Source organism: Azolla caroliniana, unplaced genomic scaffold (assembly GCF_043228905.1).
Source record: "Azolla caroliniana isolate FFs.n. ecotype wild unplaced genomic scaffold, voAzoCaro1.0.p SCAF_18, whole genome shotgun sequence".
NCBI lineage: Eukaryota > Viridiplantae > Streptophyta > Polypodiopsida > Salviniales > Salviniaceae > Azolla > Azolla caroliniana.
Window position 1 is genome coordinate 1,812,567 of NW_028230453.1, and position 71,303 is coordinate 1,883,869.

The window sequence follows — 71,303 nt, forward strand, 5'->3', positions numbered from 1 at the left end:
TCTCCTGCTTCATCATCACCGCCTACTACTGTCTGTTATCTATCATCTTGCTCCTCCTACTTGTCTCTGTTTATAGTGATTTTTTTGTTTTTGTTTTGTTCCAAAACAGACTTGACCATTAAAACTCGACCTAAAGTCTCATACGCTAGTTTCAAAGGAAATGTAGTGGGGGGGGGGGTAAGAAAAAGTCAGGAAGTAAGTATGGCAGCCTGCTGGGGTATGGATGGATGGATGGATGGATGGACTTACTACAAATGGGAGGAGATGGAAATGCAATCCTGAATCCATGTGAGCTGAAAACAAGGCGCCGCAGAGTAACTGCTGCAGCTTTCCTCTGCAGCTTCTGTTTTGCTTGGTTTTCTCATTTAATGGCGGTGCTGCTCTGTGTGTTTTTCTTCTTTTTTGAAATTACGAATGGGGGGGGAAGCACAGGATTAGGGTTTCGACAGGAAGCCTGAGACAGAAACCCTAATTGGGGAGGGGGGATGGGTAAGCAAGGATTAAACGTTTTTCATGATGAAGTAATTAAAAGAAAAGAGTAGGGGGGGTGAAGATGGAGATCTTGGTGGGATGATGGCAAGAAGCATAATAGTATGTGAATTTATACATACCCATGACAATTGACACATGTATGTGTACATACACATATGTACGCATGCACATGGACATGCACATGCACATGCATATGTATATATGTATCAGTATGCATGTATGTATGTATCAGTATGTATGTATGTATGTATCAGTATGTTTGTATGTATGTATGTATGTATGGATGGATGGATGGATGGATGGATGGATGGATGTGTGTGTGTGTGTGTGTGTGTGTGTGTGTGTGTGTGCAGGTGAGAATTAGAAGCTTTTGATGGTTTTGGTGAGAGCAGAGTAAAGAAGAGGAATGAAGAAGAAGAAAATCTGAAGAAGAAGAAGAAGAAAGTCTGAAGAAGAAGAATGAATGAATGAATGAAGAAGAAGAGAAGTATTAGAAATCCATTCAGCGTCACACATTAAAGTTTATCAGCTTCTTTCATTAAAATCAATTCCAGGGAATAAATAATATACATATCTATCTATATGTATGTATGTATGTATATGAAAATAAATGGGGGAATTTTATAAATTAAAAGAAAAAGGAGGTTTTTTTATGTTCTGCTTTTTTGTCTGAATAAGTTTTTATTTATTTGTTTTATTGAAATCCTTTTCTTTTCCTTCTTTTTTGTTTGGGTGTCCTTTTGGGTGTTTTTTGGGGGTGTCTGGACTCTGGATGGTCTGGTCAAAATCCTAGTGGGTGGGTGGATGGCCGCTTTCACACTGTCCAACGCCCAAACGAACCCACCCACTTAACTACTACTACTACTACTACTACCTCATTAGAGAGACACCCTTCCCTTGGTCCTTGGTCAAATAACCTTGTCCATTTGTTTATCATTTTTTGTCGATCTTTCATGTTTGTTATGCATTATGCATATGTATAGATAGATAGCCATAGGTGTTTGTAGTGCATGTACAAATCCAATCGCTTAGTCTCTATCAATTTCCCGTGGTCTCTCCTTCTGACCTTTTCTAAAGCCTCTCTATCTATCTATCTATTATATCTATAAATTGATAGATAGATAGATTGATAATGCTCAATGTGAGTGTGTGTGTGTGTGTGTGTGTGTGTGTGTGTGTTTTACCGTCTATTGGAGTGGCTAGGAGTTGGGTCACGAGGGTCAACATTCTCCTTGCCTCCAATCCACACATGTCACAATACACAAACATAAAATGCAACCGTATTCATACAAAATTCCCTCCCTCCCTCCTTTTCTTTCAATCATTTCCCACGTCATGAAAATAACTTCATTCGTTGGGACCGATCGATTGCTATCGAGAAAAAGGCTAGCTTATCTCCCTCAATGATACAATAAAGCCAATAAACCAAATGATGGTGGGATATTTGTGAAGCCTCTAATTATGCTAGCTTCCTTGGGGCAACTCATGTCCAAGAAAACACATATTCCATGCATGGATCCAAGATCACTAATAAAAGTTCATCAGGATTTCCTTCTTACATCCATGCATACACAAGAACTTTTAGGATATTTTTCCATGGTGGGGAAAGACCATAATTTAGCCTATAGTAGTCCTAGTTTGCTTCTGATCTCTATTAACTTCTATGGATGAGTTGGTTCCATGTTGTGAGGTTCAAAGAGTGATGGAATGCAAGGGCTACAAACAAGAAAGTATGAGATATTTTCCCATGAGGGAAAGTTCCTTCATGTTTCCTCTCAAAATAGCGTGTAACAATGATGTGTTGGGCAAAAAGTTACAGTGAGGAGAGGCATGGTGGGGACCAAGACAAAAAACAAGAAGGTTTAGATTTTTGCTCATGTGGGAAAGATCACACTTCCTCTATAACCATGTTTCCATGATGTGCTTGACATTAGGAACTCTTGTAGCTCTCTAAGGCTTGCATTAGGGATCGTTTATGTAAACCTTCTATGTACATCACGTGTATTGAAGTCCTAATTTAAACACGACTTACTTTTTGGGATTATCAATCATGAACAAAATGCATCCTTTTCTTATTCATCCATGTATATTACCCCCCTTTAAACGATACTCGTATGTATGTAAATAATTAATTATGTATTAAGAAAAGTCTTTAAGATCCCTATCTGATGATCACCTCACGTGTTATGGTGACATGTTTTCAAGTAAGCCCCATGGGCTCCATCTATCAAGCTAATTAGGTGCGACCAAGGGGGGATGTGTTAGCGTGATGAGCTTTGTCATGCGATGATTCGCTTGGTACATCCTAGCTACATACGTTCATGAGCATTAAGAGGGCTTATCGATCCCCCTCCCCTTTGTGGGACCAGATGGAAGGTTGTAATGATAGTTCCGAATCTCCAACATGAGAATCATAGTGTGAAAAAAATGTTTTAACTTCCAAGACTTGCCGTGCTTCTCTCACCAGGTTGTCTATTTTAACGCATTAAAGGCTTGGAGAATCCTCTACAAATCCATTTGTAATCTATGAAGAGATGAAAGCTACTTAGTTTATTCTTCTTGTTCATATTAAAGAGCGATGAGAGAGAGAGAGAGAGAGAGAGAGAGAGAGAGAGAGAGAGAGACTTGGCACCAAAAAGTAAGCAAGCTTTTGGGAACGAATTTGTGGGTCATGTGGGTCCTCAATACATGATTGCATACATGTATACATGCCTTCCTTGGTTGAATGATAACAACAAGAAGAATACATAATATTGTCATTGAAACCATTGTAAAAAGTCCTCAATAGAACGAATCCCAAATTTTCACTTTGAGTTTTCTTTCTCTTGAAAATTAAGTATACGTATATGCTTATCAAGTTTTCAAAATCACGAAAGAAGAAAAACTCATGGATCGGGTTATAATGGAAACAAGTTTCGCATTAGAGAAAAGAGGCCATACATAGAATGGCGTATTGGGAATCATAAAAATCTAGTACATTTGGAAAACTAATATTATGTGGTAACCCGTAGTAGTACATATACATATGCACACACAAGTTGGCAAGTGACAATCTCATGAATTAATGAGACTCTTGAGAAGTTTTTTTTTTCACATTTCCAAAGGTCAAATTTCCAAGGTTCTTCTCAACCCAAATATCATTACCCTTCCCTAAGTTCCACACACACACCCCAACATTTAGTGTTGCATTATTTATGTTTTCCGATGCTAGTATTGTTTGTTCACCCAAGGAGTGTAGCTTAGATGTGCCTTATGTGACTCCTATGCCACAATCATCCATGCTTTCCATTGCTTTCAGATCAATATTGAATTGGTTGGGAATGTATAACCTTAGCTTGTGTATGGATGCGTGAGTTGGGGGTTTTGAGTTTGGGTTACAAGGGTGATCAAGTGTATGAAAAGAAAATAGTGTTTATGGGTTTCGCTAGTGGCAACAAACTTAAATTGAAGGTGGTTCCCATGACATGACAAGCCAACAATGTTTAGGGAAAAAAAGATATCCTCATTTACGAAAATAGATCATTGGATTAATGAACACTAGGAAAGACCTATAAAAAATACACATGTTTTCTAGTAAGTTTGTGCTCTATGTTTTTTGTATTTAATCTCGAAATTTCTTAATCTTTCTTTCATACATGGGTATTTTCCAACCATTGCCAATGAACATTACTCAAATGACATCAATGTCAAGGCGGACAATATGGAGGGAAGCTTAGAATATAGCATTGACAAATGCACATGAAATGTGAGGTAATTGCATGATATGTCACATACCCACTTGACATGTAAGTAAAAGGTGGCATGATAACAACCTTAGAATAACTTCATCTTGTACATTTAGTGAGCACAACTACGCCCAAGGCCATGACTCTCACATATGTTAACAAGAATATTGTACTATGACTACCATATTCCATGTCAATTTTGTAAGTTGTACAATCCCTGGCAAGATTTACAAATGTTGATGCATTTCATGTCCTATTCATGTACATAATTGCTCACATTAATGGCCCAAAGAGATTAGATTTAAGAATATGCATCATGAAAACTGAAGAGCAATATTTTAATAGTTACTATAAATTAGGCCCCTCCACTTAGACATATATACATTCACCGTTATGATGGCAATTGTAGAGTGGTCGCAATGTAGCTAACCACAACGAATATGAATTGAAGATATGTGAACGGGAATGCAACAATGTATAAATTTTCTGTATTCACACAACCAAACTAAATAGCTAGTGGCAGTGTACTCACATCGTTAGCCTATATTTAAGTATCCATAATGTAAACATTAGACTAACTTTTGGGCCGCATAAGAGTGTCCATGTCAAGAGAGAGAGAGAGAGAGAGAGAGAGAGAGAGAGAGAGAATTGAAACATAAAACAAACGGAATAAAGAAAGACTTTTCTTCCTTTTCCGTGAAAATGGATACAATTTGGAGAATTTAAGGAGTGACAAATGATACACCATAAAGCTATACCATGTTACGTGAAAATATATTTAATTACAGGTGTATCACTCCCTTGAAACCTAGTGTGCGGATTTTAGAAACTCATGTGGCATACAATTGTATTAAACATCATCTATGTCTTAATATCTTAGAAATGTCTAAATAAGATCACACCCTGTCTTATGTTATGGGTTTTAAAGGTTAAGAAAGAATTACAATTTGTATCATGAGATACAAGCTTTATTTATACACTCACCCATTATACTTTGTCTTTGGTTTCTTTAGAGCTTGATATTAAGGACTTGTATTTGAAATGCATGCATATCTTAGTAATCTTGATAGAAGGTGAAGGGATGCCAAACAACCTTCATGCAAAGTGTGTAGGTGATCCCAAATATGTATATCACCTTTGCACAAGGAAAGCAAAGTATTACTTATTACTATAACCAAAGCACATAGCTAGGAGAAATGTCAATTGGACAATTGATATTTGTTATGGATGCATCCCTCTAAATTTGTTGCTTCGCAAGCTTTACTACATTGTAGTGCAAGTGAACAAATACGATCATGAGGATATGCATGACATTCAGAGACTACCCATACAATGGTAAGAGAAAATAGAGACTCTTTAGATATTTTATTTTGTGAGAAGAACAAATCCTTAGAAGATGTAAAAGTAAAGAGGTCTGCCTACAAAGAACCATTCGAGGAATTGGGGAGAAACTATCTCAAAATTGCAAAAGACGGAACAAACTAGAGGTTGTCGTAGAAGAAAATACCTTGATCTACTACAAAGCTATGTGCTTAGAGATTGATCCTTACGTGTCCCCCAAGGCGTGATGCCTCATTTTTCATGCAATGTGGTACTTACGAATCGATAAGAGTATTATCTGACTTCAATAAGTTGTATAATATAAAAAACCCTTGAACTAAGGTTCTATAAAGCTATTTTTGAGACTAATTGAAATGGCAGAACTCATGCAATAATATTTGAAAATTTCCCCTTCATAAACAAAGTATTTGATTATATTTAGTTTTTTATTGCATTCTTGCCACATTCATCTCGCCTTATGTGACTTGGTCATTATTGCACCTTTAAAATAACATTTCCGAGTGTTGGCATAGAAGAACATTATTATGTATGCATGACGTCCTCCAAATGTGGTGGAACTAATGTTCACACAAGAAGAGATTTGACAAGCTACCAAGTGTGTTGCCATAGAAAAAACATTACAATGTTCACATGATGTCCTTCAAATGTGGTTGATACAATGTTCAACCAAAAACGAATTGCCAAGCTACACAAGAAACACTATCAAATTTTCCTTCATATTAATATAGCGCCATGTGCAAAACAAGGATTATAAACTACAAAGGCCTGACATCAAGTTTCACAAGGCATTATATGGAAAGTTTTGAAGGAAGTGAAACATGTGTGCTTGACAATCTAGGAGGCATATTTCCACTAGATTGTATGCTTTGTATACGCTTATTGGATTGGTAATGGAAACTAAGGTGTAGTTTTGAAATAATAATAATAATAATACCTCTTTATTGCTCTTTGTCAAACCCAAAAAAGGAGAAAATGCATTCTATGGCAAGGACATTTAGGATTTTTAGCACACTTCAACATATGGGCTTGAGGCAAAAATGCAAATGTTTTGTCGAATTGCATTAATGAACATATAAATCAATCGTTTACATAGCCAAAATTAAGAATAAGATACAAGAAAAACTTGCAATAGTACAATTATAGTTGTTATAGACACAACTACGAGGAAGAATATACTCACCAACTAATGTCTAACATGTTTTATGGCTCAGAAAAGTTAATAGAAGTGGACAAGTGTGATGGTTGATCAACATTCCTTAGACGTTGATATCAGACCAAGAAAATGTTGAGGCCCTTGATAGCTTGCTTTGATAGTGATGGCTTGTCTTCGAGTTCTTTATGTTGTTGAACTCTTTTGTATCTATACTCAAATAGTTGATTATTAAACTCTTATACTCCTAATCCCATTGTGTATGATATATGATAAACCAAATAGATGACCAATGTGAAAATTATGGCATTCCCAAATACCCTAAATTGATTTTGGGCAAGGATTACTCTTTCAACATTCCATGAGCCAACCATATATCCTTCTAGATATCATGACAAAACCTTAAACTCTAACGAGAGATTTCACTACTATATTGAGTTGTTATAGTCACTTCTACTCTGGTGGAATTACTAGAAATGTTGGAAACTAATGTTAGAAGACTAGATTTAAACTTTCTTTGCACTGTTGTTGAAAATTCTAACACTTTGCTTCTGTTAGAAAAGTAGATATAACAAAGTGTCATCAGAATGTCGAGCTCTGTAGATGTTAACACCTAGCACTTCTAAAAACATGCCAAGGATTTGGATACCTCATTTTTCTCTAAGATAGTGAAACCGTTGAAGAAATAGTTAACCTTTTTAGTAAGTAAATGCGTAAATTTCTAATATCTCACTAAGTGAAGATAATTCTACACTATTTCATAAATGCTAGAACTTCCAACAATTTTAACAAATTGTACTCAAGGGTTGTTAAGTATTTGTTCGACGTCTCACATCTGATGCTCTAGTCCAGGAATACACTAAAGACTCTTTATATATAGAGAGGTTATATATATATATATGAGCATCCATAGAGAGGCCAATATTGACCAATAGGACGTAAGTAATAAAGTTATCTTGATGTGTGTTTCCTTCCTAAGAAGGGATATTCATACTTTGAAGCACCAAGTCTCGATGTGAATAAATATGAGCTCAACCTTGTAGATGTTCTCTTTAGTGTGATACTCAAGTCATCGCCCCCTGTTAATATATCATCATAATTTTCATGAATTGCACCATAATATGCAAAGGATGTAAAAAGCAAGTGATGTTCATCCTCCATTAACCCTTGCATACCTTACATGCTTTTATATTTGGTTGATTTTGATTCCATAATGCAACTTCAATACCTAGGTTGTGTGATCGATGTGTTAGGGCTCTACTAGAGTTAATACTCATGTTAGTAATGAGGTAAGGCTGAATACGATCAATAGGCCTTCTTGCCTTATATGGAACCTAACATTCACGATTGATGTTTGCAATGTAATATTCTAATTTTGTCCATTTAGCATATTTCCACTTCTTCCTTAGTGGGTCCATTAACTTTCCTCAATGATTACATATTTCGGAGCATCACTTGAAAAGCTCTAGGAGATCTTCCACATCCCATCTTTTGAACCATTTTTTTATGTCAACTACCCAACCAGATGAGAAAATTGTTCTCTTGTGATTCTTTTGTAACTCACATCCAACATTCCAAGCAAGATGTGGTAATCTATGATTTGGCATATTCTTGACTTTTTTAATGCATATAAATACTCTTTGTAGCACCATATCTCTATTGGCCGAACACTTGTTTCCAAAAGCATAACTTGATAGGGGGTGGTGGATTTAACTCCCAATTGTCTCCTTAAACCATCATTTGAATCTTCTCAATCCCATTCCATGCATTAAGAGAGATAGTGTCTCCCCACACTTCTACTCCATACAACAAAACTTCTTCTTTTTTAAAGAAAGATGCATCCTAGTATATTACTTGAGAACTGTACTTAGAGAAAACAAAAGGAGACTTTCATCTCTAACACTTCTATCGTGATACAAAGGCTAGTATAAGCATTTGATCAAATAAATGATGCCATATATGAAACAAGTGGAGTAATAACTACAAGCTATGCAGTAGAAAAGAAGGTATGGTATAATTCCACTTCAGAACAGAGTTGTATCTGAAAATAAGTGAAGCCCTTGCCATCGTTTCTTAAAGGCCACTTGACGTTGCCATAGAACATCAATTGAACCCTACAGATCATCATATTGACCACATATTGTGTGGACAAATAACATCCAAAATTCAATAAGCATGGTGCGGAGATGTATGTGACCATTGTTAAAAACATCACATCTCGCTTTCCATAGTATCCAAATAGCCAACGACGTAATAGTACACCAAATAGCCAGATTTTCAATTCTAAACCGTCGAACAAAAGATGGAAATGAGGTGAGATAGAGGTGTCCATGGGAAAAGTGAAAGACATGAGAAACATGTGTACTTTCATACCTCAAAACATCTCTATAAAGGACACCTCATAATATTGTACCCCAAGAGAAAATAGAACGAGAATAATGTTGTCCCAGCAATAAAAACAACTTACCTAAAATTGCTTGATCCTAGGACATAGCCAAAATGCAAAATAGATTCCATAGGTGCACTACAATGCATTCCTCAATGCAGCAATAGGACGAGCATAATGCATCAAAAACCAACGAAAACAAATAACATTTTTCAGCAACTGCATACTCCACAACCATTTCCAAAATTTGACAAGTTCCAATGCATGCACATTATTCGCAATCCAATTCTTCATGTCAGTAGGGCATTTATACTTTGATTGCAACAACAAATTTCTATTTAGCTTAACCGAGTATTGGAAAAACCCCAAATGTTTACCATTTCCACCAATACTCAACTTTTTCAATTGATAATCAGTTGGATCCCAATCCAAATTGTAAAATGGCTTTTTTTGAAAAACCCACAATGAGCAACACAACAAGCATTCTTGAAAGGGTGGATCCAAAAACCATTTTTACACGGATCATGCAACTACTCGAATAGCCAAAACATTGGCTGACGTCCACACATCCGATGCAGAAAATACATGCCACAACCTACCATCTTCATCCACATTAAAGTATATAGCATCACCCCTAGTGTTTTTTTTTTATTATAAAATATTTTCTTCAATAGTATTAAGAATAAAACGCTCGAAGGCTACAACTTGAACCTAGTTACCAAGGAGGTTACAACTTTTCCTATACAATGTTGTAAAATACAAGGATGTTTACATTTGTTGATATTTAAGAAAGAGTCCATGGAAGTCGATATTGCCAAGTAGGTTCTTGAGTTGACATTGTAAATAGGGGCACCTTTTTCCATAAGTGAAGAAGCTTTTTCCTTTTCTTGTTCACAGTATATGGGGAACCCTGCATATTGTCATACTGCCAGCAAGTTCTCCCATATCTCAAACAGCACATCTGAGAGATGAATGTCTACCCCACCATAAAGTCAGTTACATCGATATTTCCATAATGCCCATAATGTTATTGTGGTCACAGTTTTCCAAATTTGGACAGATCGCACCTGCTTGTAAGGTTGCTGGAAGGGACTAACTAATATCAATCTTCTATTATGTATTGTCATTGCCTCATGAACATCGTTTGCCTCATACAACATCAAGGCAGAGTGTAATACTCCCCACATCGCTAATCCCCATGAGAATAGGCAACCTACATTGATTGTTAGGAATAAAGACGTGACTTTCTTCCATACTTGTTGAGCAAAAGAACAAGACCATAGGACATGCTTGGTAGTCTCTTGAGGTTCCTAGCAAAAGCCACATTGCCGCAAATTGGGTGCTACATTCCCTTTCAATGAATGACCAACGGGTAGTGCCATATGCACTGATAACCACCGAAAGAGAATAAATTTAGTTGGCCCCTTGAATGACCATATCCATTTCCAATAGGTTCTCAAATGCAAAGTGGAAACACCCCAATTGGTCCAATGTTTCTGAGCTGCTGGTATCGTTACATTCTGAGAGAGTAGTAATGATCTTCCAAGTTTTATTGAGTATTGAAAGAAGGGGACCTTTACGATCTTTTCCCCCAAGGAGTATGACCAAAGCCAACCCCCCGGATCCCATGTTAATCTTGCAACAGGATCTTTTGTGTATAGCCACAGGATATCACACATATGAGCAACTGATGGATAAGGATCAAGGATCCATTTCTTTCCAGTTTTAGCAACCACTCTAACTGGTGCACTTCGCAAGTCCTATAGATAACTGCAATCAAAGGTATGAGATTGCAATCTATTGTTGTCTAGGACCTCAAAATAAGAAATGCACCCATTAGGTGAAACGCCTTTAACAGCCATTAATGTATCATTTGTGAAGCATCCAGACCATAGATGTTCTTGGCTAGGTTGGAAGGTTGTAAAAAGCAAATAATATGTTGTTGATAAGGTGGCCGTCATTATCTTGGCACCATGAACTAATTGTAGATGTGCCAGTCGATCTTCTTGCGGCATTTGTTGAAAATGAGTCCAAGTTCTTACAGATGCAGTTGGCCCATTATCCAATTTACCCCAAACAAGGTGAGTACGCAGGCCCAATACTTTTCCTGCATTATCCCAAAATAGAGAATTGGCAAGCAAAGGTTGATTAAGTAATGCATCCCAAGTAGAAGGTTTGTCCTGTAGCAAAAATGATTTAATCGCATCCCACGCTCTTATGATTCCTAGCAAAAATCTATTGGATGCAAGATTCCTCCTTGGCGTTTTCATGTCATTCAAGAACAACCACTTTAGAGAGGGTGACCATGCTCCTCCTGTCTTAGGAGTTAACTGCATTAACTGATTTAAAAACATTCCTTTCCAAGCTTCTGATCCTGGCAACAAACCTCTGATAACAAACTTAGTCAAGAGAGATCTTGACTGCATCAAAGGATCTATCAAACCCAACCCTCCATTGATTTTAGGTTGAATCAACACATTCCAAGCAACTTTGGCTACTGTAGGAGAGCCATGTTTTCCCCCCCAAAGGAAATTCCAGATCAAGCTTTGCACTTTTTGTTATTGTTGATCTAGAAAATAGCCACACAGATGCTATAAACCACATTGATGCCAATAGTATTGTGTTTGCTACCACAACCCGACCTGCAAAAGACAATTGTTGGGCATCCCAATACAATAATTTACGTTTTAATGATAATAGTAACGGAGATAACATTGCTTCTGAACTTAAATCTATTCCAACCATACATCCCAAATATCAAATTGGCTCACCACGATGAAGCCATCGGAAAGCAGGACCTGGATACAACTCAGGATGAGTTTCTGCACCCACCCAAAGGCCAACCAACTTATTCCAGTTAAGTGATGCACCTGTAACATCTGAGAAAACCTGCAAAGCATTTTGTACTCGACCAAGATTACCAATCTCCCCGTCAACATAGAGGGTTGTATCACCTGCAAACTCAACATCCACTATAGTGGACTATGTAATAGGTAATACTATGCCTTTGATACCAGCAGTTGACAATCTTAGGTAGGAGGACAAGGCTTCCCCAAACAAGATAAAAAGAAATGGGGCAAGAGGGCATCCTTGCCTAACTGACCTGGAGATAGGAAATAGCGTCCCATATTCTTGTGCAAACAAAATTGAACTAGAAGCATGCCTATAAAGGGATGACGCATCACCCCTAGTGTTAGTTACTTTAGCTCCTAAAATAACTTTCAAAGGAGAGAAATAACCAAACCAATTCTCATTACTAGAGGGGAACCATGAAACCATAAATGTCCCAATGCCACTTGCATATCATTGCACATAATAGCACCTCCTCGAACGGAATGCATCGACAAAGCTTGTAACGGGTGATTCATAACATAGCATCCCCATGTTAGAACATTACCTACAATGGATGCATCCAAAGAAGCCCAATTCAACCTAGAGCGGCTACCAAGCAAAAAACCCCTTACATCAGAGAAGAGAAAATTCCAAGTCAAAGGTTGTATCAACAAGTCATCCATTGTCAAAGGCATTTTCCAAACCAGAAATCTTTTAACAACTGACCAACTTGTGAGAATTCCATTAAAAAATCTATCTTCTGGTAAGGGTGTTTTAAACAAATGAAAATTCTGAATAAAGGCCCATCTTAATGAGGGTTGCCACATTCCACCTATTGTCGGACACATAGTAGACAATCTATGCATCATCAGCTAACTCCAAACACCTTGTATTGGCAACATAGCTCTACACACAATTTAGAAAGCAAAGGCTTACATTGTGATTACGGATCCACCAACCCCAACCCACCATTTTGTCACAGAGCAATCAATTCTGCCCAAACTACTTTAGGCCTTTTATCTTGACTTGTTTTTCCTCCCCAAATGTAATTGTGAATGAGGCATTGCACCTGCAAAATACATGACCTAGAAAACAACGTAGTAGAAGCAATATACCAAATAGTTGCTAGAAGAACTTGGTTAGCTACAAGTACATGGCCTGCTAATGACAGGTTAACCAAATCCCAAAGCAACAATTTTCTCCTTAACTTTAAAAGTAGAGGAACAACTAACATATCCACATTAACGTGAAGTCCCACTTGGCAACCCAAGTAGTGAGTAGTAGTTCCATCATGAACCCAATTGAATTCCTGCGAAAGCATCCAAGTAGGCAACGGATTTTGTGATACCCAAAAATCAAGAGATTTACGCCAATTTATCTTTACTCCAAAGGCCAACCAGAATTCCTCCACTACTACTTGTAATTTTCTTAAAGTATCATCATTGCCTTGAACATAAATTGAAGAATCATCAGTGAATTCTGAATCCAACAATTGTTGTTGCATTGAGAGCAAAGGCAAACCCTTAAGAGAAACTTGATAAGAATTTAAATACATGTATGGAAAATGTTTCCATTACTAGCAAAAATAGGAATGGGGCCAATGGACAGCCTTGACGTACAGAACAGGAAATAGAGAATTTTTTAGTTTGCCCATCGGCTACCAAGACTGAACTAAAGGCCCCACGATACAACGAAGCTACAACCCTGATCTATTGGACAGGAAAACCTAATCTCAAAAACGAATCTTCCATGAAGTCCCAATTAACTCTGTCATATGCGTTTTCAAAATCTAATAGAAGAACCACAAGATCTTCTTTATTCTTCATTAGAATCCCTATTAATTCCCCCCCAAAAAAACATTATAAAAAATATTATGTTCTTGCATAAATTCCGTCTGAGATGCATGCACAATGTCTGGAAGAAAGGTATGTAATCTCAAAGCCAATAACTTAACATAAATTTTATAAATTGTATTCAATAGAGTAATGGGGTGTCAACCCTTAACCTCATCTGTAACTACATTACATTTCAGAATGAGGCATACCAATCCCTCTTTGCACATTTGTGGCATAATACCTGTATTGAAGATTTCTTGAAATACTGCAATTAAATCGTCAACAATCAAATCCCAATATGTAATAAAAAAATCCCTCCCCATTCCATCTACTCCCATGCAGACATCTAGCCCAACACCTTTGATAGCCTGCAATATTTCAAAGGAGGAAAATGGACAGAGAATCTGATGCGAAATTCAAGATGTTACCTTAACCGAAGTAGCAATCCAAACTTGTTGGCACATGTGTAGAATTTCAACACTTCGAATATCTATTGATAACAAAGACTCATAATAAGCGGCTACAATATGCCTCATTTCATCTCTGTCCGTTGTGATAGTGCCGTTGGATCTTTTCAACTACACAATCTGAATTTTATTTCTTTTAGGCATAACATGTTGGAAAAAAAAAATTGACATGGTGTCACCTTTTGCACACCATCTTGTTGCAAATGCTTGAAACTTCTCTTAGCATTCAACAAACTTCTAGTGTAATTACTTTGTTTTAACTTAGCTTGTTGTACAAAGAAGTTGGAGACTGCTATAAGAACATTTTGTAGTTTCTTAACAATTAGAATCACCCACATCCATTCTCCAAAGTGAAAAAATTGTATGTTGCAAAGTCATATAATCTGTTGGAAGCGAGGTCGTTAATGCGGAAGATCAAGAAGCATTCTGTTCTGTTCAGTACCTGCGTATGAGAGATTGTAGGTCGTTGCACAGAGAGAGAGAGAGAGAGAGAGAGAGAGAGAGGCACAAAAGACTTTCTTATTGCATAAACAAAGAATACAACAACCAACCTCACAAAGAGGTTACAAGGTCACTATATATAGTGACCGACTTAGGGCAACTACCCTTTATGCTAATTACATAAATGGCCAAAACGGGATGGTGTGAATACGTCCATTATACACATGTATTCGACACTCCCCCGTAATGGGCGTATACATGGGTTATCTAAGATTACAGGTATAGACTTAGGTTCTCGGACATATCAGCTTTGTTCGAGTCGGCAGGATCCGAAGACAGAAGACCGAACTGGTCGGGTCGGAACAGTTGAAGCCGATCATTAAGGAGCTGATGTCGGTTGTCGGGAACCATCCTGCTCTGTGTCCGGCTCTAACCGGACTGGTTTGTCGTTACGCCCATCTGATGCCGAAGAGACCGAAAACGGTCTGCCGAGAGACATTTGGTCATTCCATCTGCGACATTATCGGTTGTGGATATTTTCTCTAGACCGATTTTCCCTGAAATGACGCAGTCCCGAACGAAGTGATATCGAACGTCGATATGTTTGGAGGCGTTGTGGTGAACCGGATTTTTCGACAAGGCAACAACACCTTGACTGTCGCTGTAGACAACTGGAGCCGAGTCATGGTCGACTTGTCGAAACGTGTGCGCCAGCCGACCAAGCCATAAGGCTTCTTTTGCTGCGTCGGACGCAGCTACATATTCTGCTTCGGTCGTTGAGGTCGCTGTGCATTCCTGAAGTTTCGACTTCCACGAGATTGCTCCATTGCCGAATTTGAAGCAGTATCCGGTTGTTGATTTCCGACTGTCTATACAGCCGGCGAAGTCCGAGTCGGTGTAACCGACTACGCCTGAGGTTCGGTTCGGACCGAAAAGAATGCCGTGGTCTTTTGTGCCAGCCAGATATCTGAACACATGCTTGACTGCGTTCCAATGCGATCGGCCAGGATTGTGCATAAATCTGCTAACGACTCCTACGGCATGAGAGATATCAGGCCGTGTCGCGACCATCAGGTACATAAGGGAGCCGACTGCCGGTGCATACGGTACCGACTTCATATCTTCCCCCTCCGGACCGGATGTCGGGCAGTCTCGCTGAGAGAGCCGAAGATTCATGGGGAGCGGGGTTGAAGCAGATTTGGCTGATTGCATGTTGAAGCGTTCCAAGACACGTCCGATGTAGTCGGTCTGAGACAAAAAAAGATGTCGTTTATCGCGATGCCGACTAATCTTCATGCCGAGTATGTGTCGTGCCGGGCCGAGGTCCTTCATGGCAAACTTCAACCGCAGTTGCCGAACGAGGTCGGCAAGTTCGCCCGCGTGGCGTCCAGAAATTAGCATGTCGTCCACGTAAATGATGAGGAAGATGGGTGATCCATCTTGAGCTGTGTTGGTGAAGAGACAATGGTCCTCATCGCTTTTGGAGAAGCCGATCGATTGGATGAAGTCGTCGAACTTCTTGTACCATTGTCGCGGTGCCTGTTTGAGGCCGTATAGACTCTTCCTGAGTCGGCAGACTAGATGTTCTTGGCCGGTGGCCACGAAGCCTTTTGGCTGCTCCATATAAATTTCCTCCTCGAGATCACCATGGAGGAAGGCGGTTTTGACATCTAGCTGAATCAGCTCCAAGTTGTCGGCGGCCACTACGCCGAGTAGAAAACGGAGGGTTGTCATTTTCACCACTGGTGAAAAAATCTCGTCGAAGTCGACGCCATATTCTTGTCGGAAGCCCTTCGCAACTAATCTGGCCTTGTACTTTGGGGTGGTCGAATCAGACGTCTCTTTTAGTCGATAAACCCACTTGCAAGGAAGAGCACATCGGTTCCTAGGTAATTCGACCAGATCCCAAGTCTTGTTTGCCCGAATGGAGTGCATTTCCGACTCCATCGCCAGATGCCAGGTGGCTGAATCGACGGATGTCGATGCTTCTTCGTAAGACGTCGGTTCGCCGGCGTCGGTGAAGAAAATTCCAGGAGAATACCTCTCCGGAGGTTGCGACAGTCGCTCGGATCGTCGAGGCATGATTGGACTGGTCGCATCGGGTATCGTGGTCGGATGGTCCGAAAGCGGATTGTTCTGCTGTGCCGAGTCGGAGTTGTCCGAGTCGGTAGTGTAAGGTTCAGCTACCCGTGAAGCTGACCGTGTGTTGAGAGCGGGGCCTTCTTGAAGGGTCGGCACATCGGAAAAGGTTACCCTTCGGACTTCGATCGGTTTTTCGACTGATGGATTCATGGCCGACTCGTTGAACACAACGTCCGAACTTCGAACGATTTGTCTGCGTTCGGGGTCCCAGAGTCGGTATCCCATTTCGCCGTCGGATCCATATCCAAGGAAAATGCATTTCCTGGACCGAGGTGCAAGTTTTCGGCGATCATCTTTCGGAATAAGGGCGTACGCCTCGCATCCGAAGATCCTCAGCTTGTCGTAATTCGGCTTACTGCCGATCCATAGTTCCTGAGGAATTTGAAGTCCTAGAGGTCTACTTGGCGACATATTGATTATGTGTACTGCCGTGAGTAGAGCCTCTGCCCAGAAGCCATCCGACAGTCCGGAGTGTTGGAGCATGGAGACTAACCGTTCTTGGATTGTCCGATTCATGCGTTCGGCAATCCCGTTTTGCTCCGGACTGTATGGTGCCGTAAGTTCACGTCGGATGCCGCGTTGTCGGCAGAATTTGACGAATTCTTCGGATTTGAACTCTCCCCCATTGTCTGTCCGAAAGCATTTCAGCTTTCGGTCGGTTTGATTTTCCACCATAGCGAGCCAATCTGAAAAGATCGAGAAGACACGATCTTTGGTGCGAATTGGATACGCCCACACCTTTCGAGTCGAGTCGTCAATAAAAGTGACGAAGTAAGATGCACCGCCTAGAGACTGATGCGGCATTGGGCCACAGACGTCCGAATGGACTAAATCGAGAGGTCTCGTTTCTCTTGGTGCTGATGTCGGGTGTGATGCGGCTACTTGTTTGCCATACTGGCAATGCTCGCAGAATTGATGGTCCGAGAAGGAGAGTTTGGGGATGTATCCGGCTCTAGATAGGTGCGTGATGCCGGCCTTGCTGAGGTGTCCCAGTCTTCGGTGCCATAGTGATGACACAGGAATATCCACCAAGAACAGGTTACCCTCTCTGAGCGTAACATGTAACGGGTACAGGGAGTGTATCTTAGGTCCTCTAGCAAGCAGGAGGTTCCCCCTGTGGAGTGTCCACCCTCCCGAAGAGAAACCGGCACGAATGCCGTCTTCATCTAGTTGTCCGACTGAGATCAATGGCCTTGAGAGCTCGGGTACATGTCGGACATTGTGGAGTACAAGTGTAGAGCCACCTGCAAGGTTGAGCTCTACTGTGCCGATTCCGATGATGTCACAGTGTTGCGAGTTACCGACCCGAACTGAGTCGGAGTGACGGATCGTGTATTGCCGAAATTGGGATCGATGAGGAGTCACGTGAAATGACGCGCCCGAATCTAAGAGCCATGTGCTCGATTCTTCAGTCGTGAGTAGAACTTCTGATCCGACTGGATTTTCGATTGATAGTATATTCGGGTCGTCCGGTAGTACATCGGCTGAGAAGCTGACGTAATTGATCTCCTCATGCCGGCCACTCTTCTTGTTGTTCTTGTTCTTGAGTGCGCGGCAGTCGGCTTTGATGTGTCCGGGTTTCTTGCAGTAGTTGCAAATTCGGTTATCCCGTGACTGGCTCCGTCTTCGCTGATTGTTCGGCGGTCGTGAGGAATCTCTTCCTCGTATGTTCGATCGGTCTGTCGAACCTTGTACTACATAAGCGTCTTCTGTTGAGTCTTTGCCGAAAGACTTTCTCCGAGCTGCTTCGGTTAGGATTGCGCTCGTGACTTCGGAGTATTTAACAGCCGTGGTTGACGCGTTGCACACAGTTGTGACGAAAGTTTCCCATGATGAGGGAAGGCTGCTCATGAGTATCATTGCTCTGAGTTCATCCTCGATTGCCGTCCCCTGAGATGAGATTTGGGAGCTGATGCTTTCGTACTCATTGAGGTGTGCCTGAACCGAATCGGATTCTTTCATCCGCAAGTTGTAGAGGCGCCGGATCAGAAACATCTTCGTTGCGGCGACCTTCTTTTCGTAAGTGTCCGACAGTGTTTTCCACAGTTCGAATGCTGTCGTACACGATTGCACCGTAAAGTATACCGATTCCGATAGGTGCATCCGAATCGTGGCGCGGACGATTCTGTCCAGCTTCTGCCACTCAATTGGTTTGTATCCTTCTGGAGGTTCTTCATTTTCGATGGGATCGATTTGCCCCTTGACTATGAGATAGTCCTGCATTTGCTCCTTCCAGAAGTTAAAGTTCGATCCATCGAACTTTCGTAGACTCATTTCTGACGAGCCGGATGTTGATGCCATCAAATTCGGTTTTGGTTGACGAAGCTCGGTTCAGAGTTGACTACGAACCTTGTTGGAGTGCAGCCGGTTGGCTCACCCGATATCGTTCTAGTCGGATTTGAACCCGAGTCGGTTCGGCTTCGGAACTTGCTCGAATTGACTCCGGTAGCTTGAGGGACAGAACCGACTGGTCTTCCCGAATGTTGCCGAGTCGGCGTGAGCCCGGTTCGCTTCGGATATATATGCCGAATACCGATAATTGAAACCGATTATCTGGACCGATTCTGCTTCGGGTGGCTGCAGCGACGAGAGAGACAGATCCAACTGATCCTCTCGAATGTCGATCAGCCGGATGAAGCACGAATTGGGGTTGTTGTATTGAGACCGATCTGCACCGAGTGGTTACAACGAGCAGCGTTTGGTGACCTCTTCGGTTGCCGTTTAACCGAATGGAGCACGATCGTGTCAATGATGCACAAGGGGATTTCACCTCGAGCGGTTACGATCACACGGAAGAGAGTACAACCTGTGGGCTTACTCCAAGCAAGAGGATCTAACGCGATGAGGTGCAAACCTCGTTTTTGTTCTTCTTCTCTCTTTCTTCGAATGACGCGGATACTGTGCAGGCCGAGATGAAGTGAAGAACCGAATGCTGTGCAGGCGGTGATGACGGCCGAACCTCCGCTCTGATACCAGATGTTGGAAGCGAGGTCGTTAATGCGGAAGATCAAGAAGCATTCTGTTCTGTTCAGTACCTGCGTATGAGAGATTGTAGGTCGTTGCACAGAGAGAGAGAGAGAGAGAGAGAGAGAGAGAGGCACAAAAGACTTTCTTATTGCATAAACAAAGAATACAACAACCAACCTCACAAAGAGGTTACAAGGTCACTATATATAGTGACCGACTTAGGGCAACTACCCTTTATGCTAATTACATAAATGGCCAAAACGGGATGGTGTGAATACGTCCATTATACACATGTATTCGACATAATCAACAATCAAGCTTGGCACATAAAATTGAGAAATAGAAGTATGGTTGTCCATACAGAATTTAAGCAGAACCAGAGCATGATCAGAGAACGAAGTGTCAAATATAATACCCACATATCCTCCACGATCCCCAAAAAATAATCCGCTCAAAACCTATCTATTCTAGACAAATTGAGAGCAGCACTTCTTCTATTGGAACGTGACTATAACAAGGAATCATGCATGTGAGAGAAAGTAGGAATATGCCACAAATCAGTAACTTCATATTTGAAAATTAGTTTCACCCACTCACGCAATTCCAAACCCGAGATAGTAACAAAAGATCCACCTAATCTATTAGTAGGGCTTTCAATCATGTTCCAATCACCGCACATACACCAATGTTGTGCCACAGGAAGATCTTGCAATAACATATTCCACAAACGAATTCTTCCAGTTGCAGAATTCAGAGCATAGACATTCAAAAAACCAATCAATTTTCAAAAATAAGACTAAGCATATATTGAACTCTGCCACCATGCAAGACTCCTTTAGCTTGCACATGAAACTGGCATTGCATTCTAAGTGCGATACAAAGACCACCTTGAGTACCAAAGGGTCCAAATTGTCGGAACCCATTCATAAATCCAACTACCACATAGTAAATTTCTAATCAACGCCATCCTTCACGAATTAAGATGGTGTTCTTGAAAACATAGCATATCAAGTCTACCTATAGAATATAAAGATAGTTTTTGAGTCAAGTAACATTTTACTCTATTACAACTCACACCTAATCCTTGAGGGCTCCAAGAAAAAAAGTTAAAATAATCCATATCAAGATTGAGATGGAGAAGACCTCTTATTAGTCAAAACTCCTTGTCCCTCCTTTTGAGAAGATGTTGCAACCCTTGTTATTCTTTTTTCCATAGGGGAATCCTTGAACAAAACATGATGGTCTTTATGCACTCTATTTTTGCTATTCCCAAGTGTTTCTATAGTATCCTTTGTAGATGTAAAAACATAATGTGACTGCCCGACCTCCGTCTTCAAAATAGCTTAATATGATCGAGCATCTACCTTTGGATTGTTATGTTCAAAAGAGGTTATCATTTTCTGAACTAATGTTTTAACTTTCGTTAGAACAATTTCCAAAGAGGAAGCGGAAACCGGCATATCTACATCTTTCCGCAAAGTCACCATACTACATTCAGGCAATGCAAAGGGAGGGAGAATGAGTGGAATAATCTCCATAGATGGAGCAGAAACCGGCATTCCTATATCTTCCCTCAAAGTGTCCATATTACATTCAAGCAAAGCAATTTGAGGGGGATTGGAGCAAAGCATATCAACACTTTTCCCCTTCCCCACTTTATTTGAAGATGTATCGAAAGGCTTCTCTTGCTAAATTTCATGAAGCAACAAAGTAGTGACAACACTATTACTTTGATTGTTCATAGCAACAATAGGCTTAACATGGTTAGCCAAACAATCTTTTACCAAATGGCCGATATTTTTATAAGAAAAACACTGATGGGCCAAACCAAAATAAAGCACTTTCTAAATTTTCTGAAACATATTATCTTGTAGCTTCAAAAGACGAATCCAATTAGGTAAAACTGCATCCGTTTTATAGAGTAACTTGACAGACGGAGCTCCTCCTTTTTCAACAATGTCCCTAAACGTAGATGAGTTAACATGTAGAACTCTTCCAAATGTTGCCCCAGTTTTGTGAAGCACCTCCCTCCACTCCTTATCTAGGCTTGGAAAAACAACAGTACATGTAAAGTATCATGTTGCATCCACTTGTAGAACTACCGTATCAAAACCGTGGGTCCATGGGAAAAAAAGAACTCAAGCACCTGAGATGTCTACAGAGTGAATGGAAAGGAGATTGCAAACAAAAGAATTGTCTACAAACTCCAATTGATAGCAACCTCCCATACAACAAAACTTATGTTACCATGACATTAAATAACATTAGTTTCACTTCATATCCATGAGTATCACTCTAGTTGCATTTATTTTCCAATATATAATAACTTTTCCAACCAGCTTGAAGTCTAGACTCAAAGCATACTCTCCATTTATTTGTGGTGGGTACATCGATAGAGAGAGAGAGAGAGAGACTAACACTCATGGGTTCAACCCCGACATTCCATAGTGGCATCTATAAGTCAAGAGATATGTATAGAGTAATATAGAGAGGTGAAAAAACTGGGTTTCAAACCCAAGACGTAGTGTTAGTAGTGTAACAACTTACCACTAGGGTAAGGTAATTTACGCTAGAGAGAGAGAGAGAGTAATGTTATAATGGAAATTTATAAAGGTCAAATATCTATACACCTTTATACCCTCCCAAATGTGAAAGGAACATGCATGTAGTTTGGTTAAATAAGGAGGAAGGTATAATGGTGAAATTATAAACCTTTACGAGGCGAGGGAATCGCGCAACGGACGGTGCAAGGCGTATGTGATCTGCATCGTCCAATCTTTATCCAAGAAAAGTGTGCCATCAAAATATTTGTTTTATGGGAACCCAAGGAGCCTGACCGATCAAACCTCAATTGCATGTTAAGAATATGGCACATGACACATTGATCGTGAAGAAGTACACACCAACAAGGAACGTTGCGCGACTAATCTACAAAAGAGGGGATAGAACAATCCATGTAGGAGGGAATGCAAGCCAATGGGCAGCCTTGTGTGAAACGACCACATTCATATTGTAAAAGGTATAAAACTCACTTTGTAGTGTCTGTTATGCTTTTTCTCAATCTTAAGAGTTCTCCTAGGGATTAAAAGCTTTAAGCCACCTCTTCTATCTCCCTAATTGTAATTAAGAGCTAAGAGAAATTAGATATAATGATCAGTAAACCAACACTAATCTCTCTCTTGTTTGTGCTAGACCTCTTTGTACTAAGAGTGGTGGTAATAATATATTATCTTCATTTTAACTTCCTTGTTTCGGTGTACAAGAGATTGTAAGTGTAAGAGAGAGACTAATATTAATCATATAACACAAGTAAGCTAGTAGCTCTTAGGTAGTTAACAACTACCTCGGCCTGGTTCGCCATCAAAAGGGTATACACCGGTCTGAATCCTAGGCCAATGACATCGGGAGGAAGAAAAACTCCATCTATCTATAGAAGTGCTTCGGATCCGTGTGACACACAAAAATGATACATTGCCTGACTAAAAATCAGGAGCCTGACTTCACACTCTACAATCGCTCGACTCAAAGATAGGAGCCCGAAGGCTCTTCCCCATTTTGAGCATACTCCCTAAACCCTAGCTCTCTCCCCCCATAATTATCTTCTTTTAAGTATAAGTTAAAGGCTTAATCTAGTATCTTCATAACTTGTATTTATATATGTCGTGCACTAGTGGAAGTGAAGGCATGTTAGTAATTTCTCACATTATCGCTCTTCGAGCAAGAGTGCTCGAGTGTGATAAGGTGTCACATGTTTGTAAGGATTTAATTAATCACATGCAAATAATTAAGCAATTCCATTTTTTATTAGTTTACATGTTAGTAGCTCGAGAGTGATTGACACTCACTCCCGCTTAACTCATGACAAATGGGTAGCTTGTGGTGGTACATCCCTATACACCACCTAGACATGGTTCCAAAGAACACTTGAGTAAGAACTAACATTTCCGTAAGGATTTTGAAAGATATTCCATCTTTGGCCTTGTTGCAAGGATTGAAACATTGTTCAAAGTTAGTGTTGAGCTTTTGTAAGCTCCCGGTACTATCTTCCTCACCTCCAATGATTAATTGTTATGGGTTTTTTTTTTTCACTTCATTGCAATTTACATCATTAAATCACGATTAGTGAGTCTTAGTGTTCACATTGTTTCAAGATTCTTTTTTAGTGTTTCCCACCCACTAATTAACCATGAGTTGTGACTAATTGTTTTCATAAGCCATTTAATTAACATTATTTCTAGCCATAAGTATTGATTAGTATAAGTTGATAGTTAAGGGTAGTAATTATATTCTCTTTCCAACATAACCACGAGTTATGACTAATTGTTTTCATAAGGCATTTAATTAACATTATTTCTAACCACAAGTATTGATTAGCATAAGTTGATAGTTAAGGGTAGTAAATCCAAGGACAAAGAATATCAGTACAATCAAGAGGCTCAAGTGTGCCTTTTGAAGAATTTCACCTTAAGGCTCTTTAAAGTTACCACACTGATAAACCACATATATTCACCCACTCACCCTTGTCATGTGGAACTGACAAGTGGAGAGTCAACAATCAACAAAAACCATTGAGTTAATTGTTAGCCCCATAACCTCTTAATTGCTTATGTTGTGAATCGTGATAGACAATTGTTTGTGTCATGTAGACGACAAACCATTGTGTGGAATCTATAAACAACTCCCTATCATGTTGAGGTTTTACGCCACAATCTGAATCATCATATAGAGAGTCAACAATCACCAAAAACCATTTTGTTGGCTGCTAGTTATAACCTTGAGCTGCTAATGTATCATGTAGTATTGGGGATTCATGTTTGTCGGTGAAGCACAAACTAGTTGGCTAGGCTTTAAGTCACTTCCCAAGGCACAAGGAAATCCAAGCAAACCATCGAGTCAATGATGTAGCATTGCTCTATACTATATAGTGGTATCTTCCCTATGCTTTTATAGTGGATGGAAACTCTCGATTGGCTTTTAGTTTCATGAGAAATATACATGCAGAAAGATTCTCTTTTCATGTGGTCCAAATCTTTCAGGTATAGATTTCCAGAAGTAATGCTTCATTCCTCTCATCATCTTGGATAAGTGTAGGGTATCAAAAGGGCAAAAATACAAGATGAATTGTGATGAATGGCACAAGTTACAAGACTAGTTATCTTGAAAGGCCCAAAGATGACTATGAAGATGGCCATAACAATTACAAATTGTGACAAATTCTCTTCATTCACTAAGTATGAAAGATTCCTGAGGCAATAATGCATCATGTCCATGCAAAAAATTTGAGCTTACTAGATATGCCTTGACAAATTCCTGGCGAATAGTTTCCAGATGCTACTGGTCACATGAATGACTCGATATCTTCACAAAATGACTACAACATGCCACTGCTAAATATTCGCAACATAAAGATCCTTGGAAGGTATTGAGGGACATGCATACATTCCTTATTGAGACATCAAGATTCAACAAGAGCAAAAAACATCCCATGAAGTCTTTTAAGTTACAACATATTCGACTAGCATACATTCCTTATTGAGACATCAAGATTCAACAAGAGCAAAAAACATCCCATGAAGTCTTTTAAGTTACAACATATTCGACTAGCAAACTAGACGAGAAGTGAGTACGCTTGTTTGTACATCTTCAAATGATTAAAATAGATTGGAAATGCTGCATGGCATTCATTCCGTAGTAAATCACAATCTAGAAACTGTACCCTCATATTGGGCCATGAATCGATCATTGAACTTCTTGAACTTGTCCATAACTTCTGGCATGTCTTCTTCAGAAGGTAATATGGTAGTCCTGATATGAAAAGTTCTGCAAAAACATTCATCTTTACTAAACAGCAAGCCAAAACAAAATGCTCCAGTTGTTTTATGTCGAAAAGAATTCCAATCAAAAACAAAAATTGCTCTAAAAAATGTTAAAATGTAGAAAAGAATTCTCACCAAATGGAAATGCTCCAAAAAACATAGTATATGTAGAAAAAACTTAAAAATTTTACCCTTCTTTTTGCCCAAAGCCAGATCCAGGAACTGTTGATATTCCTGTCTCTTCCAATAGTTTTATGCAATAGAAGACATCTGGTGCTTTTCCAGCCCTGCTTGCAGCTTCAATTGCAGCTGGTGGCAGCTTAACCTTTGGAAATGAATACATTGCACCTATAGACATGGCATTATACTTTACAAGGGATATTGAAGTGCTAATTAGAATATCTTTTACTGTCTTTTATATTATTGAACTTAGAAAAGGAATACCAACATGTTCAGCATATACCATTTTACTATCTTTTATGTCATCAAGCCAAAATACAAACATACTAAGGATTACCTTCAGTGAAATTGCATGTAATGTTTCTACAACTATTGAACCCATCTGTCATCATATGCGCCCGTCTCCGTAACGATTCCAAAATAGATGTACTACATCAAAAAGACAGGAAAGGTCTGCTAAACTGGATAGAAAATCCAATTAATAATAACATACAAAAAGACTTTGGCAACTAGAGATATGAAACCTCTCTTCAACATATCGACGATAAGAAGCATCATTTGGTTTTGGTGGATTCACCATCAACCCAACCTATTTATATAAAATAAAGAGATTAAAAATATAAGAAGATTAACATGAAAGAATCAAAAACTTAGAAATATTAAGAAAATAACTTACAAAGATTTGAGCAGGTACATTTGGACTCAATGCAATGGAAGCTACTTTGTACAGCTCGTCAACTGTCTGCAAGTATGTTCAAATTTTCATTGATGAGGCTATTGTATCTCCATCATGGCATCTGAATATCGAGTAAAATGTACCTTTGGAGGAAGATTTGTTAGCTCAAAGTATCCGCCGCGTTGACCACATTCACCCCAGTAACCTTTTGAGACAGTGTGGAAAGATACAAGCTCAAGCTCTTTGTTAATAGGCGCGCCCATTTCCATCAAAACCTACATAAACATGTTTCTTTCTTTCTTTCTCTTTCTCTTTCTCATTTTCTTTAGAAAAGCATCAGCCCTTAATATAATGGATTCCTTTAGTTTTTCATTAGGCACAATAACTATCGTTTTCTCTGCATTCTATTCCCTTGTACTACTAATGTATGAGATGATAGTTGTAACTTTGATCCCATAAGTCATGCTTGACCTCTTAGGATAATAATAAAATCTATTTTATCTTTCACACGCACATGTAAAGTATATATATATATATATAAGAATTCAATCTAAAATTTCCTTTACCTTCTTAGCACTGACAAATGGTCTTTCATCCTGATAGACATTTTGCTGGTACACTTCGTCAGCTAGCATCACAATATTTTCCTTGTGGCAAAGGTGTATAAGATCCTTAAGGTTGTCCTTTGACAAGCACTGTCCCGTTGGGTTACCAGGATTGATGAAGACAAGTGCACGAACCTAATATGCATGCATAGATGAAAAATAAGTAATTACTGAGACCAATTGTGCTAAAAATATGGATCAATTTTTAAGATGGGGTTCAATAAAAGCAACACAAATGTTCATACCGTTATGCCCTTCCTACGAGCATCAATGACTTGTTTCTTTATATCCTCAATGTCTAATCCCCAATTAGTTTCCTCATTCAGATAATAAGGAACTAGTGTCCCACCAACAAGTTGAATTGTAGCCGAATACAAAGGATATTGTGGTATTGGACAGAGCACCTACAATTCTCTCACAAACAAGCTGATAAATACTTATTTTGAGGAATAAAGCATTCTAACAGGGAACCTACACTAACGATCCAGAAGTAGAAAAGGAAAAAACATACACCATCCTTTTCATTTCGAACGATGACATTAAGGAGTTGCATCACACCTTTGCTTGCCCCATCCGTGAGAAATATCAATTCTGGATCACTGATTAGTATAGTACTCTCTCTCTCTCTCTCTCTCTCTCTCTCTCTCTCTCTCAAAAATAAAAATAAGAATAAAAATCTTACAGACATATGTATGTATGTATGTATGTATGTATGTTAATACCTAAATATACTTATCTATGTATCGGGAATGTGTGCTTTTACATTTGCACTATGCATATACAACACAATATCAAATTTAATAACCCAAGAAAGCATAAGATTACCAACCTTGGATATCCATCTCGCCTCAGAAGGAAATCTGCGACTTCCTTCCTGATGCCAGGTAGTCCTCTAGAATCACTATATGCACCTAGTGAGAAAACCAAGGGTGTATTTTGGTTACACAATTAAGAAAACAAAACAATTATCCCAAATAGCAAAATAACATGTGATACTATACCAAGTCCTCCAGATGTGTATGCTAAATACTGTTTGGCTCGGGCAATAACATCAACAGGAAAAAGGATATCCACATTTGGATCATCTATTAGAAATGGTGCTTGGCAAAGTGCAATTACCTACAAGCCATCATCAAATGTTGAATTTTTGCACCTTGCAAAAGCATTGTTTGGCAAGACTTGTTTTAGATTTTTTTAAGAAAAAAGAAATCTATTATATCTCTCCTATAGAATACCTGGCGAGGAAACGTTAAAGGCTTCTGCCCCAAGGCATGGGGATTACCGACATTAGTAAAGATAATCTGCAAAAATACTTGACTTTCAACAAAAGTTCAAACTTCTTATTTCCAGATTCCATTTAAAAAAACTCTTTTACATTCCCTCCAATGAGTGCCCCAAATTTTATGTATAACATGAGAGATCCAACATATCATATGATCCAATGATACACAAGAACAATTGTCTAATTTTTTCCCGTGCAAATATCCCATGTTGATGTATAAAGATTAGGAGACATGTATTGATGCTGCAAAACATAATAGTCTTTACTTTAACCTTTCAATAATCTTTCATTAGCCTTTTATTAAACTTTCATTAACCTTCCACTAATTGTTCATTATGCTTTGATCGGTCTTTCATTGATCTTTCACTATACATTTTTTACTCGGAATCCGAATCCTGCAGTTAGTATCTAAATTAATCTCGCATTGATATTGCATTAACCTTGGATAGTCAATCTTTTTTAATAGGGCTAACATCTGACCTTTTTTCCTTCCTTTTGGAGCTCGGAAGCACGGATGTAGAGCTCTCCTCTCACAGCATACACGAGCTTCTTGATGTTCTCATTGATGTTGTCAGGGTCTAAAACCTTCTTCTTGGATGCCATCAAAGGAATCACAAAAGACACAAAAGAAGAGAAAAGAAAGAAATAGAAAACAGAGCAAGCTCTGTTCTTCTTATCTCTCTCCTAAAACACTACAGAAAATAAAATAAAAGAAAAAAAAAAAACTCTTTTTGGGTTTTAAGCCACAATTTGGCTCTATCATTTTTCTTTATCCATCTCTCTCTGTCTCTCTCTCTCTCAGCCATTGGATTTCCATATAAAACAGAACAAAATTTTCCTTCTTTGAAATACATATTGTGTTACCAAGTAAAAATGATAGTAATATTTAGGAAGAGTAAGAGTACTGATAGTAATATTTAGGAATCGGCAACGGTTCTGTTTCGGCTTAACCGGTTTCGCCTTGTCCAAACCAAACCGGTTAAGCCTAAACCAGTTTAGAAATTCGGTTTAGACAAGCCGAATAAGCCTTAAACGGTTTGGTAACCGGTTTATGCTTAATTGGTTTGAGCAATCCCAAACCAAGCTCAAACCGGTTAAGGAAGCTCAAGCCTAAACCGAACCGAACCGCCAAACTGTTGAAAACGGTTTGGCGGTTCGTTTTAGGCTTGAGCCGAGCCGTTGTCGATTCTAAGTGGTAAGAGGTGCAATTGTTCACGGCTTCATCAACTCAAACCCCTCTCTCGCCCCACCTCCACCAACCATACTCAAATATCAAGATGTCTTCCATATTAAACCTCTCGCTGATCTTAGAACTTGGCCCCTCACCACCGTGGATTCTTGCCCCCCAAGCAATCGTTGCACCTTCATTTACTCTAGATCCTTCGATGTTTCGAAAAAATGCCCTTGGTTTTCGAGATAATCAGGCGAAGTATCCGATTGTACCTCTTCTTTTTCTCGACAATGATGTGGATGTCTACATCCTCCTCTTTTATGTAATAAGTCAATTGGATTCTCAAATTTTTCGTGATAACAATGTTAGAATGATGTGGGATGTGGATTTAAGAATTTTGTGTGATACACATTCATTATTATGTATGTGTGTCGTTAGTGTATTTGTTTGCATGTTCTACACAATATGTGGTGGACAATGCGATTCAATCTCTTTCTTTCTCTCAATACTTCCAAAAGGACCGCCATCGGATATAAACAAGGTATTGCATGTTAAAGTTGAATGTGAATGCATTGTCACATATTCACATTTTAATTCGGCCATTTTGTATAAACTTTCTATGTATAAAATCATAGTATTTTTTTCTTTGTTCCTTAGGCTTTGAGCTCAAGTCTCGATAAATTTTATGCCTATATAACTCGATCCAAGAAATCTTGCAAAGGTTTGTGCCACTTGGCATATCAGATAAAGGTATGGAAATAACGTAATGCTACTCTTTGAAGCCTTGGGGCCTAACTTGATATGGTAACTCCGTTCATCTATATGCATCAAAACTATGACTATAGTTATCATAATCATCATCGTCTAAGAGAAATTAGATATTCTTTGCCTATGATAGGTTCATGTGTTTATGTTACAAGATATATCAAATGTGTGCCTGTGTGTGTGGTGTCATGGCAAAGCTTTTGTTTCACCTCATTAAGTTGGTTGTGTATTCAAAACCTCAATCAAGAAATGGGCTTCTTGTTTCTATGTAATAAATCTTTTTAGATTACTTTGAGGTCACGAAAATGCTTGCATACAATCCTGTTTGTGATCGTGTGCATTAATCTTTTGCTTCTAAAATGAAACTTTACCACATTGATGATGTCAAAATTTTCAACACACAAGTGAAAGTAATAGCATCGCCTTCAAGAGGCTAATATGCTAAAAACATACAATTTAAATGTCAAGTTTTATCCCTTACATTTAACCTTTAAAAAATATTTCCAAAATTTGGCCTCTTTGACTACCTCTCCTCGATAGATGTTATGAAGTGAATATATGTACATATATATATGTGTTTGTGTATGTATTCGAAACACAAGCCCGAGACACTTGAATCTTGATCCTATAGTTGTACGAAGGAATGCTTGTGTTATGATTTCTTGTTGCAGAAATGAACTGGGAAGTTTGGTAACATCTTTGCCCTATTTAACTATCTGCCCAGTTCTATTTCCCTGTTGATTTTATACTATTGAGTATTACGATAAATTATACTAATAGGAATTAAAGAGCCCAACATTGCTATAGAATAACCAAAATACTAACTTCAAACTGATCAATTCTTCATCTAGTAAGTTATTTGGATATGTAGAAGTCACACTCTACTAGACTAAGTTTACATTGAAATTATTCAAACAAATAAATGGAATCGCAATATGTGGAAGTTGTCAATTATAGATCACTTTTGCTATATACTTTATATCCCTTTGATGATGATAATAAAATGTAGTTGACACAAATAAAATTGTGCTCATTTTCATGATACCATTGAATGTGATAGTAAATTTTGTGCTCCACATAAAACCCCAAATTTACCAAAGTTAGCAAGCCTAAACCATTCCTTTTAAATTCTCCATTTACAAGATGGTTCATAAGTGTGACACAATACTTTAGCTCTCTACTAACACTCTAGCTATGCCAGCATCTTTTCTAATGACATATGCAATTTGTTTGGTGGAATGTACCTAGAAGACATGGTTAACTTTTGTGATAAGCAGACCTATAGGGAAAGATATGTCATGTGCTTTGTATGAGTAGACTACCAGGAAAAGATATCTCAACCCAGTTGAAACCTTTTTCAAGAAGCTTCACATGCTCTAGCTTGATCAAATATGACACCTTGTTTAGAAGCAAACACGTCACCAAATTGATCAAAATTGTCAAGATGGCCCCACACTATATCAATTATATTGTTTAGGCATAAAAAACTATACATATCTCACCCTTGTAAAAAACGTTTTTGAGGCCTTATCGACTCATTTGCTAAGTTGGAGATGTTGATTTTCATTTGGAGCTTCCACAATTAGTTCATCTTCACATAGTGTTCCTTGTCCCACTGTTGGAACTCTAGATGGTGAATCCCTTTTTGCATCGAGTATAATTATCTCCTCCACTAATCAAGATTGATGATAAAAATAAGGCACATCATTCTTGTTCACCATTCAGGTTCAATGTCCACTATGAATCTCTATTGTTGGGTTTTCCCATTTCATTGCCCTTCATGGCATTGTACATTTAATGGTATTAATATAATTTCTTGATTCTTTGCCCAATATTCTCATGTGATTTTGTTCCTCGCCTTCTATAGGTTTATCTAGAATGATTTCGTAATTTAATATTTGATTATGTTTGATCACATTCTCGGTGAAAGTCAAGATTTTAAGAGGTGAACTTGACATTGCCTCTTATAAAAAGGGTATGATTTTCTTATATTAGCCCTAAACTTGTGCCTCAATGCCACCATTTTCCCTCTTTCTTGTTCGGAAAATGATATTTCAATGATGTGGTGTTACTGCATTGAAAATGTGGATAGTCTTAGCATGTGATATCTTGTTTTATGCCTTTCAAATTTCTTGGTCCAACAATTTCTTAGCATCTGATATCTTATTTTACACATTTCAAATTTCTTCTCACATTTAGAAATTTAGAAATCGCTGGTAAATTTTGGTCTAAATTGGCGCACTCACTACAACTTAATCGACATTGGTCATGAATTCATGGTTAGTTCATTAACATTTTTTATTTGACAAGAAATTAGACCAAGTTTTGTTGTTTTGTTGTTGGCTCACAATAAAGTCATAGCTTTGATTTGATAGACAAATGGACCCCAAAGCAAATGGAGGCCAAGTGATTAAGTTCATTGTCATTATGATTATGGAACAAAATATAGTATTTCATTGACAAAATGCATACACCTTAAAGAAGAAGGAAGACACAATATTGAAACAAGTGCATTCATGAAGGTTGTGGTGTAAACTGAAAACCATATATCATAAACTGGTTTCATGGAGCATCGATCTATTATGGACAATGTGATATTTGTTTTGGGAGGTTGTTGCGATAGCAAGGGAAACCAAGCAAAACATAGCTTGTCTGATGCTTGACTTCGAGAAAGCCTATGATCGAGTGCAATGGTATTTCCTTGAAGAAGTGATGAAGGTGATTGAGCTACCATGGGAATGGAGGTGTGTTGCTCAAGCCTTATATAAGAATGGCTCAAGTAAGGTGTTGATTGCAGGGAAGAAAGGAGCGAGAATCTCTCTAACTAGATCCATCAGGCAAGGTTGTCCTCTCGCCCCCTTTCTATTCCTCTTTATTACTAAAGCAATGTCTGCCCTTTTGAATAGTCAGACGACAAATTTACACCGTCTTTCAATCCCTAACACAAGGCAATCCTTGCTCGACTCGGAGTTCGCGAACGATACAATGCTATACCTCCAAGGTAATGAAGCGAATCTGGGGAGGGCACAAATTGTTATCGATCTCTTTTGCAAAGCATCGAGAGCCGCCATCAATTGGAATAAGGCCAAGGGTTTTTGGATTAGCTCGGAGGTTGAGCTGGTATGGAAACCAAATGTTGATTTCAGATGGATTGCAAAAGGGGAAGGCACTAGATATCTAGGAATGTGGACTGGTGTAGATATTGACAAACGAATATAGTTGCAACAAATTCAAAGCAAATTTTGCAACAAAATCTGTATCTGGTCAGGGATAAATTTATCATTAGCTGGCAGGATCATAGTAGCTAACCATGTGCTCTTGTCTACTATGTGGAATGCGGTCTCAGTGTGGATGTTTGATAGGCATCCTATTCGTATTGTTAAAGCATGTATCAGGGGCTTTCTATGGGTTGGGAATAGGAAAGACAATGTGACAGCTAAAGTATCATGGTCTACATTGATTCTTCCCAAAAGTAAGGGGGGTTTAGGATTGATCGACCCTGGAGTACAAAGTCCATCATTGCTATGTAAGGTATTGGTAAGGAGCTTGCTGCTCGGAAATGAGTTATGGAAAACATTGATTTTTAATAGGAGTATCCTTTGGAGTTCACGACTTGGTGGGCATTGGAAACCACATAAATCATGGCTATTTTGTATGGACTTAAAGCTTAGGAGGTCTAATCGGTTGGCTGATCGCACATGTATGTCAGTGATGAAGGCATGGGATATGCTTTGTGGGCATCTTAGCCGTATAGGTCCAAGTACTAATGTTGAATGGATGCACCAACCCCTATTGTGGAACGAGACCTTAAAGTTGAACGAGGGGAAGATGCTTGGCCAGAGCAAGGGTATGCCGTGGGCTATACTGCATGGTGGTGGGATTCAGTCAATGGCAAATTGGATGTAGTTGTCCCCTAGTAATCGGGATAAATTATATGAAGATACGAGAAAGTTCAAAAATAGTAGGAAGATGATTGACTTAATCGATAAAGGTGTTTACTCTGTTCCTATTATTAATGGGGAATAGGGTGAATGGTTCGGACAATGTGATGATGCATGAAAAGTTATCAATGCCAAGGGTATAGGAAAGAATGGGAAGATCATCCAGTTGGGATCTGTAGTTGTCGATTCAGTCTTATATGGAACTCATCCCTCCCCGAGAGGGTATCGAGCTGTTCCAACCGGAGAGTGGTTGGGGAAAAGGGGTGGCATGAGTAATTGCAAGGCCTGTGGAGCAAGTTTGGAGGACATCACCCATTGTTTATGGAGCTGTTCGCAAGCCCAAGAAGTTTGGACGAGGAGCTTAAGAATTCTGGCTCGATGCGAGGTTGAAGTTCAAGTATCAAGTGCAATAGTTGTTTGGTTAGCTACTGAATCGGCTGCATGGTTTCATGGGTGGAATGGAAATAGCCCTTCTTTAAAGGTGGTGAATGGAACTGTTCAACCTGCGGCTCAAGGAGATTCATTCTACATACAAGAACAATACGTAGATGTTTGGTTTTTAGTGGTTGGCCTTACTGTTTGGCAAGTGTGGGTATCTAGGTGCAAGGAGTCGTTTACTGGGAAGCGAACTCCATCGGCTGAGAGTTTAATGAAGTTTTGGTTTAATCTGATTTCTACGTTACAAGGAAAGTTTGACAGCCTTCAGGGGCCCTCCGATGCAAGTGAAGAAGCTAGATACTGCTTCCTTCTTAAATGGAGAGGTTCTTTGATGTTACAGATGGTGGATGGCAATGCAAAGTGGATTTATCAGCCACCCTAGTGGCTGTTTCCTCCTAGGGCACCAAACATAGAGGTAGGTGTTGAATTGTGAAGAGATTGGAGGGTGTCTTTGCTGAATGTGGATTGTGTGAGGCTCATGTTGAGGGGAGTCTGTTGAATAATTTTGTGACGAGGCTTTGTTGCTTCATTTATACATGATGTTTTCTTGTAGCCATTGCAAAGTGGCTTGTAACATATGAGTTATATACTATCCTATGTACATTTTCCTAACTAATGGAAGTAGAAAATTTTTTGGAAAAAAAGAAGAAAAAGAAAACCATATATCATAAAAAGCAATTTGCAATCACTTGATGTTTATAGAAAGTAAAAGTTGTTCTCATGACATGAGATTGTAAAATGTAACAAATGAAAATCTTCTTGTTGGCCAAATTAGGTTGTATTGGAAATTTAACATAGTGATTTCAACATCCAATTGACATGTATAAATAATATAGCCTTCCCGCTATTTTGTTCACAGATTCGTGGCATTATTCCATTACCTTGTTTTTTTATCAACACTTACCCATTATCTTGTTAAATTTTCTCTTATTTTAAAACTAGGATAGTTTTTATATGTGATAGGGGTATTTTTTATATTTTTCAACAAATAATAATAATAATAATAATAATAATAATTGTAGGATAGAATTACTCCATTTTCAGTAAAGGTCCATTGTGATATTATTTTCTTTTACACATCTCAAATTCAAAATGGTTGAAAATACTCCTCTCTTTCTCCGTCATGTCTTTATCGACTCATGCATCAGGGCACAAACCTCACTAATTGCAATAATTTTTACAGATAATGTTATGTTAGGAACATAACAACATTTGTCTACTCTAGAGAGGGAGGGAGGGAGAGAGAGAGATTGGAGACAAGTTTGCAACTCATAAAAGCCTTGCCAATAGGATACACATGACGTACAACATAAAAGTCTTGCCAACGAATGACGTACATCAAAAACTAATTAATGGATGGATATACTTGGATGGTAGAACGGGTTAATAAAGAAATGGGAATAACAAGATCCAATAGGTGGTGGGGAAATATGTTGCAATTCAAATGGCCATCTCGTATTCTTTACAAAGCTAAGGTGTTTATTTGGAGGGTCATGGCTTACCTCTAGGCGTTGCTATGTGAAGACGAAATATTGATTCTCGAATGTGTTTGTTTTACATCATTTCTAAGGAACATAGTCAACACCAAATTATCAGTTGTTTAATGGCAAGGGCTATTTGGGAATTTAAATGTACATTGTGGGCTTCTATCAGTAGAGTGTCGAAATTCCCTTTTCAATGGGTGTTTGGTAATGTGCAATCGATCATGCCTTCACAACAGCTTAGAGAGCGAGAGAGATTTACCGCACATGGCCAATAAAGTTGGAAATGAAGCACACACAGACATTTGATAGAATTGGAAAATTCTAACGATCCCAGAGAATATTAGCATGGCCCTTTGTGCAAAGGATGATGCCACATGCTCAAATAGAGAAATGGTGTAGTGTCTTATGGCAACTGAAGGGCTACTTGTTGGGCGCCTCGAAAAACAAAGGAAGAAGTGTAGGTTAGACAAAGTTTCATGAGGAGGAGGAGGAGGAGGAGAGTATGTATAATGTATGTATGTTTTTGGTCATTTCTCCTCCAAATCCCAAGCAATGACTTGGCAAGGTTGCTTTCTACACACACACACAAATCAGAGACCAAGACCAGAAGCTTCTTACAATGTAAAATAGAGTGCTTTCCTCACCTCTTTATATATGTATGAATGTATGTATACATATATATAGATATAATCGTAGATTCGTATGTATATATATATATATATATATATATATATGCATAGTACGTAATATACTCGAATGCATTGGCAAACATTCTTTTTTCATACGGATGAGTATGTTATCAAAACATTCTTATGTTGTTTTTTTAACCATTTTTTACCTTAAAAAAAAACTTTATCTTATAATAAATAATGAATACAAAAGTATGGTATTTACCTTACTTTGAGGGTGTTTTCCATACTCGAATGATTGAAACATTCGAGAAAGAGAATGCACGTATGGTACGTATGGTTCATAATAGTATGAACCATACGTACCATACGTGCATTCGCTTATATGTATGTATACATACATACAAAGAGATGATTTCTACTCTAAAGACACACACACACACATGAATTTGATCATTATCAAATATCACACATTCACACATATGAATATATAAGTGCACATATTCATGTGATTGATCATATCATCAAAAATCACCCTATTTTTTTGAATTTCATTTTGCTCCTTGTTCTCATCTGTTTTCATTTTGCTTTAATCCATTGGAAACATGGAATTAATGCATACTTGCTTACATATTAAACTCCCATCTCCATCTCCTTCCCCATTCTGCTCTCCAGGATCTTCTTCCTGCTTTCTCAGATCAAATATTCTCCTCAAAAGAGAGCATGCAAAACCAGACTATTATATGAAAACAGAGTATTTAAATATGAAAACAGAGCATATAAAAGATGAGTGTATTAAAACAGAATATAAAAGAACAGTGTATTATAATTACTCCCCTGTTTTGTTTTACAACAGTAAAGTTGTAAAGCTAATTCCATCTCAAATGTATTCTTCTAAGCATTGGTTTGCTAATTCCTTCAATCACAGTAGTAGCCATGTGGTTTGTTCAACCTTTCATAATGGATCCAAGAGTAATTTCTATAGTAGTAACGATAATGACTGTGAAGTTTCGAACTCATACCTCGAAGCTCAAGTTGTAACTGATGCAGGTATTTGCATTACTACTTCAATTCTTCCTTTTTACTTATTTCATTAATAAATGCATAGATTAAAGAGAAGAAAAGGAAGATTGGTTAACATGTGTATTAACAAAAACCAAAAAGAATACCGTTATAATAGCTTATTTTGATACCTAATTAAGCTAGATTGGAAGTAATATTTATGTGAAGTGCATAGAAAGAAATATATTTGGGAAAACAAAATTGCATTAAAACATGTTTGCACAAGAAAGAAAGGTATATTAAAACATCTCCAGAAGACGGTTATGACAAGTGCATAGAAAGAATGAACAGAAAGAAAGATATAGTCATGCTTATTAAGTGCATATTAACATCTCTGAAAATGCATTATGCTTGCTAATGCATAGAAAGCAAGAGAGGAATGAAAAATAGATTGGAGCATCTCGAAAAGACCATTATACTAAGTGCATAAAAAGGAAGAAAAGAAGGAAACATGAATAAACATTGGAAAGACCTGAGCGTTGTTTTCAGTGCATAGAAAAGAAGGAAAGAAAGAAACATACATAAATATCTAAAAGACCAATATAATGGCCTATTATTGAGACCTAAATAACAAAGATTACAAGTAGTGCTTATGTTATACAAAAAGAAAAATGTTTTTGTGCCCTAGCTTCATGAGAGAAAAACTTAAATATTAAACATATCTCATAGAACATAATGATCTACTCAGATCTAACCACGATTACTAGTTGTTTTGAATGTACAAAAAGAGCAAAAGAAAATCCTAATTAATCTCGCTCCCTCAAAACTAGAATAAAGACTTGAATAAAATCATCTTTATTAAGACTGCACAATGGCCTATTGAGACCCAGCCAAGATAATAACTGGTGGTTTCTATGTACAACGATGTAGAAAAGACAACATATTATCTTATCAAAAACAAAAGAAAGTTCCTAGCTTTGGCTATACTGGAAAAAATTGTCCACATCACAGTACTATGAAGAGATGACCAAATCATGAGCTTGGAAAAGGCAATTCTACTAGGTTGTATCTCTCGAAATACATTCATTCTTCATAAATGTTTGCAAACCTTTTTTTTTGTAGTGAGCATTTTGCCTTTCCATGGGCATCTTTTCATGACTCTGGCGGATGAAAGTGAAATACAAATCAATCATATTGTGCCTCCTAAAGGAAGGCTTTTATATAGGTCAAGAAATCCCAGCATATTCTTGAGGATTGTGGGTGAGGATGACCTTATCCTACCTATCATTGTAGGTAAGAGATTTCAACCCTTTCCAGAAATTCTTTGTTTTTTTCTTGTTTTTCGTAAATCATGATGTTGAAATTTGTATATGCTCCCAATACACTTAAATATGCAAGAAGTTGTAGTCAGGAAATTCTCACTATGATTAATCCCACATTGAGGGGATTAGAACCTAATAGCTTGAGCAACTGGGGAAATATGGTCTCTAATATTTCCCACACAGGAAAAACATGGTCTCTAATTGCTCACATTGGGAAAAAAATGGTCTCTATTGTCTCTCACATGGGAAATGTCTAAGTCTTCTAGTTTTGTATGTTTCTTGGGCCTAATTTTTGTAAAATTCTTGCGTTTTCTCGGCTATACATTAAGCAGGTGATGTTGCAGTCAATATGTTGATGAAAGCTCTTCATGAAGAAGAAAATTCGGTATTGAGTTATGATATTATTATCAGAGAAATATCCATGCTTGTGATAAGATGACATATTGACAATACTGTTTCGATAAATTATTAATTAGCTTAGTTATACATTGCCTTTAGGGTCGGCCAAATCAATATCATGTAATGCAGGATCTTGTAGCGTCTCTCAACTATGAAGTATGTTTAGTGTTGGTATACTTGTCTTTTGCATTGCTTATTGTTCTTGATGTGTCGTTTTTAGTGGTAATTAAACATTAAAATGTTTTGTATTCATAGGTACGGATGGTGAGAGTGACGAGACGAGTTGTTGACACTTACCATGCTTGTATATACATCGGAAGGGTATGAGAAAATTTTAAACCATAGTTAAGCCATGAGTATGAGAATACTTGAATCCCACAAGTCACAGTTTAGCAAATGACTTCTGGGTATGAGATTTGTTTTTAAAATCCCACATCCAAGTTAGTCATATCATTTGGGGTTGGTCTCTTCTTATACTCAATTGCTTTTGCTAAATGATAAATATCATTTTGTTGAAAACAACCAAACAAAGTTTAGTGTAATTTACACTTGCATATTTCAAAACTGCCGTCAAGTTCTGGAATTGAAGTAGGTAAAGATACCTCACCTTAAGATGTTCATGAATAAAATAAGGATTCAACCAATTTAGATGTAAGTTCATTACTATTCTGGTAAATATACATGTATATTGTTGAGCATTGGAACACAGCCAGGGGAAGAGGAAATGCGTAGTATAGATGCGCGGCCTTCGGATGCAGTAAACCTCGCAGTGCGATGTAAGGTACAGAATGTTTTGAAATTAAAGTTCTTTGCTTGCATTTGTAGTATTCATGTGATTCTGTAGATAAGCCTTAAGAATGTGGCTTATATGGTCTTCAGGTACCCATTTATGTCAATAAAGATATTGTATATAGTGACACAGTAAAACCAGTCTATGATGCTACGGAAAGATCAACAGAAAGAAAAAATCGGGATGGTTCTATATCCAAAATATATATGTTAGACCGGTGAGGGTTAGGAATTTTGTCCATATTCCATATTCCATCTTCCTTATTTTTGTTGCTACAAAAGACATTTTGTTTATTTTTTTTGTTGCCATTGTTAACAAATGAAGAGATAATTTATGCGTGCAGTCCTAAGCAGGGGCATGACCCTGTAGCAGAGGAGGCTACCCTCATGAAGAATATGTTCATTGCAATTGTCGAAGAGCGATATAAAGATGCAGGTGGATAAACATTCCTTGAAATCTCTAGTGTAAACATATGCTAACCGCTCTTAGTTGAAGAGTCACATATTTCCCAACAATAATTCTCTAACAACTTGTTATATTTGTCAAATTGCTAGCACGCTGGCGTGATGATTTGAAGAGATTCCGCACCCAACGGCATGGGATTTGAAAGGTACAATAAATAGCCTTGTTTACTTTTTTGAGAATCTCTCTTTACAGAGAAGTGGTGTCAAGAATCTTTTATCCAAGTTATAGAAGCTGTTTGGTGCTGCATGGATGTTGAATTCACATCAACCAAAAGTTTTCATGTTGGTTAAGAATGTCTCCACTTTCAGTTTCTACTCAATGATAATTTGCTGACATGCTTTCACTTAACAACTTGAAATTTCGCTATTCCTTTATGCAGATATTACTCGTATATACGTCTTCAGGTTGTAAGTTCATGATATATCATGATGTATATGTATGTAGCTCTCAAATTTATGTCTCATTGTTGGCGATTTCCAATGTATATAAATATGGATGAAGTGAAATACGAAGAAATACTTCAATGTGAAGTGAAAGTTGGTTGCTAAAAACAGGTGACTTTGTTGAACAATACTTGTTTTGCACTCTTCTTACAGCGATCATGACCTTGGTTAAACAAGGCTTGTTTTACACTCTTCTTAGAGTGAATTTGGCTTTGTTGAACAATGCTTGTTTTGCACTCTTCATATTGTAACATACTAGTTATATTCATTATCTTTTCTTTTTCCAGCTTCATCATATTTCCATTTGTGTCTGAATGAAAGCACCATACTTTTGTTCTTTCAAAATAAATATAAAATAATTTTGCTGGATCAACTTATTCATGCTTATTGTAAATGAACTAGAAAGAGATTGAGTATGTTTGTACACATATTCTGACTATCGAATGATGCGACTATTCTTGCACTCTGATCATCTTGTTGAACTATCTAAACATCTAGCACAAATTCTCTATTTTCCACGATGAATGTCTTCATTGTCATGTATTCAAAGAGCAAAATACCACTCGAAAAAGAGAATTAAAAAATAATGAAGGCACCAAGAGATGAGATGGAAACTGTAAACCAATGGCATGTGCATATAAGTATTTGCAATGGTGTGAAATTTCTTTGCTATGCCATAGTATATGGGTGGTGCTCTTTTCCCACATGGTTCTAAACTCTACTGAGGACAAATATTTGAGAGAGTTGTATAAACAACTCTTTGGTTTTATTCTTGTTTAGTGTTACTATCATCTGAAACATAGCATGTCATCACATAGAATTAAATTGAAGTCTCTATTGGGAATCTTACAGAGAGTTGTATAAACAACTCTTTGGTTTTATTCTTGTTTAGTGTTACTATCATCTGAAACATAGCATGTCATCACATAGAGTTAAATTGAAGTCTCTATTGGGAATCTTACACCACATCCATGTTGGAAGGGTTCTCCTTTGTTGCACCCCATCATTTTGTCTCTTGATTGTCAAGACTCAAAACCATTTGGAAAGGGATATGGATGAAACTTTTGTATCAATATTGTATGATTTTAAAATATTAGTTTGAGGGCTGCTTTGAATCAGTGTCTCAATTTTACTATTGAGTTAGTTATAACTAATAGTTAATCAACAAATTAGTTTTCACTTCCTTATTGTCATTAATCATATAGATGCCTCTTCTAAACAAATTTTGGTGGGGTTGCTTGCTACATTCGATCAAGAAATTTTCTCATGATATGGGAATCATTTCAAAGCGTAAATGAGCATGCAATTGATGTGAGGGCTTTATTTGGAGTTAGGCTCACACTAAATCAATGGAAATATGTAAAGAATGTGCTGAAATCTTGTGTTTCAAAAGAAATATCAGAGACATAAGCATGAGTTCCTTTATCTTTCTTTGGCCCTATTGTTGTGCCCCTAGGAGAGGGCGCATGGTATAAAGACTTAAAGGGTGGACGAGACATCACTTTTTTATTTGATTGGTCATTATATGTAGAGAGAATACAAAATGTGTAAAAAAGGTAAGAAACAATGAGAGAGGGAGAGATGTCATTATGTATTCGTGCGTGTGAAATCCTAATGTGGTAAGTGACAATGACATGAGAGAGGGGACAAAGAGTATGTTTGTTTTCTAATTGTGTGGTAGTGTTGAAGAAGCAAAAAAGGACTTCCGTTAAGGAAATGAGAAGTGATTGTTTTTTGACAATTATAAAGTTTGAAAACACCTACTTAGAATAAGGAATAAGGATAGATAAGAAACATGGTTTCCAACCATCTTAGGTTATTGATAATGTCTTTTATCGATAACAACTCAAAGTTTGACCTTTTATGTCTTTTAAACCATAAAGTTGTTTTTTTTGTCTTGTCTTTCCACTGCATTATTATTTAATTGTAATAATGGTTCTATATTGGTGGTTCTAATTATTGTTGAATTTCTTATTTATCATTAAGATCTTGGAGCGCTTGTGTTCTTTTAGTGTTAGGGGTAGTATCTAATTTAGCCTTTAGGTAAGGTTGTACCTTGACACCTAATAAACAAGTTTTGCCACATTCCTTGATATACGTGAGGAACACTCTAACACAAACATTGTTTGGTGCCACCACAACGATGGATGAAGATCGTGCTTCCACTGACAATGTTCCCCGCTATGGAGCCAAAACTACCATTTTAATTGTTTGTATAGCGATCACATCCATAAACCTTGACCATTAGGAGGTACACGATGGACGTTGAAGTCATACTCGATTATTCATATTTAAGGTAATATTGTGTGATTGATTAGTTAAAACATAATCAAATGATCACCAACAAATCAAGTAGTTATTGCTCGCAAAGGCAATATAAAGTACATTCATAGACAAAGGAAGTTTTCAATTGTCACTCACGTAACGACGCTTTACTTAGCACAATGCAATTGCATTGGGTACAACTTTCATTCTTAGAGGAGGCACATCATTATGGTTGCTTTGAGGACTAAGGCACTCCGAAGATGACATTGTACATTGATACAAGTATGTCGGGGCAATGAATAACCCCCACATGTGAAACCTAGACAAATGTTAGGCTATTTGGGAAGCCAACTATAAATTGGATGGTTGTGAGGATCGATGGTTTTTTGTGCTCAAAAGAGTGTCTCAATTGCTTGTCATGAGTGATAAAGAGTTGATTCAGGCAGCTTGTACAACTTAGTAGCTATAGAAATAAGCCTCCGCATCAATATGCAATGCTCGAGCATTATATTGAATTCCCATCCACATTCATGGGACACACCCAAGAATGAGATGCAACAAACAGAAACGAGATCATTGCGACGAATGTCGAGACAATAATATGCCGACAAATCCAAGACGCACGGGAGGTGGGGGTAGCACGATGGCATCGGGATGCGTGCACATAAAATTCGGCATGGCCAACCGAGATGTCAATCGGTTGTGGCCAAACCGAAACATCGTCTTGGTTGTGATGATTGTGTGGGGTGGTTGACAAACTAGATGTTGTGGTGGGTGGGTGTGGATACCAGTGGACATCACGTGGGACATTGTTTGTGGTTGTGGTGGCCAACCGAGACTCGTGGCTGGGGGGCCATGGGTCAAGCGTGAGATTTGTTGTGGTTGTCATGACTGTGCGCGGTGGTAAACAAAGAGGTTGTGGTGGGCGAGACCGAGGGGCCAACGGTCAAACCAACGACATCTAGTGGTCATTGTCATGATCGTGCCCGCGGTGGTCAATAACTAGGACAATCCCATAACCATGGTTGTGGTGGTCATGGTCAGTGAGTGGGTCAAGACAAGTCACAATGCCATAATGACTGTGGCAGTCATGGTCAAAGGAGTGAAGACCGGACATAGGGGCATCATGACTGTGGCGATCATGGTCAAGTGGTCAAGATAGGAGGACATATAGTGCCATGATGGTCATGGTCAAGTGGTCAAGACAGGAGGACATATAATGCCATGATGGTCATGGTCATGGTCAAGACAAGACATATAGTGTTATCATGGTCAAGACGGGGCATATAGTGCCATGATGGTCATGGTCATGGTCAAGACAGGACATATAGTGTTATCATGGTCAAGACCGGACATATAGTGCCATGATGGTCATGGTCATGGTCAAGTGGTCAAGACAGGACATATATGTAGTGCTATCATGGTCATGGTCAATGTGGTCAAGATCGGACATATACATAGTGCCATCATGGTTAAGGTCAAGGGGTCAAGATCGGACATATAGTGTGTGTGTGTGTGTGTGTGTGGATCTGAGGAGTGCCAGGAGGACGACGACCCCATCTGGCTGTGAGAGGTAGTAACGTGGATTTGTTCCTGTAATGCCTGCTGCTGCTGCTGCTGCCGCCATGGAAAGATCAAGGTGGATATGGCGATGGTGATGGTGACGGTGATGATCACGATCTTTTTCGATCATTGTGATGATGATGTCTCCCAGATCCTCGCTCCACGTCTCCGTCTTCATCCTTCGCTTCTGCAGCAGTCGAAGATCGCCCACAAACCCGCGCCTTGCTCTCATCGCTCTCGCCTCTTCTTCCAGAGATAATCAGGTATCTATTCTTCTTCTTCCTTCTTCTTCCTTCTTCTTCTTCTTCTTCTTCTTCTTCTTCTTTCTTGTGAGTAAGCACTCTTTGTCGCCTTCTTGTTTCACTCGCTCTTGTCGAAAATGCCTTTTCCCCCTCCTGGGAAATCTGGTGATCTCCAGATACTCCTTTAGCTTCTTCTGTTATTTTTTGGCTCATCAGTTGCTTCCCACGTGGTTTGATGTTCTTAATTCTCCATATGGGGACAAATACAATTACATACAAGGAAATGTTGGTTTTGAGTGTCGACAGTCACTTTATATGTATTTACTGCTTTGGCACCTCTGATGAACAACATTACTTTATATAATCGTAGGGATGATTTTGTACCTTTTGAGTTAATACCATGACGAAGGCTAATGCAAAGGTTAGAAACCTTTGGAATACCCAGTAAATGCACTTAGGAATTTATGTACTACATTGTACCTTTGGAGTACCTTTCAGGTCAAGTCTGTGTTTCCAACGAACTCTCTTATGCTATGTTTAAATTTTGGTGATTCCATGATGTTGTCATTTCCAACTCCAGTATGAGTTTTCTGGCATGGCATACAGTCTCCTCAGATGTGCCTTTAGCCTTCTCAGTGGTGTCTCTCACAAGTAGTGGGAACTTGTATGTTGGTGTTCCTCTTACTCAGTGGCATTCCTATGAAAGGGATCTTCTTTTATTCATCCATCTCTGACCCTAATCTGGTCATGAATCCGAGTATACATTCACAAGTTTTTTTATGCGATTGTATCTAGAGCCCCTCCTATGGTTCTAGATCCTCAGTTCCAGAGGTTGTAAGTGTACATAAATTTGGATTTTATCTTCCTAGAATAACACAGAAGTATAAGTGTTTGGCAAAAGGGAGGGAGACAATTTTCGTGAAGTATTTTCTTGTGTAAGAGGGGAGGCTGTCTAGTCAGCGTTTTGCACGGAGGCCGCTGATTTGGGCATCATCTAAAAACAAAGGCTCTATACTTTTGCACTTTTATGTGGAAAATGGCAACACTTTGTTGTAGATTGCAACTTCTACGTGTGCTGATGTTTGGAGACCTCATTTTATTGTCATCTTCCTTTGAAAACATGCAAGAGTCCATAATTGTAATCAACATTGTTTGTTTATGTATTTCCAGGGACACAATGTAGAACCACCAAGAATAACTTCAAATGTCAAGCTGAACCTTCAATTTTTGAAGAGGGTAAAGGTGAAGATTCTCTTTTCCAGATAAAAATCAATATGCCGGCCCTTGGAATCCACATATCCATGATGTATGGTGGTTTCTTGTAGGAGAAAAGTGGAGGTGCCAAACCATCAACAGGGTATCGTCGTAAAAAGATGGAGAGAGACATCTCTCTAGATGATGAAGGGCAGGATAATACAAGCTCTTATGAGTGCGTCTTTGTTCACGTTGTTAGGCCTTGTTAACTTGCTGAATTCTAATATTCTCTATATGAATAAAGGAAGCTCAGATCTTTCGGTTATAAAAATAATGATGCACGGTAAAATTGTGGCACAGCTCAAGCAGCTATGTTGAGATTGAGCTGACAAGACCTGTTCTCCTTGTGGATGGCTACAATATGTGTGGTTATTGGCCTAAGTTGAAAAAGCATTTTAAAAGAGGGCATCTAGACTATGCTCGCCAAACACTTCTAGAGGAGTTGGTGACTTTTGGTGCAGTAAAAGGTGAGATTCCTGAACCATCAAACAGCTTCTCATTTTGTATATTTGCCTTAGTAAGTGTCCATATTAATTTCTGAGTGACTAATTCTCAGATCTGAACCATTAGCCATCGACATTGTCTGAGAATATAGAAAGTAGTGTAAGCTTTTCAAAAAAATTCTTGCATTTTGAGCCTTGGCAAGTTCATGTTCTGATTATAAATTTCAGCTATAACATTTTCTGAAGGGAAAAATACTACTGCTTTAAAGAAATAAGTTGTCTTGTTTGCGTTCAAATGCATTGCCTCATAATCATCGCATGATCAAATGCATATGTCAGAATCTCCATTATTTATGATCTGGTGATTGTAATTCATTGGGTTCATAACTTCCATAATATTTGAAGAAACAATGCAAATCCCTCTTTGACTTCGTACAAACTCTAATAGATATTTTCATTACTTAAAAATGTGCCACTGTCAAGTCCCTGGGTTATAATGTCCATAGTAGTGACTATTAAACAAGGTAGGTATAATGGGTACTGTACTTCAAATATTGTGTGCACTGTCGTTTTTTGAGATTTTGGTAAAGATAGAAGGCAGTTGCTGAAAATTTGCGTTTCCATGCTGCTGCAGCGCTGCTTGTAAAAGAAACAAAATATTTTGTAGTAAAAAGGAAAAAGTTTTGCTCCTTTTGAGTTGTTTGATAGTATTATCTCATAGTATCTATTTCTGATTTGTTTTCTTTATCTACTAGTTGACCAATTGTTTCAGTATGTTTTTTACTATCTCTACATGTTTTCAAATTTAAAATCCTCAATCTTAGCTATTTTGAAGTTGTTACAAGTTCTTCATGTATTATATATGTAATTTGTATTGTGTATATATACCCCTAAAGATGTTGGTATCTCTGTTTTTCTTCTGAGAGTTGGAACATTCTCCATTCCTCTCTTTGTCCTTTCTCAATGTTTCCATCAGTAGGATGTAGATTGATGTTCATTATTACATTTCTAATTACTTACTACATGTAGAATATGTGATACATCAGTCAGCAGTTGTCATGGTTGTAATTGCAGGAACAAAAGTCGTGGTGGTATTTGATGCTGCAACTTCTGGCCTACCAGATCACAAAGAGACATTTCAAGGGTAGGGATTATTCTTGTTCAATTAGAAATTCTTACATTGGTGAGTTAGGGGTGAGAGTTACCAATGAAAATCGAAGTTGATTTCTTCATGTGCAAGCTGTATCTCTATTATTATGTTAGCTTTTATTTTGTTATATCAAGGAAAGGTGAATTTTTCTATGTTCAACAGATGAGGTGCATGAATACCATTTCTGCAGGAATTAGTTGGAAAACTTTGAATGTTCTTCCATACCTCAATAATTTTCTGTAGGTAGGCCTAGGGGCTCAATGGTCAAATATGTGAAGTCTGGTGTGGAATAGGGGTCCATGCTATTTTATAGTAACATTCTTATGGTTATGGTCAAGTGTAGTAGACACAATTCATGCAGGTTACAACAATTAGATGTTTGGATTGATCTAGTTAGTCTTTTTATTGGTTGCATTTTATGGCTAAGTGGATTGGTTACATTGTATCTCGTGGTTATTTTCTTTTTGTATGAGAATCTTTAGTTTGTATTTTTTCCCAAAGATCTAGTCCAGCAGCGGATATATGTTATTATGTTTTACTGATTCGGAACCACCAAAATCCTAATCATCTCTCATCATGCCTGTAGCATTAAGCTGGGATTATTGAGTCCAATTGGTTCATAAGTTTTGTGCGTGCTTCCTCTTGGTTTCTTGAGACTTCAATAATTTAGTATGTGTGTTAAGACATGCTGTCTACTATACTTTACATTTTATTTGGTCAGTGAATTACTTATATTCATGTTTTCCCCCCTCAAATAGAGCTCATGTTCTTATATTTTTATTACTATGCAGAGTTGATGTTATTTTTACAGCAACTAATAGTGCCGACACGTGGATTGAGAGAGAGGTATCAAAGCTATAATTTCTGTTGCTTCTATATGAAAAGCTTGATCCATACTGAGGTCGTGTATAGCCAGCCCATACATCTACTGCATGCTCTATCACTTCCTCTGAAAATTCAGTTTGTTTATGGATACTCTATCCTCAAACAAAAACAATCATCTTTTCTAACCCAAGAGATGCTGCACCCTGCATGGGAAATTCTTTTGGTGTCGTTGGGGCATGACTAAGGTGTGTATCCTCGTAGATGCACCCTTATCTTTTAGTGCAATACTGTTAGTTACTCTTCCTCCGGACTTCTGCAATTATATTCCTGTATTCAGCCATTGAAGCATTACTTTTAAAAGATCATTAATTTCATTCAAGTCGAGAGAACCTTGCAAGGTGAACCTTCATCTTTATAGGAAGATTAACGTTCTGAAACAGGGTTTTTTAAAGAAAAAGTACTTAGATCCATCCAAGAGTTGTATGCATTACACCTGCAAAGGGATGCCCCTTCTTTTTTATGTCTTAAAATCATCACCTGCAACATATCAGTCTTTATCATATTTATTTTAGAGTGGCACCTGGAACTGCCTGGCTTTAATTTTTGGCATTAGATGGCTCCCTTTTGCATAGCAGTAAATAAACCCAATACTTGTAACCAGTCATATGAAACTAGTTTGTGGCATTAAAAGGCAGTGGCTGTTTGATGTAGCCATGCTTGATCAGGTCATCCATGGGAGTCATTGATTTGGGGGAAGCTCTTAGACAGTTTATTGAGATAATTAGAAATGTTTCTGGAAACCTCCACCTCAATATCTGAGATTGGCATGAATATTTCTTGTGTTCCTCGTATGTTTTTGAAATGAGATGGGTTGGTGTTTTTAGTGACGTCATCACCTGTGACCTAGATTTATCTAAGCTCATTGGCAGCTAGAAAAGCATTTGGTCCTTGCAACAATGCTATGAATGTATGATTTCCTATCAGAAATACAAATAAATGTCCACGTATGATGACCAATACAATGCTGCCATGTTTAGAATGGCATGATTTACTTTTGGATCTGTAATTTGATGTTCACATCTCAAAAACCATCATGATTTACTATGGTTGTGTGTAGGTGGGATTGTTGAAAGAAGATGGATGCCCGAAGGTTTGGGTCGTGACATCTGATTCAATACAACAACAATGTGCCTCTGCATCAGTTATTAGCCTTCTGTTCTTCCCCTTCACAAAATTGTCTAGTTCGACGTTTTTTTAGTTTACAAAGGGTAAAATTATATAATTTTAGCAAATTCTCTCTAATAATTTTTATATACAGGGCGCATTTATCTGGAGCTGCAAGTTCCTAATTTCTATGGTAATCTCCAGTTACGAACTTTCTCTTTTATTTAACCAAAACAATTAGTAAAGTTCTGCTAAAAATTTAGCCCTTGTCGTTGTAGAATACTTTAATTACCCACTTGAGGGAATTAACTTACATCCATTGGTTCCTTGTTTGAAGGTTTAAAAAAAACTTATAATGTGATGTTGTATGTTGGGCTTTGAAGATCAATGATGCAAAGGTAGAGCGGAACGAGATTCTCCGTGATATGACGTACATACTCTTCTAATGCGAGAAAAACAACTATCTTTTCTTCATGAATAGTCATTAATTATTAGGGCTCATTAAATTAATAAAATGTAACAGGTCGTACTCAATGAAAGGGAGGTTTTTAGAGGATAATCTTGACCCCAAGGTTCGTGAGCAACTGAAAGAGCTGAAAAAGCAGCTCCTTCAAGCAGAAAAGGATTATCCACATAGGTAACCAAAGTGTCTGCCCATGGACTTCAAACTGTCCATACATATTTTCAGCATTATCTCTCCACTCAATTGTAGCTAATTCCATACACTGATGTGAAGTCAAGAAATGCTTTGATGAGGCATGTATTCTACTCTGTACAAAATAATAAATTGATTCTTTGTAAACTGAAATCCAATGTTCTGATAAAATACCTCTTTAACCACATGTATGAAATCTTTTATTATAAATACCAGTCTTCACTTTCTGAGGGTAGAGTTTAAATAATTTTAGAGTGGAAGGGCTTTCCCATATAACCATTTAAACATGTCATCAGAAAAACCTCTTATTATAAATACAAGTCTTCACTTTCTGAGGGTACAGTTTAAATAATTTTAGAGTGGAAGGGGTTTTCCCATATAACCATTTAAACATGTCATCAGAAGGTCTTAGGCGTATTCTAATATTTGATTGTGGAAATGGTTTTTGGATATTTGCTTCCGTGAATATGGTTTTGGTATATTGTTAGATTGAGAGCCATGTCTCACTACATTTCAATAACACAATGAGGACAAATTACTTAATATGGAAATATTTTGCTGCGTGCAAGAACATGTCAATAAAAATGGCATAGAGAGAATAAAAGAAAAAAGTTTGAGTTTGGATAGCGTAAAGGTTAAATAATTAAATTTAGTGTAAATATTTCAAATGTTACGGAGATGTGTACGAAAATCCTTTAATTCACCTATAATAGTGTAATCTTTCTTGATTGCTTTGACATTTTCTAATGAGCAATGAAAGCCATGTCTTGTTGTCAGTTGCGTTGGTAAGCTCATAAATTTCTATTGTTATTGTAGCAACCGGAGTGGTTCATGACTTATGAATTAGTGCCATAAGTTACAAATCAAGGATGACTCATGAATCAATAATACAAGTTAATTCGTCAATAGTCGTTCTAATCAATGTGTCCTATAACAAAGCACTCTTGCAAGTCTTGAAGTTCGCAAAATAACCTCTCAAACCAAGTGTCTCAATCTATACTAAAGACTAGTTGATATTCTTTCAATCCAACTATCTAATATTACCCAATCATGCAACCATGGTGACATTCAAGATAGTGGCCTTGCATAGAACATGTTTGAATAATAAATGAATTTGTTGGCTGTGTGTAGGATATGCCTTGAGTTTTGTGGTTGTCCTAATGCTTCAAACTTTGCAAGTTAGGAATGCTTGAGCCAGAAAAATACCCGGGAAGTCCAAGTTACATCCAAGATAGTGTTGGTTCTGTAGTGGTGGTATTACAACATGAACTATAGATAGAGTGAACTTCTCTCTGTGGTACTCTAGCCCATCTCATGTAAATCAAAACCCTAAATTTGTTGAGTTAGTGGAATCCAATGTTTTGCCATATTTATCTCACAAGCCCTTGCACCTCACAAAGTCCAACTCCAATAAATTTCTAGGCATTAACTGAGGATTTAATGTTAAAAAAATACACCCTTTTTTGGGAATCATAAGGCTAGCTTTGAAGTTCAGAAAAAATGGTTACTCATTCATGATATTGCCCTCTTTGTAAACCAAAACTTTTGTCAAGTTTAGGGTTTCATCCACAATCTTGTAGAAACATGAATGTCAAACTATCTAGAAGGTTTTACTTTGTACCTACCTCACAGTAGCAAACCATCCTTACTATAAAACCCTAAAATCACCACAGATCACTTACATGCTAAACATATTCACACACTATCTACCTATGATCCAAATGCGGTGATAAACCACCTTTCATCGTTAAGGCCAGCAAAAAACTTAACAGTGGAATGGAAAACTATATTATTATTATGGATCATGACCCAAGAGAATTCATATTCTTGAACTGAACTAGTTCTGGAAACAGCTACCGAGTTCACACAAACAAGTTTTTGGGTTCTCCTGAATTTGTGATTCACTCAGACCTATTTTCAATTTTCGAAGTTAACATGGATTTGTGTTTGGCAGCATGTGAAATCTAACAAATTCTTTGGTGTATCAAAATATGTAAAGAGTTCATCATACCTTGCATGAACTCCAGATGAGACAAACTATCAAGAGGTTTTATCAAACTTGCAAGGGCCAAAATGCCTTCATAGGATGTATTCAAAGTTACAAATGCACAACCTCGTTATGAGGTTGAAGCTTAATACATAATTCTGACAATGCCCAAGATCAGATGTTGATACAAACACAGGGCATCCCTTAGATTTCCCCCTTTCTTTTAAGCTTCAAATTACAAACGCTCATCACATCTCAGATCACAACTCAAGGTTTTACATCAAAGATTTTTGAGTTAGGCCACTTTGAGATCTTTACATGAGATGTGGGTTGTATGTAAAGAACAAAAAATATACAAGAAACACATTCAGCATTCAGATATTAAGAAGCTAAAGATATCAGTTAGTGTGATGATGCCCTCTACATAGTGACTGGTGGCTTCTACGCAAACAATTCGCCTCACCCCTACAAATAGTTTCAAACAGAAATATGAATAACGATAAACCAAGACCAAATATTTCACAAAGAGAAAAAACATACCAGTTATAGCCAAGCGCTCCAAAACTGTATGCAAAGCCTCCGTTCGAAAACACATTTGACATCTAAGAACAGGAACTACACTTGTGGAAGCCCTACCAAGATGCAGCACCTAATGCAAAAGTGCATCAACAAAAACAATGTCATTTAGCATATTTGGTCAATAAGAGCTGTTGGAATTATGGCCATATTTTATTGGGCAACATTATTGGCACTTTAAAGAAATCAGGAACATTCCAGAAAAGTTAGGGGTATGTATAACAGTGATTTTCCTTTTGTTTTATTATTTCCAATGGTTCTTTATTAACATTAATTTCAACCACAAATAGTATACTAAAAGTTTTGAATACTCCAAAAATGGCCATAATGCCAACAAGGGCATAGGATATGTTGTTTCTTTATGTAATTTTATTACTTCTTCAATTGTCAGTTGGGCTAGTTGCATATGGGCATACACATTCTCCCTTGCTAACGCTGTGATATCACTGTTACAATACACGAGAAACCGCAAATAAATCACCAATTGTTTTTTCCTCAAATAATGGAAGTCAAAAGGATAACAAGAAAGATGGATATATGAAGCATACCCCCTGGCAAAAATATCCACCAAACAACCATCCTTGTCCACAATTGGTATAGCACTAACCCTTGCTGTCAAAATATCGCAAGCATTTAAGTGGTTCTTAACAAATGTATACTGCAAGTTATTACTAATTTGTTTATCACAACTGTTACCTTGCATGAGTAATGATAAAGCTGTGTTAAGAGAATCAGATGCCCTAAGAACTACGAGCCGAGATTTGGACACCTCAGAGCCCTTCCATGTGCCAATAGGTAAAGAACCTATGGGAAGATTCAAAAGCGGCAAAGATCCAGTGGCATGCTGAAAATGCCTACATAAGCCTGCTTAAATTATACAACAGAGAAGCATGTCACACACACTCATATGTTTCGAGAACAGGAATCTAAAAAAATAAGCCTTTTAGTCTTACACTTGAGAACACCAGAGAGAGAAGCCAAATGCAAGAGCTGTGGCAAAGCCCAATTATCTGCTGGCATGTAGAGCACTGGCAATGTTGCTACCCGGTAATGAAGCAAAGCTTTTATAACAGATTTCAAGGTATCATCAGGGCCAACCTGCCACATTTCCATATTCTGATCAATTGATGTTATGAAAACAAAAGAATGTTGGAATGGCAGAAATGTTTACTAGTTTTTAAATGTGAGATTATGTGGGCATATAAAAGTAATTCATAAAGGTATATGAATTCAAGTACAATGTGTCCTGTTATACATTGGCAAGGTTTTAAACCTTCTAAAGGACCAAAAGACTGTAAAACGAAAATAAATTTTCTGTTTTCCACTTGATAAATGGGTTAAGACTAAATACGAAAGGCATACTATATACCCATCATACACACTGAGACTACTTTAACAACTAGCTAGATGACTAATATCCTATGCATCTTCTCATGTTCCTATACAATTTCATGAGATAGACAAGTTAATTTCTCATGTGATAAGATTGCATTTTCCATCTCCTATTTAGACAAAATATTTAGATAAATAGAAAATGGTTCAATGTCACTCACAAAATGCAGTGGGCTTGTTGAGGCAGAAACACTGGCAAGATGATATTTTTCTTGTTTCCAAGCCTCAATGGTATGTGTTTCAAGTTCATGCTCAGACAAGATTGCTTGTTGGGCCTGGATCTGTAACATGAAAAACAAATGGTGTTTAGAATAACAGCTTTCATGCTCATGAAATATAGTGCAAGCAGAACACTTCACTCTAGGACCTCACCTGCATCACAATCTCAATAAAATCTGATGCAGTCAGCATTCCAACGAATTGTTGTTCTTTGGAGTCCCACAAAGGAGCCACTGATATCCCCTGCATCTCAAAACCCTTGTCAGAAAATTGATAAAGTTCCTATCAGATAGTGTTGCCTAAAACATTCCCAAGAGTTTTTTTTCGCTTACAACATATCTGTGAGAGATGTGTTAATGTTTTGTCCTTAAATATATTGGATAGTTTATCTCTTAATCAGATAGTGTTGTCACCTAAAACATATTTGGGCAGTATTTTGTCACTCAAAACATTATGAAAGAAGAGGAAACAATGGCACCTGCTCATAAAGTAAATGGAATCCTTGTTTAATTGGGAGAGAAATGTCAAGCGCAACAATCTGCAACAATTTTGTCATTGTCTTAGTATTCACATTTATAGTTACACACCTTAATAACACCAGACTAATCTTGGCTTGCAAACTAAGTGTGGGATTCAAAGCTGATTTCTTTGTTTCATGAAGTATTTGATAAATCTGTTTGAAAACAAAAACGAGGTTGTATGTTTATGCATGGATAGTATAGTACCTTTCCTGAATGTGGAAATAGTTCATATGCTGTATGTTGCGTCAGAAAGTCATTCAGTAGCCAGCGTGAAGCATCCAAATCTGTTAGAGATATATTACTTATCCCCTCTAATTGGATCTCCTGTTGATGTGAACAACTTGGAACAGTGATCTAAAATATCAAGTATGACACATTCAAATTTATTACACCTGTAATAAAAAATTTATTACTGTTCAAAACAGGATTATTATATCTAGTTGAATACACAAGCATGGTTGCAGGATTACGTGTAGCATGATTAAACCACATCAGAGAGACCATATTGTGGAATCATTAATTGTATGGTTCCAATGCCCAAGGTGGTGTGGCATTGATCTAACAACTCACATTATTCATATGAGCATGATTCCCAGGCATGTGCAACTGTCAACTATCCTCGCCCATCCCACCCCCAAGTTCCCTGATGTCTCAAAACCTTGAAGCAGCCCTACTTTGTTGTATACAGGAGTTATATCTAACTGGACATACAACGGCGACCTTGATTTCACCCAGTAACGTTCCTGATGTTCAACCTTGTACATGACCTTATTAAGCTACAAAACATTTTTGTACTATAATGCATGTTGCCCAGATCTCCTCAAAAAAGTGACTTGCACCTTTGTAAATCACTTGGTTTGGCTGGTGCCTTGATTTTCACGATTTTCATTGGAGACCTTTCAGGAGTTAGAAGTCTTTTTCCAAATTCAGATTCTCAATTATCATTTAATTTTCAACTTTAATCTACTTCACCAGAGTTTTTAAAGATTTCTAGTACCTCTCTGGGCATTTATGACCCACTACCTTTATACTACAAGCATAGCCTTGAGGAGCAGTGTTAAAGGCTAATTTTAATGCATTTGAAGATAGGATATTTGAAAAACAAGTTATCCTAGGACTTGGGACAAGTGCGAACACATGTCAATATAGAATTGTAAGGAGTTCAGCAATGTAGGAACTAGCTATCCCCTTCTACAAGACATCTCAGAGACATTGATATTCTCTTGGTGAGGGCAAATCTCTCACATTTCAGATCCATCATTGGCTGAATTCTGAGGTATAATACAAGGCCATATTCAGTGGTATAGGATGCCGATGGAGTTTTGTATTTATCTCTATTCCTTGACCCAGCGGTGGTTGGTGTGATTATGCACACTTAATCCATTCTTAGTCGTTAATAATTTAAATAATCATTAGTATTGAACATAATACTTCACAACTATGGCAAGAGTAAGGGTGCAAAAAGTTTGAGTAGGGGCATCTCACCATTCTGGATGATTTAAACTTCAATTAGCTTAATATCTTGGTGCTTTATCTTTATGGTATATGCTAGATCCTAGCTTAGGTTGCAACACAAGCGATTTTTTCAGTCATGTGTTCTGTGCCACTAACTGCCAATCCTTTGGAGCTGCTGTGAGTGTCATTCCTTTGATGTTGACCAAAGGCACCATTTTTCTTTCAAGAAGAATGTACCAATTCCACTGCATTGTGAATCACTGTAGACATTTATTGGTATTTGTGGTTTGTACATTGTTTCCATCACTTTGCTAGCTCAATGGTGACGCTTCCAGATTCTCGTGATTTTATAGCATATGTTCTTGGGATTGCATCTTGTCCTGCAACGCCTCTGCAACAATGAGAGTTCTGGAACCATTAAACTTGTACTGCTCAACTAAGGGGGACAAACTTTAACATCAACCCACTCTTTGTTGATGAGTCTTTAGGATCTCTCTATACTATATGATTACCAAGTGTTCTGCATTTATTTATGCTTCATTGATCATAACTCACCATTCTTATAGTAGTATCATAGCTTTGTTTTTCAAACGTTCATTATCTTTATTCTTTCTGTCAAACCTGATCAATGAGCTTTGAGACTCCCACATTTGGTCAACTTGGAGTGGTGTCTTGCATGCCACCATGCTTGCATTCTTCTCTATTGGATATATACAGTTCCTCCTTTCAAGGCATTGATGGAATTAAATCCAATAGCACTTTATCTCTCAGGTGAAAATCACTTAAGTCAGATAGGCTGCAAGACATTTGGTCTAGCCACAACTATAGAGTGATTAAAACTTGCAAGGTACTGTCCAAACTTTTCCATTGTCCATGTGAAAAAGCAGCATTCGATCCACTTTTCAATCATGCATATTTTAAGACTAGATATACAATGTCAGGGCAATATACATCTGAAATATAGACTACTAATTTGGAGCATTACATCACCCTCAAACAGAAATTCACTCTATTTTAAGAAATCATTGACTTTCAAACCCTGGAGGTTTTACAGAAAGCAAAAGAAAGTGACAGAGAGATTTGGCACCTACCCTCTCCACAAGCATATCTCCATCCACCTCCATACTTGTTCCAAGTATTGATCCTTCAGTAATTTGTAAACTTGCAACGCCTTCAAATTCGTTTCCCAATATATAATTGTTGAAATTTCCAATAGACCCTGTTAAAATAAATAGTTATTCACATCATACATCAATCGCTAATTCACAGCTGCTAAATCACCCAAAACCTCATTTAGAAATTAGACTATAACCACAGCAAAATATAATTGTTTCTGGATGACATATAGTGATGCGAATGATAGCAAAGTAATAAATCCCAAATGGGTTTTGATTAAGCATTGCACACAGAGTAAAATGAAGAGTTAAAGTTTTCTATTATATCATTGAATATTTTCACTCTATGGAAGTTTATTGCAATCCAAAAAGTACATCCTACATATTTGATTCCTTAAGCTACAAGGACGTCCTGTGATTGAAGAAGATTGTCCAGTGCATGAAGTTATGGAAACTTTTGTAGGAAATTGGTGGTGGAATGTGAGCGGGAAATAAAAAGCAAATAATGGACTAAAATAACAGCCTATCCAGCACCTTGCACTTAGTTCAAAATCACATGATGTTCCCTGTGTTCATATTAAACAATCATAGATAGTTCTCTTATGCAGTGATTTTCATGTCATCCCTGTCCTCTTGTGCATATACTCTCATAAGATGCACAAATTGCTAGGACAGATGTGGTACATGAAATATTATATATATTGTTGGATGCCTCTTTAATTCTCTTCCTAAGACAGCTTATTTATTTTGACACTCCATGGTTATATAGGGTGTTTCCATTCCCTTACAGCAATCAAATTGCAAACGACGAAGACAATATGCTGAAAATCCAGTTAATTTTCTACACACATGTGATCCACATATAGAACCAAACAAATAAGTTTGACCTTCTTTCAATGTATACAGTGTCTATTGAATTAAATGAAAACTCCCCTCTCTTCTCATGGGTACCACTTGTTTTATTCTCAACTTTGATGTTTGGGGGACAAAAGAATCTCCTTTAGTCAATTTCCTGTCAAATTTGTGGACTTGCTTATCATTAATATTTATAAAGGAAATTTTCAACTTTCTACCAAATTTCAATAAAGTTGTGGTATTTTCCAGAATCTTCCAGTATTTCCGAACTTTGGCCAACTAGTAAATAATGTTTTTTCTCAACGCTCACATTGCTGTTCTTGACAACAATAATAATACTGACTTCATCTTGGCTACTGGTCATTGATGCAAGAAACACTACAAGGCAGAAGACTGTTGGATGACAGTATTCTGCAAGAAGATATCCTCATTCACTAAAACACCAGTCAAATAGTTTAATTTTTTCATCGAAATATTCAAAGAAAGAACAAAATCCATCAAACGATATAAAATGTTTATATTATATGAAGTAAATTTGCAATATTTTCACAAATTTTCGGTTGATTACTAAAACCAAAACAGAACATTACCGGCGATCATGATAATGATATATCTTCATGTTGACCTATGATCCAGAAACCCTAAAAAAGAAATCTTCATAAAAAGAGATATAGGCTGAAAATATTCAGATCCACACCCACACATCTTAAACACAACATTTGTAAGTGTTCCTTGGCAGCGAATGCCCTTCAAATGCAAGGGTTGGTTTACAACTATCCACTGAGCCGAGGCATTGACCAAGATGGAAGGCAAGGAAACAAGAGACAAGTCTACTTCTATTAACTGATACACACACATACATATATGTATGTTTATGTGTTATGTGTATGCATATGCGTTTGTAAACATGTATGTAAATACGCCAATATGCAGGCATGTATGCATGTATGAGACAGAGCGAGAGGGAGATTTATGGAGGAATGAAGCTTTACCTGATGAAGGGAGAGCGTGGATAAAAGCAGAGTCCCTCATGAGCAGAGGCGGCAAGGCAAGATCGATGGATATCCGGTTCAGTCTTCAAAGAAACAGGGTCTCCATTGCAGAATGGACGGGGAGGAATGGGATGGGAAACAGAGGGGAGAAGAGTCCAAAAGGAGGGACTGTCTGCGTACAGTGGTAGTATCAGAACAGAGCAAAACAGAGCAGAACAGAACAGAACAGAACAGAACAGAGCAGAGCAGAACAGAACAGAGCAAGGTGAATTATTACTCATGTGAAAAGGATGTGTGGATTGGATGGATATGCACTTTGGTCTTCTTCTTCTTTCTTCTTTCTTCTTTCTTCTTCTTCCTCCTTTTCTTATCATTATATTTGTGTGTTGTGTGAACCTCTTCTCCTGGACAGACAACCTTCATAAGGATGAATGAAAATACGCCCGCCCGATCCGCCCAATAATTGCCTTCGGACTCTGGCAGAACTCCTCCTTCATTATTCTACCTCGGTGCCGCAGCTTGAAACGTCCCCTGAAAAAGCATCCCACGATTTATTTCCTCGCATGCATTGTTGTTGTCTGGATCTATGCTATAAGTTATAACAATGCGACCTGAGTTCGTTCTCTAGCGCCCGATGTATGCTCACAAGACAAGGGGGATTCTGACCCCTGCAACATATCGTCACATTTAAGTTGAGGGCCTAACAATGCCTAGAAATTGAAGGCACCCAATCGGTGTATCCTTCGGTTTTAAGTACCAACTTTGTTTGATGTAGTAAGTCAACAAGGGGGCTTCCAACTTGAGATCTATCCCTTGATAGATTGCCCATCTAACGTGTATACCATCAAATCCACGGAGTAAAATGTTATCTTTCCCCAAAATATGTGTTTTAATGCTATGATCGAGCATTTTGTGCGTGTGTTTGTGTCTTTCTTGTACGTTCGGCCGTCTTGTGATGAGGGGACCGTTTGGGCTTGCCCATGCACCTCTCCTTCTCATAAAGGCGTACAAGCATTTTGTGCACGTGTTTGTTGTCTTCCTCGTACGTTTGGCCGTCTTGTGACGAGGGGATCGTTTGGGCTTGCCCATGCACCTCTCCTTCTCATAAAGGCGTACGAGCATTTTGTGCACGTGTTTGCTGTCTTCCTTGTACGTTCGATGTCTTGTGACGAGGGAGCGTTCGGGCGTGCCCATGCACTCTCCTCCTCATAAAGACGTATGGACATTCGTGTTTGTGTTATCGTCCCCTTGTGCGTTTATGTTGCGTGCTCATCTTTCTTGTACCCGTTTGGTCACTTGGCTCGTGCAGTGATCTCGGAAGGTCGACGAGTCATGATCAACGAGAGCCACCGGCCTCACAAAACAAAGGGCAACGAGACCTTGCTCGGGAAGGGGTCAGGAAGTAGTATTGTCGTAAAGCAAACCTCGGGTCTTCTCTATCCCTTGAGTACTCCCTAGTCCAAGACCCCCGTGGTCCTGCCCAAGTAACACACGTGTGCGAAACTTCGCGACATAAATTGGTGAACCCGACGTGAAAGGGCGGCAAGGGAGAACCAAGATGCGAGGAGGAGAACTCGCTGAAGCGATGGCAGCGGCGGTGGACCGCTTGGTAAATGCCCGAGAAGGCATCACCGGCCTAGACTGGGCCATAGAGACGGTGGTTAGCACAATGGGTCGGTTCAATGGAAGAGATATCACGAGCTACTTGGATGCCTATAAGGCCGAAATGCTTATGTGAAATGTCCCTGAAGATAGGCAGCTAATCGGATTCGCTAGAGTGGTAACGCCGAGTATCCACGCAGAGGTACTCGAGATCCAAGCGGACTATTGCAATTGGGTGGAGTTCAAAGAAAGACTCCTCGAGAAGTACGGCCTTGATGACTCACTCAGAATTTCGAAAAGGGATCTAATGGAGTGGGTTGAGCTTCATGGCAAGGGGAGAAATACTATGGTACTTTTACAAGAATTTGAGAAGCGCTTCGCGCGACTCTCGATGCTCGATAGGATGGTGCTTGACACAAGCAAGGTCCTACTATTCATAAAGACTGTTGATGCACGAGACCAAGAGAAGGTGGGGTCCCTCCTTGAAACTGATGATGGGCTCACGACGGATTGGGCTTTGGTAAAACGGGTTTGTAGCCGCTTCGATAAGAGAAGGGAATGGAAGGATGGGTCTCCATTGAGCGGCCAAACATCCACAGGCTCCATTAGTGAGACACACGAACCTAGGGGTGGTAGAATACCTCAAGAAAGAGAGCAAGCAAATGCAAGGTTCATCCCTGAGAGAAACGTGGTTGAAGCACCATCGGGAGGGTCGGCAATAGACGAGCTCACAAAGATGGTGCGAGATCTCCAAATAGTGCAAGCTAGGAGAGAGAGTGGCGGCCCTCAAGATCGACGTCCCCCATTTGCGCAAATATGTATGTGGTGCGACAACCCCGACCACCTACAAAGGGAGTGTGGAGACTTTCAAGAGGCCCTAAGAAAGGATATTGTCTATCTTTGGAACAATAGGGTCTATTCGACGGAGACAAGGCGCCCCTTGGGATTGAATCAAGGCCGAGGGGGCATGAGAAGGCTAATGGAGGAGGCCGAAGCACGACATGTTGAAGCCGTCCACTACTCGGCGTCGGCTGGGAGCCGAGTGGGGAAAGAGGTGAGGAGGCAAGAGGAGAAAGAGTTTGACTTTTGGCCGTCAATCCTTGGAAGCCTCTCTAAGGGGAAGTTCAAAAGAGAAGAAGCGGACGAAGCGGAAAGAAGGGTCCAAGAAGCAACCGGGTGGAAGGATCCGGTGGAAGAAAAGACAGGCTTAGTGGAAGCTGCTTGCCAAAACTACGAAGTAATGGTAGAAGAGAAGAAGGTAGGAAATGACGAGGGAATCGGTCCATCAAGGAAATACGACGCTCGAGGTGCACGAAGAAGGGAAGAGCCGAACCAGTCTCGAGCACACGACGAAAGATGGAAAGAGAAGGGGAACCCCCCCAACTTCAAGCTTTGCTCGGAGATCGAACAATCAATGGACTTGAAGAAGGTAGTGGAGGAGAGGATCCTCGATAGTCGCGTAGAGTTTACTCTGCGAGAGGTCCTCGGAATTACCAAGAAAGAATTCCACGAGGTCATCATCAACCTAATGAAGAGGAAGCGGCTCTCAACGGAGCAAGAAGTGGCAAAACCTGCGATTGTAAATGCATTGTCAACTGAGGTCCCCGAGGAAGACGAAGACTATGCGGACAGTCACTACACGAGGCCACATTGGGCGAGAGCGACAACGGAGACACCGGTACGGGCCGGAGATGTAAAAGAGCCGATGGTAGCATTGATCGACCATGGCTCTGAGATCAACCTTATGTCCATGGACTTTTATAAAAAGGGAAAGTGGCCGATCAACACGAAGCACGGGTGGAAGATTAGAGCGGCGACCCGAGCAACCGAGGAGCTATACGGGGCTTGCCCGAATGTACGTGTGAAGGTGGGGGACGTAGAAATAGATCAACATTTCTTTGTTCAAGAGACGTCCTCGCACCCGGTCATCTTGGGTGAACCATACATCACGACGGCTCGCATGGAGACAAAGGTGCTAGACAACAGGTCGGCATATGCGAGGGTCAAGAGCCAAGACGGGAAGCATTTAGTCCAATTCCTTACAGTGAGGCCCAACCATGAGCGCAATCGAGCCTCCCTCAAAGGGGATAGCCGAGAGGATTTTTGATTCGGGCTATTAAAGAGTGGGGCCGCAATAGCCCGAGGCAAACTAAGACCCTAAACCCTTGTAAAACTATTAAATGGAATAGGAAACAATTTTGGTTTTCCGAAAATGGAGCTTGTAAAATTACTAGTTTAAGTGATAGAGATAAGTCTAGGTCCAAGAGATACGAAAGGTATCTCAAACAATGTAATTTATTGGGGTAAGATGACACCATAAGCGGCGCCATGGAGGCGGTCTCGTTCGACGACACTCTCAGAGAGATGGAGAGGGTAGTCGTTTCGGGCCTCAATGAAGACAAGGTAATTCCAGTCAACTCAGTTGACATGTACACCGCCATTGAAGAGCTTGGGCGGTTGATTGAGGAAGCGAGGACGGTCAAGGTGCAAACAAAGTACAAGACTGTGGACAAGAAGGTGAAGCCTGTGGCTGCCGCATTGCCTAACGATAGTTGGGATCGGATAAAGAGGGTAGCGGATGATCTTAGCTTGTGGGACCCACGAGGCATAGGGTACCGGTTCACCGACGAGACGCGACAGAAGCTCCGGATTGGTGGGGGTGGCTTCCTATTGCCTAGGGAGGAGGAAAGATTTAGAAGGATGATCGAAAGCCACGGAAGGGCTTTCGCCTTCTTGTCGGGTGAGATAGGGTGTGTAAACCCTAAGATCGTGGAGCCAATGGTGATCTTTACGGTGCCACATGTACCGTGGAACATCAAGCCAATCCCCGTTCCGAGAGCTCACATCCCGAAGTTGATTGAGCTACTCAAGGAAAAGATCGAGATGGGTATCCTCGAGCCATCAAGCGCCCCATACTCGAATCGGTGGTTCACTGTGCCAAAGAAGAACGACACATTATGCTTCATCAAGGACCTACAACTTGTTAATCAAGTGACAATTCGAAATGCTGGGGTTGGACCGAGCGTTGACGAATTCGCCGAGGCCTTTGCTGGAAGGTCTATTTATTCAATCGGTGATCTATACTCGGGGTATGATCAATTCCAACTAGCTGTGGAGAGTAGGGACATCACGACAATGCGGACCCCTATCGGCCTAGTGCGAATGTGTACCTTGCCACAAGGAGGCACTAACTCTGTAGCCCACATGGTAAATGCAATGAACAAGGTATTGAGAGATGAAACCTTGGACGAGGATGGGTGCAAACGTTTTGTGGCATATCACATCTCTGATTGCGAGAAGGTTCTACAAAGACTCTAAGATGCACGCTTGACCTTCTCGGGTGAGAAATCGGCATTCGGCCAACCAGAGATCCTTGTGGTGGGACACTTGTGCAGGGCGTACAGACGGAAGCCATCCCCGACAAAGGTGGACGCCATCACAGACATGAGAGAAGAATGTAAATCGCAAACAGAGGTGAGGCGATTTCTTGGTGCATGTGCATTCTACCACATCTGGATCCCGCACTATGCTCACCTAGCCGAGCCCTTGTATGGGCTACTCAAGAAGGGGCGGAAGTTCAAGTGGGAGGAAGAGCACACAGAGGCAATGAAGAGGCTCAAAGGAATGTTGGTAGCGGCACCAGCTTTACGAAAAGTCGTATACAAGGAAGGGGTGCCCATCTACGTGACGGTAGATACGAGTCCAACAGGGATCGGATGGGTCATCAACCAAGAAGGAGGGGATGGTACATGCTATGCCATCCGGTTCGGAGCCAAGGTCTTAAGCGAGCGACAACGAGGATACGCCCAAGTAAAACATGAGCTTTGGGGTATTGTGTCCGCAGTGAAGGCGGATAAAGATTACCTAATTGGGTCAGAGGTGGTAATAGAGACGGATTGCCTTCCAATCCTAGGGGTGGTTTCGGGGTGTGCAACACTTGACCTAGCTATGCTAAGATGGATTGCTTACATCAAATCAATGAACCCGGAGATTCACCACATTTCAGGGAAGAACAATGCAATGGAAGATATGCTATCGAGGGCAAGGTTCGAGGGCGAAAGCGACATGGTGTCTGAAGATGAGGATGTCGCTCTTGACTTCTTTAAGACGGCCCAAGCGTCTATAGATGATCGAGATGTGCGAGTGCTCCACGCCTTCAACGAAAGTGAATACGAAGGGGAGTGGCTACACATTGGCAAATTCTTAAGCTCAATGACGGTGGATAGTTCATGGTCGAAGTAGGAAGCATAGAGAGTCCGAAAGAAAGCATACAAGTACTTCCTACGAGGGGGATTCCTCTGGAGGCACCCAAAGAGAAGGACGGGGACGCCACAACGAGTGGTCATAAAGGAAGAAGACCAGACAACATTGGTGACTGAGTTTCACGAGAGTCCTTGGGCGGGCCATAGAGGAACGTGGGCAACATGAGAAGTTAAAGGAGAAGTATTGGTGGCTGGGAATGTACAAGGATGTCGCCCATTTCGTGTGGACGTGTGAAAGCTGCCAGATACACTCCAACATATGCCATAGGGACGAGTTGCACCCGACCTACCCACTCACCATACACTTCAAATGGATGGTGGATTTGGTTTCGATGCCGATGGGAGTGGGCCAAATGAAATATTTGGTGCTAGCAAGAGAAGACCTAACAAACCAAGTAGAAGGGCGAGCCTTAGCAAACAAAACGACGGTGGGGGTGTGTAAATTCTTACTCGAGGATGTCATCTGCCGGTATGGATGTGTGGGAAAGATAGTGGCCGACAAAGGAGAGCTGAATGCTCACGAAGCTACAGAGCTCTTTGACCGACTTGGAGTGAAGCTCTCTCTCACGACCGCTTATAACCCGGAGGCTAATGGAAAGATAGAACGCGGACACAAGCGTATCGTAAAAGCCATTGTACGAGCTTGTGATGGGCGAGTCGGGAATTGGCCTCAGTTACTACCTTATGCCTTGTGGGCCGATAGAACAACTCATAGCTCAGTTATAGGTTTCATGCTAGCTGAACTCATGTACGGACAAAAGCCGGTGATGCCCATTGAAGACACGATCGCTTCATGGGTAGTGATGCCGTGGGAAAACGAGATGAGTCGAGAAGAGCTTCTAGCCACAAGGATAAGACAACTTGAGAGAAGACCCGAAGACTTTGAGTTGGCAAAGGAGAGGTTAGAAGTGGCTAGGCTAAGTAACAAAGCCCGATTCGACAAGACACACCGACTACGCCCTCGGAAGATCGAAGAAGGGGACTAGGTGATTGTATATGATAGTAGTCTCGACAATCAACATAGCTCGATGCGGAAATTCGCAAAGCAATGGTTCGGGCCGTACGTGGTAACAAGTGCAAACGATAATGCTACCTACCATCTCGCTAAACTCGATGGGACTAAGCTGGTTGTACCAATAGCCAGGAAGCGGGTCAAAATCTTCAAAAAGCGACACGACAAGGAGCCAAACCTCGATGACCTTGACGAAGATAAAGGCGAGCAAACAACAAGCCACGGGGTCAATGAGGAGGAGGAAATGAACTATTGACCACCCTCAACCCGCCATTCTTGGCACATACCGGAGGATGTGCGGTTTGGTGGGGGTGGATGTCGTGATGTGGCGTGCTCGAGGGTGGGAAAAACCGGCGAAAGGGGGGGCCAAAATGTGCATGTGCGATGTGTGTGCACACAAAGGCGATTAATTGTGCATATGCAAAATAAAAAGGAAAAGAAAGGGTAGAAAGGAGGTATAGAAGCTCGTGCAAAAAGTAAGAGAGAGGAGAGATAAAAGGTAGAGGGGAGACAATATATTAATTTATAGAGATAGAATTATATATTATATAAGAGAGAGTTAGTGGGCTAGTGGATAGTCACATTGACTACTAGCTAGAGGTGCGTTGTTCGAATCTAGTCTTACAATGCAACGTGATTTAAGAAATTTTATTCCTTTTTCATTGAAGACAAATTTGGCGACCCCCCCTTCTTTTTTTCCTATAAAAGGAGGTCGAGGGGGGCTCATTCGGGAGGACGTTTTGGGAGGAGGAGACTATCGCCAATTTTCCTTCAAAGCTCTTCATCTCCTTATTCACCACTTCTCTTCATCTCATACCCCTTCATCCCCCTATCGCCACGTGCTCGTCTTCTTCGCGTCGGCACTCGAACTGCTCGTGAGCCCAAGCTTCGTTGGTTCGACGTTGCTCCGCCCCGTTCGTCGTTGTGAGCCCGTGTGCTCGCCGTTCGGGTGGTCGTGGTTCGTTGGGATTGACATTTTGATGGTGCTCGTGTGTTCATCTTCGCCGTGTTCAGATTTGCTTTTGTCTCTAAGGGCATTTAATATTTATGTTTTGATTGAGCTTGTGGTTAACTATAAGTTGCCATTGTAAACAAAACCCTATTTTATAAAGGGTCCTCTTGCGTTGGAATCGAACACGTATTTATCTCTTTGGTTGATATCATTCGTGTTTCTTTCTCTCTTTCTTTCTTTATTCGTGTCTTCCTTGTACGTTCGGCCATCTTGTGACGAGGGGATTGTTCGGGCTTGCCCATGCACCTCTCCTCCTCATAAAGGCGTACGAGCATTTTGTGCATGTGTTTGTGTCTTTCTTGTACGTTCCACAGTCTTGTGACGAGGGGACCGTTCGGGCTTGCCGATGCACCTCTCCTCCTCATAAAGGCGTACGAGCATTTTGTGCGTGTGTTTGTGTCTTTCTTGTACATTCGGTCGTCTTGTGACGAGGGGACCGTTCGTGCTTGCCCATGCACCTCTCCTGCTCATAAAGGCGTACGAGCATTTGTGTGTGTTTTGTGTCTTCCTCGTATGTTTTGTTGGGAGATAGGTCCCTCCGGATGGGAAGGGAGAAGAACAGTGCTGATGAACAAACTCGGCCGAGGCCGAAATCGTATGAGGAGTACCCGGCTACGGAGAGCCGGATGATGCAGACCTGGTGAAAACCGGATGAGGAGTACATGGCTACGGAGAGCCGGATGGTGCAGACCCAGTGAGAACCGAATGAGGAGTACCCGGCTTCGGAGAGCCGGATGGTGCAGACCCGATGAGGACCGGATGAGGAGTACCCGGCTACGGAGAGCCGGATGGTGCAGACCCGACGAGGACCGGATTAGGAGTACCCGGCTACGGAGAGCCGGATGGTGCAGACCCGGTGAGGAATGCTCACTGGATGAAGAGACATATTCGTAAATATGTTTCTGAGAGTCCATCGAGGCTATATTTGTAAATAGCTGAAAAGTCATATTAGTATAAATATGACTTAGGGCAAACTTTTAGTTACTGTTGTTATTATTTCTTGTTTGCGTGAGATCAGAGCGCGTAACAGTGTACAGAGAGAGAGAGAGAGAGAGAGAGAAAGAGGTCGTTGCCTCTGTTGTAACCGCCGCTTGTGGCGAAGATCGTGAGCACGAGGTCGTTGCCTCCGTGAACTCACTGCTGTACATACTAACCTAGTGATAGTTTGCAGCCTGTGGGCTGCCGTGGTTTTTCCCTAGTTTGGGGTTTTCCACGTTAAACATCCTGCGTACTCTTCTCTTCCATTGTGTCGTTCTTTATTTCCCGTTCTCTGTGTATGATTCTAAGCTCGGTTGTGGCTGAGCGTTGCGTATAAGGAGCGTACAGTTCCCGACACATTTGGCCGTCTTGTGACAAGGGGATCGTTTTGGCTTGCCCATGCACCTCTCCTTCTCATAAAGGCGTACAAGCATTTTGTGCACGTGTTTGCTGTCTTCCTCGTACGTTCGACATCTTGTGACAAGGGAGCGTTCGGGCGTGCCCATGCACCTCTCCTCCTCATAAAGACGTACGGACATTCGTGTTTGCGTGGTCGTCCCCTTGTGCGTTCATGTTGCGTGCTCATAAACACGACATGCAGAGGCCGTTAACTACTCAGCGTTGACGGAAATTCGGGTCGGGGGTGATGAGGCTCGGAAAGCGAAGGATTCTGGATTCTGGCTGCTGGTGCTAGAGGGTCTCTCAGGAGTACGACTGAAGAAGGAAGAGGCACATTGTGCGGAACAACGGATCCGGGAGGTCACTGGATGGGACGACTCGGTGGAAGAAAAGATTGGCTTCGTGGCAACCACATGCCAGAACTACAAGGTTCTAGTAGAAGACAAGCACGCAGGAAAGGCTGGAGGGGGCGGCCCCTCGCAACGGTACGAGACCCGATTCGGACCGAAGCCGAATGAGGCCGCCAACTCTAGCGCACCGGAGAAGAAAAAGTAGGCCGGTTTCCGGCTAAGCACCGAAATCGAACGAACAACGGACATGCGGAAGGTCCTGGAAGAGAGAGTTCTCGACAACAAGGTCGAGCTGTCGTTACGGGTGGTGCTGGGAATCGCCAAGGAGTTCCATGACTCCATCGTGGACTTGGTGAAGCGGAAGAAGCTCTCGACGGAGCCGGAACCGGAGAGGCCGGTGGAAGTGCGAACGACGCACTTAGAAGACACGGCCTTAGAGGATGAGTTGGCGGAAAGCCACTACGCGAAGCCGCATTTGGCTAGGGCCACTACGGAAACCCTTGTTCGGATCGGCGACGTCCAGGAGCCGGTGGTGGCATTGGTAGATCACGGTTTGGAGATCAACCTGATGTCCACGAACTTTTATAAAAAGGGGAAATGGCCAATCAACACCAAGCATGGGTGGAAGATACGCGCGGCGACGCGCGTTATAGAGGAGCTGCATGGTGCGTGCCCGAACGTACGCGTGAAGGTTGGCGACGTCGAGATAGATCAACATTTCTTCGTGTAGGAGACTTCCTCGCACCCGGTAATTCTCGGTGAACCGTACATTACGGCAACACGCATGAAGACGAAAGTACTGGACAACGGTTCGGCGTATGCGCGCGTCAAGAGCCAAGACCGTCGGCATTCCATCCAATTCATGACAGTGCGACCCAACCACGACCGAAACCGCGAGACGGGGATTTTTAGAGAGGGCTATCAAGGCGTGGGGCCGCGATAGTCCGGACACCCTGGAAGAACCCCACACATGTATTATAGGTAGGAAATTTTGGCTCTCCGAAAACGGAGGTTGTACGTTAACCGACATCAGTAGCCAGGAGAGGAAGCGAGCGAAGAGACGACTTAGGGTGTGTGGAGTCCTCTCCCCCGACGATGAAATTAGCGGCGCCGTGGAGGTGGTCTCTTTTGACAACACCTTGGGTGAATTACGAAAGGTGGTCGGCGAAGGCCTTAGCGAAGACCGGCCCGTTCCGGTTAGCTCGATGGGAATGTACGAAGTCATCGCAGACTTCGGGGAAAGGATCGGGTCGGATCGAACGGGCCGCGTGGATACGAAGTACAAGACCGTGGACCGGAAGGTAAGGCTAGTTGCGGCACCCTTGCGGGAGGGCAGCAGAGAGCGGATAAAATGGGTCGTGTCAGAACCAAGTTTACAGAATCCAGCCGGCATAGGGCACTAGTTCATCGACATAACGCTACGGGAGCTCAAGGTTGGTGGGGGTGGCTTTCTACTGCATGAGGAGGAGGACCGGTTTTAGAGGATGCTTGGAAGGCACGGGAAGGCCTTTGCATTCTCGACGGAGGAGATTAGGTGCATAGACCCGACGATCGTTGAGCCGATGGTGATCTTCATGGTACCACATGTGCCGTGGAATCTCAAACCGATTCCGGTGCCCAGAGCTCACATCCCGATATTGATGGAGCTACTGAAGCAGAAGGTGGATATGGGCATCCTCGAACCGTCGAGTGCCCCATACTCGAATTGGTGGTTCACGGTGCCAAAGAAGAATGGCACGTTGAGCTTCATACAGGACCTGCAACCGATCAACAAGGTGACCATCCGTAACGCGGGAATTGGGCTGACCATAGACGAGTTTGCGGAGGCC

General features: G+C 39.8%; 4 protein-coding genes and 1 long non-coding RNA gene across 10 annotated transcripts; 2 read left to right on the forward strand and 3 right to left on the reverse strand.

Annotated features, from left to right (window-relative positions):
• Positions 1-25,043: 25,043 nt before the first annotated feature.
• On the reverse strand, positions 25,044-29,046 carry LOC147852020 (glutamate--glyoxylate aminotransferase 2-like). The gene is made up of 13 exons (XM_087334066.1): positions 28,818-29,046; positions 28,291-28,356; positions 28,057-28,174; positions 27,885-27,966; positions 27,567-27,654; positions 27,301-27,459; positions 27,017-27,190; positions 26,594-26,725; positions 26,451-26,516; positions 26,299-26,363; positions 26,112-26,203; positions 25,786-25,942; positions 25,044-25,598 (listed from the first exon to the last, which is right to left on the reverse strand). The coding sequence occupies exons 1-13, from the start codon at positions 28,938-28,940 to the stop codon at positions 25,475-25,477; spliced, it is 1,446 nt and encodes a 481-aa protein (XP_087190192.1). The 5' UTR covers positions 28,941-29,046; the 3' UTR covers positions 25,044-25,474.
• An 8,263-nt stretch (positions 29,047-37,309) lies between these two features.
• On the forward strand, positions 37,310-41,555 carry LOC147852021 (bifunctional nuclease 1-like). 3 transcript variants are annotated; one of them, XR_015531413.1, is made up of 11 exons: positions 37,310-37,815; positions 38,890-39,060; positions 39,422-39,474; positions 39,588-39,644; positions 39,744-39,809; positions 40,198-40,269; positions 40,368-40,495; positions 40,622-40,713; positions 40,833-40,888; positions 41,123-41,297; positions 41,474-41,555. XR_015531413.1 is itself a non-coding variant. In XM_087333739.1 (10 exons), the coding sequence occupies exons 1-9, from the start codon at positions 37,371-37,373 to the stop codon at positions 40,883-40,885; spliced, it is 1,137 nt and encodes a 378-aa protein (XP_087189865.1). In that variant the 5' UTR covers positions 37,310-37,370; the 3' UTR covers positions 40,886-40,888; positions 41,123-41,316. The 3 variants fall into 3 exon arrangements, 2 of the variants coding, with proteins under 2 accessions (XP_087189865.1, XP_087189866.1); XM_087333739.1 differs by lacking the exon at positions 41,474-41,555 and having other exon boundaries at positions 41,123-41,316; XM_087333740.1 differs by lacking the exons at positions 40,833-40,888; positions 41,123-41,297; positions 41,474-41,555 and having other exon boundaries at positions 40,368-40,501; positions 40,605-40,713.
• Positions 41,556-45,038: 3,483 nt separating this feature from the next.
• LOC147852022 (yacP-like NYN domain protein) lies at positions 45,039-50,977 on the forward strand. Of its 3 annotated transcripts, XM_087334210.1 has the most exons (10): positions 45,040-45,277; positions 46,427-46,498; positions 46,582-46,685; positions 46,811-46,977; positions 48,028-48,097; positions 48,895-48,949; positions 50,046-50,129; positions 50,247-50,285; positions 50,476-50,522; positions 50,616-50,977. In XM_087334210.1, the coding sequence occupies exons 1-10, from the start codon at positions 45,149-45,151 to the stop codon at positions 50,731-50,733; spliced, it is 885 nt and encodes a 294-aa protein (XP_087190336.1). In that variant the 5' UTR covers positions 45,040-45,148; the 3' UTR covers positions 50,734-50,977. The 3 variants fall into 3 exon arrangements, with proteins under 3 accessions (XP_087190337.1, XP_087190339.1, XP_087190336.1); XM_087334211.1 differs by lacking the exon at positions 50,476-50,522 and having other exon boundaries at positions 45,039-45,277; XM_087334213.1 differs by lacking the exon at positions 50,616-50,977 and having other exon boundaries at positions 45,039-45,277; positions 50,430-50,522.
• Positions 50,978-52,777: 1,800 nt separating this feature from the next.
• Positions 52,778-59,994, reverse strand: LOC147852023 (sucrose nonfermenting 4-like protein). Of its 2 annotated transcripts, none has more exons than XM_087334140.1 (12): positions 59,860-59,994; positions 57,989-58,116; positions 55,647-55,796; positions 55,400-55,459; positions 55,075-55,164; positions 54,864-54,983; positions 54,264-54,408; positions 54,007-54,174; positions 53,859-53,922; positions 53,687-53,756; positions 53,275-53,383; positions 52,778-53,199 (listed from the first exon to the last, which is right to left on the reverse strand). In XM_087334140.1, exons 1-12 carry the CDS (start codon positions 59,897-59,899, stop codon positions 53,102-53,104), a joined length of 1,242 nt encoding a protein of 413 aa, XP_087190266.1. In that variant the 5' UTR covers positions 59,900-59,994; the 3' UTR covers positions 52,778-53,101. The 2 variants fall into 2 exon arrangements, with proteins under 2 accessions (XP_087190266.1, XP_087190267.1); XM_087334141.1 differs by lacking the exon at positions 59,860-59,994 and adding an exon at positions 59,458-59,508.
• Positions 58,803-59,451, reverse strand: LOC147852024 (uncharacterized). Its single transcript, XR_015531443.1, has 2 exons — positions 59,178-59,451; positions 58,803-59,024 (listed from the first exon to the last, which is right to left on the reverse strand). It is a non-coding gene; the product is annotated as an uncharacterized LOC147852024 (long non-coding RNA).
• Positions 59,995-71,303: the final 11,309 nt, after the last annotated feature.

Coding starts and splice junctions, on each gene's coding strand:
- LOC147852020 (XM_087334066.1), bottom strand. CDS start 28,940: ATGGCATCCAAGAAGAAGGTTTTAGACCCTGACAACATCAATGAGAAC. Junction 27,460..27,566: donor TTCGAAATGAAAAGGATGGT/GTATGTTTTTTC, acceptor AGAGAATTGTAG/GTGCTCTGTCCAATACCACA. Junction 25,943..26,111: donor TACATGCAATTTCACTGAAG/GTAATCCTTAGT, acceptor CCATGTCTATAG/GTGCAATGTATTCATTTCCA.
- LOC147852021 (XM_087333739.1), top strand. CDS start 37,371: ATGGAATTAATGCATACTTGCTTACATATTAAACTCCCATCTCCATCT. Junction 39,645..39,743: donor TAGCGTCTCTCAACTATGAA/GTATGTTTAGTG, acceptor TTGTATTCATAG/GTACGGATGGTGAGAGTGAC. Junction 40,714..40,832: donor AGAGCGATATAAAGATGCAG/GTGGATAAACAT, acceptor TCAAATTGCTAG/CACGCTGGCGTGATGATTTG.
- LOC147852022 (XM_087334210.1), top strand. CDS start 45,149: ATGATGATGTCTCCCAGATCCTCGCTCCACGTCTCCGTCTTCATCCTT. Junction 48,950..50,045: donor ACACGTGGATTGAGAGAGAG/GTATCAAAGCTA, acceptor GGTTGTGTGTAG/GTGGGATTGTTGAAAGAAGA. Junction 50,130..50,246: donor AACAATGTGCCTCTGCATCA/GTTATTAGCCTT, acceptor TTTTATATACAG/GGCGCATTTATCTGGAGCTG.
- LOC147852023 (XM_087334140.1), bottom strand. CDS start 59,899: ATGAGGGACTCTGCTTTTATCCACGCTCTCCCTTCATCAG. Junction 54,984..55,074: donor TTATTGAGATTGTGATGCAG/GTGAGGTCCTAG, acceptor TTCATGTTACAG/ATCCAGGCCCAACAAGCAAT. Junction 53,923..54,006: donor TTTATCATTACTCATGCAAG/GTAACAGTTGTG, acceptor ATATTTTGACAG/CAAGGGTTAGTGCTATACCA.